This window comes from Quercus suber, unplaced genomic scaffold (assembly GCF_002906115.3).
Source record: "Quercus suber isolate HL8 unplaced genomic scaffold, Cork oak 2.0 scaffold_257, whole genome shotgun sequence".
Taxonomy (NCBI): Eukaryota; Viridiplantae; Streptophyta; class Magnoliopsida; order Fagales; family Fagaceae; genus Quercus; species Quercus suber.
The window spans coordinates 28,604-100,692 of NW_027069713.1; the positions used below are offsets into that span (position 1 = coordinate 28,604).

Here is a 72,089-nt window from a genome sequence, read left to right on the forward strand (position 1 = left end):
GTCTTGTAGTCATTATCAAAGTTTAAATTTAACAAATCATGCCTAAATAACTTCGTCTCGTAGTCTTAAATATTGGAATAATCTGAAATCAATACTTAGCAATACTCCTTGTGGATATTCAAGAAAACCTGTAATACCTTCACATCATTCATTACATTCTATGTTTGTTAATAACTCTTGTATGACTTACTTCTTCCAGTATTTGAATAAGGTGTTTGCATCACTAGCACGATATCATTGTTAAGTCTGCCTGTGTTACTGTAGTTACAAGTTATAGTTATTCACAATAATAATGAGTATCATAAGGTATGCAACGAAGACAATAAGAATAAAAGAGAAGCGATTTCATTAATTAAAAGAAGGTAGTTCACAATTCCTTACATAAAAAAAAATAATACAAGTATGAAATAAAAACTCCTAAATGTCTAAGCCTTCTCATGAGGAACCGAAGGGTTGGCAGCTTGACTGGACTGAGCAGCAGCAACTTCTGAGGCTTGTTCCTTAGACTCTGGAAGGGACTTCTCTTTTCCCAAGCCTTTGCCCTTATCCTGGGGAGCCTCAGCTGGCTTGCTTTGACCACTAGGTTGACCAGACTCCTTGGGAGCCTTAGGGTTGATAGGAGGGTCTTGGCCAATCAGGGAGTGCTCAGAGGTCTCTTGGAGTTGTGTGGGGGGAGAGGAGTCAGACCTTGGGAGTTCGCGAATATCAGGATCATAATAGATACTCCTAGGTTGCCTCAAGTCAGAGTCTGCAGAGACCCCATCAACATCTAGCGCTTTTCCCCAAGTTACATCATAGTACTCTAGGCAGACCGCGACAAATTGCTCAGTGAGGTTGGTTTGGGTCTCCTCCATCCCTACCTTATACACTGCCTGCCTTTCAGCCTCGACCGCCTCCTTGGCCAACTGAGCTTTCTTCTCGGCCAAGGTGGTAGTCTCCTTGGCTTTCTGAAGCTCAATCTGCAGATCCTTCACTAGCGCTCTTTCTGTTTCCAGATTGATCTCGGTCAAATTCAACAACTGGCGTTGGTCTTTGGCTTGCTTCATGGCATTTTGGAGACCAGCATCTAGGCTATTCTTCTCCTTGGTTACCTCTTTTAATTGCTCGGACAGGTGAGCAAAGTCTTCCTTTAAATTACCCAGCGTCTTTTTTGCCTCAGACCAGGAGTGGGCCTCTGCGTGGGCTTCGGTGTAGGCCTTTTTGTTTCACTCCTCGGCCACATAAACCTGCTGGGTAATTTGCGTAACAGAAGGAAAAATCAAAATATTAAAAAAAAAAAAATCAGCCGAAAAAGCAGATTAATTTACTTACCATGGCTAAATCCCTCTTTAGGGAAAGAAAGAGTTCGTACTAGCTGAAACACTTGTAGGAATCCATGTCTTATGGGAGGAGTAGTGGTTGCTCCAAAGCCTTAGCAACGAGACCTGCCTTTCCCCTATTATAATTTCTGAAAGAAGTCTCCCAGGGGATTGGAGCACCATCCAACTCCAGCCTCGGGGACTAGGTACGAGGTCCTCGGCGCACATCAGCCACGAGGGCATTATCACGGCTCTCTATAGACGAGGCCCTTTTACTTCGGTAGTTTTTGACCACCTTCTGTTGTTTGGTTCCTTTTGGAGGTGCTACCTCCCTTTCTTCCTTATCGATGAGGGGTCTTTTCTTCTTCGGATCTGGCAATGGCTTGGCGCTGAGATCCAAAGGAATTTGAGGAGGTGGTGGAGGAAGACTAACAACTGGCTGAAACATACTAGTCTCCTTGAGCCCAGCTTTTTTACCCCTATTCTTCATCAAATCTTTCAAGCTCGCCATGTCTTCTTCTTCTTCCAAAGAGTCTTCTGGGAGAGCTGTTATCAAGATAGAAGGATGGACACTAAATTGCCTGTCAACTTCCTCCTCGGTGTCCGAAACGTGTATCACTTGAACCTCTCCTGAAGCCTCTCCTCTGAATGTAAACTTATCAATTTGCTCTTTAAGCGAGGAAGTCAAAGAAGCAACACCTTCACCTTCTGCTACTGGTTCGAGAGGAACCTGTTGAATTGGCTGGACGAGCAACGGTGGACCTTACGGATTTGGATGTGGCACGGGGGGAAGATCAAATGGAGCCAAAAGGTCTTTCCGAGCAACGTCTATGTGGTTGATGCGATAATCTCCCTGTCTTATCGCGTTGCCAACTGGCTAAAAATCGGTCGGTTTAGGCGTGTAACCAAGAATAAGAGGAACTGACTAGAGTTGCCCATCTTAACTTACAAAAATTTCTGATCGTAGTAAATAATTGAGTGCGGCAGTGTTTGTGAGACTTAGCCGAGGGGAAACGTGTTCTTTATCTGTCAACATCACAACAGAACTTAATTAGAAACGGAGATCCTAAATCTACTGTTAGCAAACCTAAATCTAGGATGTCCTCACCTGGCTTTCCTGGTCAGGTTGGGCAGTGAAGACCGTCATGCCACGCGCCCGAGAAGATCAGATAGTCGTCTTTCATCCCTTTGTTAGATTTGGGAAGGTAGGAGACGAGCCTAATAGCGGCAGATTGGGATTTAAGATAATATCCCGCTCCTTTCTGACTATAACACTCGTACATATGTACCACGTCGAGTTAGGTGATTCCCAATCCTAGATGAGGGTTCAAATCGTCAATTGCTCCTAAGATTCTAAAGACGTTAGGCGCACATTGTTCAGGACTAAGCTTATGGTTTCGAAGGTAACTACTGATGATGGGGCCCATAGGGTTAGTCATTCCTCCTTCTAGGAAGGCGATGATGGGGATTATAATTTCACCTGCCTTTCGATCTGTTAGTATTCTTTCTGGAGGGAAATATCTCAAACCCACATCTTGAAGTATGCGATATGTGGCCCTAAATTCCTTTATCTGGGCGGGGCTATCCACCATATACTGAAATCTACCCATCTCAGTTAAACAAGAAAGAGGAGACTCTAAACGCAGTGACTGGGGAGTGACTACTCGATGGCCGAGGAAGCTAGCCGAGGAGAAGATGAAAGGTTTGAATAAATGAGAACTTACACAAACTAAGTCGGGGAATGATCTTTAAACTCGTAGAGATTCTTGCAAATTCTAGGTTTGATGATTGAAGAGCTCGATGGATTTGAGTGCTTTAGTTCGCTGGAAAATCTGAGAATCTACAAAGTAAAGGAGAAAAAACCTCTTCTGGGGCTTTATATAGGGACAAACGAAGGGGTAGAAGTCATCCCGCCCAAATTCTGAGGAAGAACCACGTCCGTTAGATCAGTAGTCCACCATTGGATACTAGAGACAAAACACCGCCTGGAGTAATTAATAGCGCTTTGGGAATACTGAAATAGTAGCAGCAGTTATGAAGCGCCTAAATCTATGCTCATACATGTGTGAACTCAGATATTTTTGTACTTTAAGCTTTCATTTCGTAACAAATCAAAATCCTATTTTTTCTTCTCGGGTATGAGCGAAAAATTAAAATTTTGAGGGGCTATTGTGGGGGGTGAAAGCCCAACCTTATGTATTGGGCCTAGGGCCCTACTTGAAGGTTACTGTGTCTCTGAAGAGATGAAAGCAGTTGAGAAGGAGTCTGTATGAAAGAAAGATACCTGGAAATAAAGGGGTACAGTTCGAAGAGAGCACCAGTGGTCCGAAGAGGTCATTCTTCTCGGATGCAAATATTCTTGGTTAAGCAAATATCTGAAGGGTTCGAGTGATCTTCCTAACAACTTCAATGATAAGGATAAGTTTTGGGCATGTCTCGAGATGATAAGAACGGAGAAATATCTAAAAAGAAAAGCTGCTACCGCCACATTAAATACATTGCATCTGCTTTTTTGGTCGCATTAATGTGGAGAAGACCCCTGAACAGTGTAATCTTAGCTACTGCCACTTACAGAGAGCTAAAGAGGAGACCTGGCGTGACATATACTCAAGTGGATACTTAGATGGAGAACAAGTGGACGATGAAGATGATGGGGAGGGATGCTATATAAAGGAAAAAAAACTCTGATAAGAGAGGAAAAAGGAGGGAGAAGAAAACAAGTTCATTGTAGCTCTAATAATTGTGTTCATCTTTCATTCAATAATATACCTCTTCGGACATCAATTTAAAGAGTTTTTAAGTGTATTTTTATGTCAGTTCATTCTTTAACACCATAGTTAACTATTGTTTAGTTCACAATCATTCTAGCTCTTTTGTCCACTATCTACAAATTCATTGTTCTGGGTTCACTGGGCTCATAATCCAAACCTTTTGGGCTTGGGCTACAAATCCTGACCCCACAATTATTTTTTAAAAATTAAAAAAGGAAAAATAAATAAATAAAACAAAGGAAGTTTGGGAAAAAAAAAGTTTACGGAGTGAAAAAAAAAAAAAAAATGAAGCATGTGTCCTTGTGACAATTTTTTTTTTTTTTAGGAGAAAAAACCTCTTCTGGGCTTTATATAGGGACAAACGAAGGGTAGAAGTCATCCCGCCCAAATTCTGAGGAAGAACCACGTCCGTTAGATCAGTAGTCCACCATTGGATACTAGAGACAAAACCCGCCTGGAGTAATTAATAGCGCTTTGGGAATACTGAAATAGTAGCAGCAGTTATGAAGCGCCTAAATCTATGCTCATACATGTGTGAACTCAGATATTTTTGTACTTTAAGCTTTCATTTCGTAACAAATCAAAATCCTATTTTTTCTTCTCGGTATGAGGGAAAAATTAAAATTTTGAGGGGCTATTGTGGGGGTGAAAGCCCAACCTTATGTATTGGGCCTAGGCCCTATTGAAGGTTACTGTGTCTCTGAAGAGATGAAAGAGTTGAGAAGGAGTCGTATGAAAGAAAGATACCTGAAAATAAGGGTACAGTCCGAAGAGAGCACCAGTGTGTCCGAAGAGGTCATTCCTCGGATGCAAATATTCTTGGTTAAGCAAATATCTGAGGTTCGAGTGATCTTCCTAACAATTCAATGATAAGGATAAGTTTTGGGCATGTCTGGAGATGATAAGAACGAGAAATATCTAAAAGAAAATTGCTACCCCACATTAAATACTGCATCTGCTTTTTGGCTCGCATTAATGTGGAGAAGACCCTGAACAGTGTAATCTAGCTACTGCCACTTACAGAGAGTTAAAGAGGAGACCTGCGTGACATATACTCAAGTGGATACTTAGATGAAGAACAAGGGACGATGAAGATGAGGGGGGAGGATGCTATTAAAGGAAAAACTCTGATAAGAAAAAAGAAAAAAACAAGTTCATTGTAGCCTAAAATTGTGTTCATCTTTCATTCAATAATATACCTCTTCGAACATCAATTTAAGAGTTTAAGTGTTTTTTATGTCAGTTCATTCTTAACACCATAGTTAACTATTGTTTAGTTCACAATCACTTAGCTCTTTTGCCCACTTTCTACAAATTCATTTTCTGGTTCATTGGGCTCATAATCCAAACCTTTTGCTTGGCTACAAATCCTGACCCTACAGTTAAGTATCACTATTTGAAACATATGTTAAGATGTATTATTATTAGTGAAATAATTAGGAATTTATCACTTTTTTAAAACTTAAGTTTGTAAAACTTGAGTTTACCATGTAACTCAAGTTCTAAGAATTTGAGTTTCATAAAAAAAAATAGCATAGCAAACTGGAAGACTATTTTTAAAAATGATATATTGCTAAATATTTTGCTAAATGACAAATTTAAATACAATACCTATTCTTCTCTTAAGATTCAGCCATGTGTCTATTTAACTAAAAAAATACACTTTCATCCAAATGCAAAAAAATCCACATGACATAATTTTAAGAGAATAATTTAAGAAACAACATCTACATCTTATACTTTCCTCAATTGTAATATATGGTCATTTTAGTCCTTTAACATTAAGAAAATAAAAGCGGTTACATAGAATTTTCACGACACTTTCCAAACATTTTCGCAACAAAATACTAACATCTGGAAAGTAAAATTACCGGTCACAATATTTTCACAAGGCTCTTGCAACAAAATAGTAAGCTAAAATGTTTGGGAGCTAGCTTAGGCGGCGAAGAAGGCTGTATTGTCTTTTTATTGTTTGTATTCAGCTAAAATGTTTGTATTCAGCCAGCCTCTCACATTTCATGGACCAGATGGCCTTGCCAATGGCTTTTTCTCTGCCTCCTTGGTCCAGGTGGGCATTCCCTGTTTTCTTTTCTTTTTTCGCAACAAAATAGTAAGCTAAAAGGCCTAAAATGTTTGGGAGCTGGGTTAGACGAAGAAGGCTGTATTGTCTTTTTAGTGTTTTTATTCAGTGTCTCACATTTCATGGACTCGATGGCCTTGCCAACGGCTTTTTTTCTCCGTCTCCTTGGTACAGGTGGGCATTCCCACCGGTTTTCTTTTTCTTTTTCTTTTTTTTCGCAACAAAATAGTAAGCTAAAAGGCCTAAATTGTTTGGGAGCTAGTTTAGGCAAAGAAGGCTGTATTGTCTTTTACTCTTTTTAGTGTTTGTATTCAGCGCCTCACATTTCATGGACTCGATGGCCTTGCCAACGGCTTTTTTCTCCGCCTCCTTGGGACAGATAGGCTTTCCTTTCCCACCTGTTTTTATTTTGGACATATCAGTTATCATTTATTCCAAAGCTGTTAAGCGTCTACAAAATTTTTAGGGTAAAATATCATTTTGTCCTTAAACTATCACAAAAGTTCGTTTTCGTCTTTAAACTTTCAAAAGTTCTATTTTCGTCCTTAAAATTTTTCAAACGTATTGATTTCGTCCCTCCCACATCAGTACTATGTCAAGTCACGTCAGCACTCCGTCAGAACTTTTGAAAATTTAGGGATGAAAATAAAACTTTTGAAAGTTTAAGGACAAAAAATGAACTTTTATGATAGTTTAGGGACGAAAATAGAACTTTTGAAAGTTTAGGGACGAAAAACGAACTTTTGTGATAGTTTAGGGACGAAAATGATATTTTACCCAAATTTTTAAGACTTTTATTTATTTTCAATATTTTTTTAACTGAAATTTTATTTTATTTTAATAAGAAGTTGCCACATCATCTATTAGCTAAATAAAATATAGAGATTAAAATTTACTATCACTTGCCATTATTATTTTTTAAAAAAAAGTGTCAAGTTAAAAAAAGTACTGGAGGTAAGTCAAACTCAATTATTAATATAAGAGGAATAGACTCCATTCAAATTTAAAACGGAAAATAAAACCTAGCTCTAATAGCTTAAGCATTTGCTACAATATTACCTTGTTTATAAATATGAGAGAGTGACCAACTATGAAGAAAGTTTACAAAGCAATGTTTATAAATAGGAGAGAATGATCTACTATGAAGAAAGTATCTTTATTTAATTGAATTGCATGAATACATGATAAGGAGAGAAAGCTTAGGAACATAACATTTCTACAACACCTTTTTTTTTTTTTTTTTTTTCAGCTTAGGTGAATCTTAGTATAATATTTTATTTTATTTTGAGTTTGACTTATAATAGGCTGACGCCTTAACTATCGTAAAAAATATTTTAAAAACATTTTATTGTGGTTATAACATAACTCTAAGGACTAATATTTTACAACAAAGAAATATATGAAATAGGAATCGATTTATTTCATATGACATCAAATATCAACCTTATAGTTTGACAATCTCAGTTTGATACTTGCACTTTTGAATTGGAAAATTCATTCATTAGATTCTAAGTTTATAACAAATTAGATATATTTTTTAAAATATATATTTTTCATTATAGAGTAATGGATCTATCTCTTCTAAAAAAAAAAAGAAAAAAAAGAGTAATGGATCTATCAAGGGATATATACATGGTTTTATTTCTACCACAATTTTGGACACTAGAGGTTTAGTCCCACCTATGGTTATCAAAATTGCGATTCAGATCGTAAAATCGTACGATTTTACTATCTCACCTCACCAAAAAGTTTAAAATCGTAACAGAATCGCAAAAATGGTAGGATTGTATGTAGGATCTTGTAGGATCGTATGGGATCCTACCGATCCTACCATTTGGCTTGATTTTTTTTTTTTTTTTATTTTTTTATTAAGTGGGATTCATTTAGGTAAGATAATCCACCTAAACCCACAAGCCCAATGGGTTATCAGAAGTAAGGTTTTCAGACCCGGACCGTTCATTGAACCGTAAAAGGGAGAGGTTCAAGGTTTTTGAGGTTAAATCGAGGTCGAACCGAGATCGAACCGTGATGATGTCATAATTAATTTAATAATTAATTAAAGCCTTAATATAGATATTAAATTTATAAAACTANAAGAATAATTTGTGACAAATTAAATTTAAAATTATATTTATTTTAAACACAGTTTTTAACCCATATCAATCAAAACATTTTGTTCATATATGTTAAAAACCACTAACGAAACAACCTATCTTGTGATATGAAAATTTTATTGGCATTGGCAATGTTTACACTAGGATTTTTGTGTAGGGAACAAGATTATTGAAAGAAAATTACCTTAAAAATATTATGTAGCATGTTCGTATAAAGATTTGCAAAATCTGCCTTGATACAAATTTGTTTAGAATTCAATTCGAACTCATTTTTGCTTATGATTCTTCATAATCTCAATTAATTACAAGTATATATTTCATATCAATAATATAAAGAAACAAAAATAATCAATTCATAGTTACTAACAACCAAAGTAAGTGATTAACATAAAATGTAAAGTTTAGACATCTAATTTGATTCTTTAAAATAAACTGAGAAAATAAACCAATCTAAAAATGTTAAGAATATAGCAATATACCTGTAAAATTTGAAATAGTGAAAAAGTTGAGAGATGGAGAAGAAAAGAAGATAGTAGAGAATTTAGAGTTTTAGCATTGTGTGAAAAGAAAAAAAAAAAAAAAGATAGGGGAAAAAAGTGCATTGAATAGTGTAAAAAACGTGTGACAAGAATAAGATTATCTAGCTAAAAAAGAGTTTGCTTCATAAGGAAACCCCTTTCATTTTCTTTTCTTTTTTTTTCGTGTAAATACACTTTTGGTCTCTACATTTTGGGTCATTTTTTGATTTGGTCCCTACATTGATTTTGCTCCTAGTTTAGTTTCGGACTTTTTAAAATCGTTTTTAAAATGGTCCCTATTGTTAACCCAGTTACGGAAAAAGCTAAGGTGGCAAATGGCGTGTCCTACTTGCTGACATGGCGTTGACGTAGATATTAAAATATTATTAAAAAAATACCATATCAGCATCCATGTCAACGTTTTAATGCCAAGTCAGCATTTTAATTCATAAAAAAATGAAAATAATTTTTAAAAAATTGAAAAATATAGATATTAAATTTATAAAACTAGCAAAATTGACTAATATATCTATATATGTGAAGGAAATTTAATGATTTTCAAGCATATATTTAATAATTAAATAAGAAAGTTAATAAAATAAATAATAACCATGAAAACATTAAAATTTATGATTAATTTTTAAAATAAAATTGAATATCTTTGAAGGATTTTAATTATAATTTTTTATTTTTTGTAAGAGATGGATAGTTTAATTAAGTAGAATAAAATTGTGTTAAGTTGTTTTTATATAAATAAATAAATAAAAAATTGCTAACGGGTTGGACCGCACGGTTCTTGACCGGTTCGTACGGTCCAACCCCGATTTTAGGGGTTCACGGAATTGCCACATATGCCCGGTTCTTTATGCTTAAAAAATCAGTTTTCATCACAGTTCACGGTTTTCACAGTCCGACCTTCCGGTCTGGTCCGGTTTTGAAAACTATGATTAGAAGCACAATAATGAATTGAAGTCCCAAATTTACCCTTATATCAACATAAAATCTCAAAAAAAACTATAGTACTTAAGTTTAACATTTTAGATGTTGATACTAGGAAATATATAGATGATGAAATAGGATATGACAATGATAGTGATTAGATTAGAAGAACCTTAGAATGGGAATTCTCTTTTGGATTTCATATTTATAATTAGCTAGTTTACCTTAGATTGAGAATTCTCTTTTGGATTACATATTGTAAATTTGTAGTGAGCTAGTTTTTATATGCTAACTAGCCTAACTTATTTTGGATTTGGAACTTAGAATTTGGAAAACATTTTCCATACGTGTAGATAATATTTCGGTACTTAGTTGCTAATTAAACATGTATTGAACTTTTTAGATACATTATGTCAAAAGTTAAATATATTTTGTTTCGTTAGAATGACATAAGATCGATGTAGTGCGTGTAAATTACATTTTATGATGCAATTTTTTTTTTAATGGATGAATTCATATTTTAAGTGATTATATAACATACAAAGTCACTATCAATAGGTTTTTTTGCTTAAAATTTGAAAATATGTAGAATCTTACGATCTACGATCCGATCCTACGATTCACAATCCTACCCACCTCCCACGATCCTACGTAGGATCCCAATTTTGACAATCTTGGTCTCACCTGAGCCACATCTCCAAGGGTTGAATGAGAGTTAGTATATGTTTGGGAATAACTTATTTAGTTGAAATAGAAAACTTTTTGCTAAAAGTAAAAGTTAATTGAATAGTACAGTGAGACCCATGAATAGTACCAAAAAATGCAGTAAAACTCATAAATAGTAACAAAAATAAGTTGAAATTGCAAATAAACTAAAATTTTCAACTTGTCCAAAACAGACACTTAGTGTGTTTATAACTACCTTTAGATTAAAAGCCCCCCCCCCCAAAAAAAATCTATAAAAGTTTATCTTAGCAGTTCACACTAGAAAGAATACAACAAACAATCCTACTTTGTGCATTTTTCAAACTTTGTGCCTCAAATGCACATTTTTCAAACTTTGTGCACTGCATTTGATGTCGTTATCCATCCCCTAATATCATTATCCAATTCTACTTTTTGCATCTATTTTGATCATCCTACTTTGAGCATTTGACGTCGATATTCTACTTTTTGCATCTATTTTAATCATCCATTTGAAGTCGTTATCCTACTTTTTGCATCTATTTCATCCCACATAAATTAAAGTTCAGGTTTAACTAGGTGTGTTTTGATCATCCCTCATAGATTAAGATCAAGCTTATCTATGTGAATATAAATACTTCAACCGGCTTATAAGGTGAGAGCACTCAAGAGTTTATAAACACATGATTAAACTTATACTTAGATTCTGTTTAGAATCAGCTTATTTTGCTGAAACTAGAAATTTTTTGCTGAAAGTGCTGTAGATAAATGTAAAAGTTAGCTGAAATAGTACAGTAAGATCCATAAATGATACCAAAAAGTACAATGGGACTCATGAATATTAGCAAAAATAAGCTGAATAGTAAAATAAGTTGACAAAATTAATCATGCCAAACTAACACTTAATTCATCATGTGGGACACTAGGATTATAATATACCACTACGCTTCGCAGCTGACAATCACGACGGCTCACTCTAGTGACATTGGCCCAATGGTATCCCTTTCTCTTTTTGGTGGCTCCACTTACCTATCAGTAATTTTAATCTAGCTTTTAGGTCGCCCCCTCCGAGATCCGATCACAAAACCGCAACTCATTTGATCCTATACTCAATAAGCTATGTTTGATTACTTGATATGGTGATTGACTCTGATACCAAATGTTACGAACCTATAAATAGAACTCACTATTGAAAACCGGCTTGCAAGGAGATAGATTAAGTTTAAGTTTAACTGTGTATATAAGCTCTTCGACATCCTTCGCATGTAAGCCAATTTTCAAGGTGAGTTTTACCAATAGATTTATAATATTTGGTTTGTAGCTACATAAACTAACATAAACTACTAGGAACAATGATTGAGCTCAATGACATCATTAAGCTCAAAAAATTTACAACTAGCTGATGGGAACAATGACATCAACAAGCTTAGCTAACATCTCTGACAAACTAGGAAATTTTGCATGCATATAAGGAAACGAGCAACGGCCGATCAAATAGTTCCAAGTACTCTCTCTCTCTCTCTCTCTCTCTCTCTCCGTGGACATCTTGATTTGATTTCTTTGATCATTTGGCTCTCGTAGACAAAGAAAATGTCACCCAAAATAGAGTTTGTTAACAATGAAGAAACACCTGAGGTTTTTTCTTTCTTTCTCCCACTCACACACACACTTCTCTGGATGAAACATTTAAGCATCTAGTGCTGGGTGCTTTTGAATTTGATATTTTTAGAAAGAGTGAGGTTGGGTTCTGAGTTTTTGACAAAAGAGCTTTTTTTTTTTTTTTTTTTTATATTTTAATTTTTAGTTTTACTTTAATCTTGAATGGTTGATATGCATATAAATGACTATAATTTTTTTTTATTGCGTTATTCTTTACAATTTTCAGCTTTAATTAGCTTTGGAGTATAAAAACTATCTTTTTGTTTCTTAATATTATGAACAGAAAATTAGAAATACGTACTTCAAAGGCTCTAAGAAACTATCTTTGAAACTTATTAGAGCTTTTTATGCGCTCTACTGATAAGTTTCAAAGGCTTTTTATGCTTTCTTGTTTTCAGTTTTATTTGCTAGCAACTGAGTTTCATGATCAATATTAATATACTGTGCTATGCAGTTGTTATTTAGTTTAAGAAAATGACACAGACCAAAGGATAAAATGCATTTGATACCCTTTAAAGTTTAGGGTCTTTGTTTGTTTGTTTGTTTTTTAATTAGAATTTAGGGTCATTTCTAAATCAATCTCTTGGTTTTCAACCTTATTTTTTACACCTTCATTTGTTACCACGATGTCAATATGTCCATAAATAAACCCTTTTGAATCAAACAATGCCCAAATCAAAGACACATTTTTCTAAGTTTACCAATAGACACTCACAAGTCACAATATGGTTTTAAAAATAAAATTGAACCTGCTAATTTAACTAGGAATCGATCCCTAAACCATCAATAAATATGGCCAAATTACCGATAAAATTTGGGAATCGGATCCTTTTCTGATTCTTTGATCATTCCAATATCTACAACCATCACAGTCACTACCAAACACTGAAATGCCTAAACCTGTTTTCAAAGCCTGAATTCAAACAAATGTACAGGAACCAATTTCATTTTTGTTGAAGGGAAACTAAAATTACTAACTACGTCCATAGGCTGCATTTTTTTAAGAAGTTTTTAAGAAACCTTATAATTTAACAGGTATTATCTATTTTCTTTTACAAGGAAAATGAAGGTTTGGATTCCCCCTCCTCTGTTATTGGAACTATCAAATTATAAAAAAGAAATGGACAAAATTTCTCTCTAAACTCCCCTTATATCTTTTTATTAAATGTGAATTTTAATAAATCCACCGTTAAATTGCATTTTATTATTATATTTTTCATACTTGCAAAATTTTAAGAAAATCAAAGATCAATAATTATGTCATGATCAATCAAATGTTTAAATTTTAAATTTTTATAGTCTTAAATTATATATAAAAAAAAATATATACGTTTCTAAATCGAATAGTAATTTATGAACTTTGATTTGTATATTAAAAATATAAAGAATATGCAATTTAACAGTTTGAATTTTAAAATATATAATCATGTTAATTTTGTAATGAAAGTTAAAAGAATTTTTTTTTTAAACTAGTTTGAAAAGAAAATGTCACAAAAAAATTCAGATAAAGTTGAGCTTGTTGCCATGTTATCCACGTGTATTCTTTTGTAGTAAATTGAGACTTTGCCACTTCGGCATATTATTTTATTATTTTTTTATGGAAATTTGGGCATATTATTGACGAGGATGATGCCTTGAAAGAGAGAAATAAGAGCTGTGGAGGCTTCTCAAGTAAACTTCGATGCAAATACACTACAATTGGTTGTCTGCCCAGCTCCCATTGATGCTGTGAATCAAGAACAATTGGTATTGCATACTGACATAGTAGGTACAGGTACAGGAGATGCGGCACAAGCACAACCAAGGATTCGTTCTCTTAACTGGTTTTTACTTTCGGTAGCGTTCAATGTTGCTTTCTTGGCTTGTTTGATTCTCCTACTGGACAAGAAAGTTTTCAACAATATTGCACCTGCATTCATGGCCTATAAGAAGAATTTGGCTTTCTTTCAATTTGGCTTCATCATTACAGGAAGTGCAATATGCCATTTGTTGTCTGCAATCTTGATATCTGTCCTAAACAAAGCAACGGGGCTGTGGGTAGGTTTCTTGGTCAATGCGGCATATGTGCTTGCTCATGAAGTTGTGGTTTATAGGACAAAGGATATAGTTTTGGCACAATTGGTGTATAGTTTCCATGGTTGTTCCTCTATCTGTTTCATGAAATTTATGACTCCCCAAGATAATAAGATACAGTTGATTAAGGTGTGCACTATGGAGTTTGCTCGCTCTGCACTACGCTTCTTTTTTCATAGTATATGGATGAGCGCTGGCTTCTTCCTTTTCACAGCTTTTATTGGATTCCTTGCCATGGTGAGTGGTTTAAATTCTCTCTTTTCTTCTTTTTATTTATGTTGCGTGGCTTATGGTTTTGTTTATTCTTTTATTCTTTTTCATTTTTTACTTCTTTGTGAAATTAAAGTATAAAATAATTATTTTTTCGCAAGGTGAATTTTGATCCGATGAAGAACATACCTGATGCTGCGGGTGAAGTGGCTGACAATATCGCCGTCATAGTGTGAAAGAAAATAGTGGTTTGTGTTTCTTTGTTTCATAAATATAATACTCCCTCCGTCCCAATTTTTTTGTCCTGTTTGAAAAGTCAAACTTTTTAAGAGAACATCATTTATTGTTTTGTCTACCTCTTAAAAATGTATTAGTTTCTACCCTTAAAAAAATTTATTAAACTACTCTGTAAAATAGTTTATGTGTAGTAAAGGCAGCCCATTCTGTTTTATAGTTGACATTACCACAAAGAACATTACCCCTTCCAATTACAAAGGAAGATCTTGAACAGGCTTTTGTTAGGTTGGGATTGCTTGTGTGAAAGAATGGTTAAAATTCCAAGAAACCATTGTCTGCTGTGAACCTTCATTTAAAAAATTTTATTTTACCAAATAAGAAATAATTAAAATTAAATTGTGTAGAAATAAAACCATATTTAACTTTCACTTGACCACAACTCTAATGTGGTTGACTATAAATGATAAATAATCACTTTTATATAAACTCATCATTTTTTTTACGCCACTCATAGATGATTATATCAAAATTAAGGCAAGAAGTCTGTCACAAAAATTGTGTTCATAAGCTCTCCTTTTTTATCTTTTAATGTATGAAAAACTAAATTTCAAAGTGTATGAAGTATGAACCTTTTTTTTTTGGTGTATGAACACTCAATGTTTATTTGCCAAACATTTTAACTTTTTTCTTTTTGCCTTTTGTCTTTAATTTTTTAAAAATAAATTTAACAAAACAATTTTTTTTGAAAATATCCTAACTTTTAGTTTTCTGTCACACATTTAACATAAAACTACTAAAAACTATATCTTTTCATAAACCCTAAACCCTAGAAGCTTCCACAAAGCATGGGGTACCCAAACAAACACTTAGTCCACTACATTCCCCACAGATATTTGCACAACATTTGAGTTGATATTAGGGGTGTTATTACTTTGTTTATTGAAAAAGCTATTAGCAAGTCCATAATTCAATTGGGCCTCCTTTAAATTAGGCCCACAAGTTCCACAAATGGATAGACTTTTCCTAATAAAACCCCTGGTGGTGTTAGGATAGGGGCTTAAGCTCCACTTGGACTTTGAGTCCTTTGTTTGGCATTATGAATCTACAACATCTGGTATTGTCTATGATGGGCTTTAAACAAATTAATAGAATTGCCCTAACAAATGCTATGGATCCATTATGTCCATAGTAAGATGACATAATGGGCCTCTCAAGCTTGTGAGTGCCCTTTTGAAAAAATAGGAGATGGAGACCCTATTAATCTTACCCACACATAGACAACCCTTTAACGGTGTACAACCTCAACCTTTCTCCAACGGATACAGAGTTAAATATCATTGCATTCTAAGTTCCAGTGTCTGGCACACAATCTTTTCTTCGTGTGCTCAAAAATCTCAACGGCATCATCAATCCGACCAGCTGTCCCTAAAACCTTGATAAGGTAATTGAAAGTTGTTAGGACATATGTGATTCACTTGTTAGGAACATATGTCACTACTTTATGTAATTGTCTAATCCTTTGACAAAACGCACTTTACTTGTATTTGGGTAGATCTAGGATGTATTTAAATAATTCAAAAAACAATGTTTCAAGATAAAGTGTTGAAGACATGTAAGTCTGTCCAAGATTCAAGCTGAAGAAGTGTCAGTCATTAAAGCTTGACAGCTAGCCATCTATCGAGCTTAAGAAGCTGTTCCAGCCTCGTGGCTCGACAGCAGCTCGACATATAGGCATCTGTCAAGGTTTATGAAAAACAAAATTTCAAATCTGTTTTTGTTAGGACATATGTGTTTTCACTTGTTAAGAACATATGTCATTTGTTTATGTAAATTGGCTAACCCTTTGACAAAACGCACTCTACTTGTAATTGCGTAATTCTAGGTGATACTTCAAGAAACAAGGTTTTAAGATTAAGTGTTGAAGTCATCAAGTCTGTCCAAGAAAAATAAGCTGAAGTGCAAATTCATTAAAACTTGACACCTGCTCGATAGCTCCTCGACACCTTACTATCTATCGAGATTTATAAAATCAGATTTTCTGATCTGATTTCTTGGGATCCGTGAATGTGTCTTTGGGCTTTCTTTTCTCCTAACCCTAGACATATAAAAGAATTATTTTAAGAGCCGTCAAATTCTACACAAGTTGCTCAAGCATTGAGCAAACTCTATTCAAGCAATTTGTGATCAAAGACGAAGTTCTTGACCTAGTTCATCTTCTCTGAAGAAGTTGTTGTGTATTTGCACCAAAGGGTTTTGTGACCAAGCATCTTCCTGATCTTCATCGTGTAGGATGAATTGAAGAACTTTGCAGCCAACCTCTACCTCTAAGTTGGTGTTGAAGTCGAGTACTGGGATCCGCGTATTGGTTAATCACGTACTTGGGAGCCATGCATCAAAGGTGGGAACTGTCACTACAGATCAAGTCCAATTGGGTATTGGGGTAAGGGTTCAACTGTAGGTTGCTAAGGTACTTGGGATTCCTTTACTTGTAACCGCTTGATTTGATAATAGTGGAGTTTCAGGAGTGGTGACCTGAAAATCACCTGGTGGGGTTTTTGCCATAAGGGTTTCCCCATTCGTAAACAAATCACCGTGTTATTTAATTTCCTCTGCTTAATTAGTTTATTGGTGATTTGTTTGTACTTCCACGCGTTTGCATGATAAATTAATTAATTAATAACTTGGCTAATTAATTAATTAGTTTAAGGGGTCATTCAGTTTGTGGCCTATCAAGTGGTATCAGAGCAGGCACACTCTGATTAGGTTTTAATATTTGCTATGTTTGATCCATTGACCCCTGTTTGTCATGGATAGAAGACAGTCATTAATTATACCTCCTTTATTTGATGGGACTAACTATGCATACTGGAAAGTACGCATGAGAGATTTTTTGCAGTTCTTAGATGAAAATGCGTGGCAAGCTGTAGAGATTGACTGGACTAAGCCAAAGGCAGCGCCAGCCGATTGGGATGAAGCCAAGATCAAGGCGGCAAACTTCAACAGCAGGGCATTGAATGCGTTGTTCAGTGCGGTCACCAATGAGAAGTTCAAGAAAATATCCTCAACTGAAACTGCTAAGGAGGCATGGACCATCCTCCAAACAACCTGTAAGGGCACAAAGGCTATCAAGGATTCAAAGCTCCAGAGGCTCACAACAAGTTTTGAAGAAATAAAGATGGAAGAGGATAAGTCGTTCGATGAGTTCTATGCCAAGCTCAAAGACATAGTGAACTCAGCCTTCAATCTTGGGGAAACCATCCCTGAACCCAAGATTGTAAGGAAAGTGCTCAGATCTCTACCCGAGAGATTCCATGCGAAGATTACTGCTATAGAGGAATCAAAGGACATTGACAAGATTCCTTTAACTGAGCTGGTTGGAAACTTGCAGACCTACGAGGTAGGATTATCTAGGATTGACAAGTCGGGTAAAGGCAAGAGCATGGCTTTGAAGGCAAAGAGCAGTGACACAGATGAGACTTTAGATGATGAAGATTCCAAGATGAAGTCCTACATTACAAGGCAGTTCAATAAGTTTATGAAGAATTCCAATGGGAGGAGCTTCAACAAGGACCGCAGACAATCCAGTTATTCTCAGTTTAAGAGTCAAGACAAAGGGAAGAAGGATGCTAAGGATGACGGTCAGTACACTATTCCTACAGGACCAAAATGTTTTGGATGTCATGGATTCGGTCACATGAAGCATGAATGCCCTACATATCTCAAGAGCATTGGGAAGAGTAAGGCACTTGCTGCAACCTTGAGTGACACTGAGTTTGAAGATGATTCCGACAATAAGGATGACGGAATCTTAAATGCCTTCACTGCCACAGTCAATTCTACTGAAGGGATTGTTGATGAAGTGGAAGAAGAAGAAGAAGAATTGGTGGATTCTAAGTGTGAGAATATGGATGATCAAGATGATATCCATTCAGCCTATGAGAAACTATACAAGCTCTCTGAGAAGCATGAGAAACTGTATAGGTTGGCCACTAAGAAGCTCTGTAATGTGGAACTCGATCGTGAAGAACTTTCCACAAAGTTTGATGAAGCTAATCAAACGATTGGTGTACTGAGGTTTAAGAACAATTTCTTGGCTGAGAAGACCAAGAAGCTTGAAGTGGAGCTGTTTCAAGTTAGAGCTCAATTGGAGAGAACTTCAAATGCAAAGCTTGATGAGATGCTCAGCAACATTACAACAAAATGTATTTTCAGTGACGAAAAAATAAGTCACTAAAAGTCCAGTTTTTCGTCACCAAGGACCTTTAGTGACGAAATTGGACTTTTAGTGATGAAACTCATTTCGTCACTGTAACCCTGTCACTAAAAGTCCTGGTGACAAAAAATTTCGTCACTAAAAATCCGATTTGATTTTTTTTAAAAAAATTTTAGTGACGAAAACATTTCGTCACTAAATGTTTTTCTCACTAAAAACACTACATTTAGTGACGAAAATATTTCGTCACTAAAAACACTTTAGTTTATCAAATCATATTTAGTGACGAATAATTTTGTCACTAAAACTATGTTCGGGTATATACAGTAACAAAAAAATTCGTCACTAAAACTATTTTTAAGAAAATCTAGGCACATATAGTGACGAAAATATTCATCACTAAAACCATTTCTTACAAAAATTTTCTATATTTAGTGACGAAATTTTCATCACTAAAATAATTTTTTGTTTCTATATTTGTGCCAAAAAAAATTCATCACTAAAATTTATTTTCTTTATTATTTCATGGCTTTGATAGTAACCTGTAATCTGTCATTACATTATTAAAATCTCACATTTAAATAACACATTTATTTCAACAACACATTTATAAAAAAAGATCCATATATTCCACAAGTAAAAAATAGGACAAGTATTCAATTCAAACTCCTTCCATACAATAATTGTTTGCAATACATACAATGACTCTACCTAAATCCTATTTTAGAACTAATGGAAGATGTCCTCATATGTCTTCAAGTAATGCCAAATGTAAATCCCCAAAAAGCCACCAATAAGAAATCTGCACAAATATAAAAACAATACTTCGTTAAAATCGTATAGTAAAAACATTAACTATGTTATAAGAAACATTGCTAACAATGCATTAAGAGTAACCATACCAATAAATTAAAATCACAACTCTTAATATATAAGTTGTAGAAAGCAAATAAAGTACGAACCAAAAATACACAAGTCTATATTAATACTTAAACAAATATACATTGCACACACAAATATACACTCCCAATATGAATTTAAACCACCATATAACACCATGTCTGCTTGCTCCAACACAGCAACCCACCACAAAACCAATCACAAACATCACAACTATAATGCTTATAAGTATTGAAATCAAATAAAGGAATACAATTGCTGCTAATCAACAATACTCATTCACATTTGCAAAAAATGAAAAACACTCCCTTCAATGAATTTAAACCACCTTATAACACCATGCAAGCCACCCGCTTGCTCCGACACAACAACCTACCACAAAATCAATCACAAACATCACAACTATAATGCTTATAAGTATTGAAATCAAATAAAGGAACACAATTGCTACTAATGAACAAGTTTCATTCACACTTACAAGAAATTAAAAACACTCTCAATATATATTTAAACCATCTTATAACACCATGCAAGCCACCCGCTTGCTCCAACACAATAACCCACTACAAAACCAATTTCCAACATTACAAGTATATATAGAGTTTTATAAATTTTTAACTAGAATTTACTTACTTTACTCAAACTAAGTTTACAACTTTCAGAAAAAATCCAAAGTTAACTTGTGTTCTTCACCTTGTTCATCACAATTTCTTCTGCCACAAATGAGAAAGAGAGCTAGAGATAAAAGAAAGATAACTTTTAGTGCACAGTTAAGTAGACCCAAATTTAAAATACATATTATTTATTCTTTTTCCCGTTTCTAAATAGTGGTATAGCTTAGAATTCAATATTGAAAAGATTGAAACCCCACTTCGTGGTATCAAGTCCCCACATTTCCCTTCATTTATATTGCTAGTAACCAGACCCAATCATACCTCAAAAATATTCCTAATGTTTAATTAGTCAACACAAAACATGGAGTTAAGTTGCCAAGGGCCCACACCCAACATTTAATAAGCCTCCCAATGATCTAATGGCTGCAGTCATCAACACATTCTATGTATCAATAGGATTTCACCTGCATGCAACACATAGAACAGTGAAACTTCACCTCTTGATGGAGACAACGCAAGAATTTCAATAAAAAGATGACTTTCAATCTAGAATACCATAGATTCACATAATAAATAATAAGTAGATAATTGTCATAAAATCATTAGAATTAGGTAATAAAGTTTACACCTTCACTTGTACACTACATATATCTAACACTGGTATCAATGTGGAAACCAAACCAAGAGAGTGAGGATCTAGAATCATCCAAACAATAAGAACCATAGAAATCTAAAAGAATTACAGAAATTGATAAGTACGTATATAAGAAACTTTCTCCACAACCATTACACAGTAAATATCAAATACCTAAACTAAACAAAAATGCATATACCCATTACTGCATCAAACAAAAAAAATACCCAAAGGAACTAGAATCATTAAACAAAAAAATTAACATCAAGCATTTAGAATCATTAAACAAAAATTAACAAAAAAATTAACTCATAGTTGAGAAACTCATATTAACATACAAAGCTCATACAAAGCTCACATCAAGTTATATTGAACAATTTAATCAGCAAAAACGCCTCTGGCTTAGCAGGTTGTAATTGCAAACTAAACCAAGAACATAGTTACAGGATTACCATTCTTCACTTGTAATTCATATGCCTCAAAAGAATCGTTGAGTGATTGTTGTCTTCCTAGAAAAATTTGGCGACTTGTGGAAAGTTCCACCTCCATTATGCCATCTTTGAAACTGTTGGTAACGTATTCCAGCACCATCCTCTAATCTTAGAATTCAAGGCATGTGAGAATGTGACACAGTGACAAATGTCAGTTAATGTAAGTCATTGAAGTAAAACCACATGAACTTCAATAATGTATGCTTATAAAATTCTTTTTAAAAATCAAAATAATTCTAAGCCCAAAAAACAAAGAAAATTTAATAAGGATAGTTGACATCATACTGAAGTGAAAACAACGCAAATAAACTTCATAACCCATGTCAACAAAGCAACATAGACTTTTGAATTTTAGTAAAAATCAACCATCATTCACTAAAAAAAACCTCAAGCTAAACTATTATTACATTACAATATATAAAACATTTGCATTTACTGGGGATGTTTTTAACACAACAACATAAAATGTGGTCAGCACCTAGCATCTCAATGATCTCATAGTAACTGTATTGCACTCAGCAATGTTAGACTAAGCGTTGTACTTAATGTTTTTGGACAATGCCTAAGCTCACTTCTCAACAAGCCTTCACCATGAGTATTTCCCTTTTTTCTTTCTTGGTATAATTCAAATACGCATTCATTATAAGCTCAATCAACAAAAACACATACCAAGCATGTACAATGTGGTATATAGCAAGACATATGCTATCCTCTTACTGGGTCTACTCTCACAGACATTTTCACAAACAGTACTAGTGCAAAAAAAATAAATAAAACACTTCAACTTTATAGTTCAACAAGACGCACCAGAAGTATCAGAGGAATCACCAGACCCAATTTGGCCAGTGCCAATGGAGAAGCTGCAACAACTAGTACCATTAATCCAAGGAGATAAAGCACGAATCAGCAATGGTGAGGTGCAAACCATTGCAAGCTAAAGTGTCACGACGGACTGGCGAAAAGCGAATCGGCGACGAAGAGGAGTGAACCATTGCAATCTGAAGCATCGCGACAGACCGACGAGAAGCGAATCGGTGACGGTGAGGCGCGAACTGTTGCGATCTGAAGCGTTGCGACGGACCGGCGAGAAGCGAATTGGCGACGGTGAAGCGCGAACCGTTGCAAGCTGAAGCGTCGCGACGGACTGGCGAGAAGCGAATTGCCGACAGTGAGGCGCGAATCGTAACAATCTGAAGTGTCGCGACGGACCGGTGAGAAGCGAATCGGCAACGGTGAGGCGCGAACCGTTGCGATCTGAAACGTTGCGACGGACCGGCGAGAAGCGAATCGGCGACAGTAAGGATGAATCGATGACGGTAAGGCAACGGTGAGGAGCGAACCGTTGCGAGCTGAAGTGTCGTGACGGACCGACGAGAAGCAAATTAGTGACGGTAAGGATGAATCGATGACGGTAAGGCAACAGTGAGGCGCGAACTGTTGCGAGCTGAAGCGTCGCGAAGGACCAGCAAGAAGCAAATCGGCGACAGTAAGGCACAAACCGTTGTGATCTGAAACGTCGCGACGGACCGGCGAGAAGCGAATTGGCGACGGTAAGGATGAATCGACAACGATAAGGCGACAGTAAGGCAAATCAACAACGATGAGGCGAATCGGCGACGATAGATCAGCGACGATGAGGCGAAGTGTATCGATGACTGGGTTTGGAACTTTTTGTGAGAGAGTGAGAGTCGGGTGAGTGAGGAAGTGAAATAACAAAACAAAAAGGGCTAAATATAATTTTTAGTGTAAAACTTATTGTGACGAAATTTATCTTTCGTCACTATTAGATATCTTTAGCGACGAAAATTAGCTTCATCGCTAGGTACATCCGCTGATTTTTATTATTTTGTTTTTAGTGACGAATTATTTTTGTCACTATTTGTGACATTTAGCAACGAAATAGTTTTCGTCACTAATAGTATTCTTATCAGCACCTTTAGTGACGAAAGTTTTCGTCGCAAAAAACTTAAACTTTTAGTGACTAAATAATTCGTCACTATAGTTGAATTTTTTTTGGCTCCTACATTTTCGTTTGGCGCCTTCAGTTCAACCCAACATATAGCGACGAAATCTATTTTTTGTCGCTAAATGTTACTAATTTTTTTATAAATAGTAACGAAATATAAATTTTGTCACTAAATGGTACTTTTTAGTGACGAAAAAATTTTCCTCACTAAAATTCATCACTGAAAATACATTTTGTTGTAGTGCAATCAGAAATCTGCTTCGGATCGAACAGTCTTAGGGTATGGTCTTTCTTCCTCTAATACTGCTTCTACTAGTACTACTGTTTTTGTTTCTCCTGCTAATAACACTGAAATTGAGAATACTGATGTTAAAACTGAATTAGCTAATGAGAACTTAGACAAAGGTAAATCTATCTTAGGAGCACCCCCTAAGCAAGATAAGAAAGATGCTATAAACCCTAGAGCTAAGAAAGCTAACTCTGAAAAGCCTAAACAAAAGAAGCAGCATCTCTGTCATCATTGTGGAGCTGCCAGTCATACTCAACCAAATTGCTATAAGTGGCTAGCCACTCAACAGAGCAACAGCATGATAGCATCTAGAAGCCAAAATCAGCTTCAATCCTCTCTTGCTCCTCTTGGAGATCTTCTAAAAGCCCTCATGCTCCTTTCAAACTTAAACAGTTTCAATTCTTCCCCGTCACAGCCTGTTCAAGGGTTCAATCAAAGGAAATGTTCTTCCAGGGTGTGGAAGAAAAAGGACTCTAAGTGATTTTATCACTTTCTTCTATCTTCTTGTTTTTGTTTGTTGCACCATTTGTGTGTTTTGCATTTTCTTTGAGTCAGTCTAGTTTTATATTTTGTTTTGATAGCATGTTTTTTATGTGTTTATTTTCAGTTTTGTTTATTTTGTTTTTTATATAAAAAAAATTGAAAAATCAGAAAAATACAAAAACAGTGTGTGTTATGTGTACTTTGGTACTTGTGTACCTTGGATGGCCATTGAAACAAAGTTTCTAAACTTTGTATCTATTGTAACTTAGATGAGCATCTCTATCCACAACTAAGCAAGTGAGCTTTGTGGCTCATATTTGTGATGAGTAAGATTAAGTTATCTCTTGAACTTAACACTCGTATCACTCTTTTTTACGGGTAGAACTAGAAAATCCTAAGAGAAAGGCATAAATAACCATCTCACCACTGTTTCCCTCCAATTATAATATGACACCTGTATGCTTAGGCATAGCAAAAGTGCAGTGTCAAAGACACCCATATACTTCGGCATAGCAAAAGTGCAGTGTCAAATGCTTAACATCTTGGGTATTTCTTTTTTCTCTTTTTATGCCCATGCATGATATGCTTAAAAGAAAATATGCAAAGAAAAATAAAAAGCAAAAAGATAAAAAAATGCTTTAAATATGGTTGCAAGCATGTATTCTAGGAGATGTGGGAGTTATAGGATGGACCTTGAAGGTAATAGTCTCCATCAAACAGTTATGATTGTGTGTGAGTTAAAGTTATTTTCTCATATCTCAGATCGTCATAACATGTATACACATATGCAATCTTGCGATGTTTTTCACACACAACATGCAATATTCTTTACTACTATTGATACATATGCAGGTACAGTGTGATTTGGCCATCACAAGTGCTTACATATGCTAATGTATGCTCACTAATCTGTCTTGACTTATTTTTGAAAAATAAAATTGGTTAGACCTGTTTAGTGTGTGTGTGTGTGTGTTTCTGAGGATCCATGTGCTTAAAATGTTTGATAAGAGATAATTTTGAGAGCTTAATATGTTGATTGGATCATTGGCTGAGGTGTATGTTGGATTGCATTCATGTCTGTGTTTTTCTCTTCTCGAAAAACTGCTTTTAAAAGCAGGCTCGACACCTTCTTGATACTTTGTTATCTGTTGAGCTTCTCAAGCCTTTTTTTTTTCGCAATCTCAACACCTCCTCGACACCTGGTGGATCAATCAAGAAAGTTCTTGCCTCCTCGATACCTTTTCGATACCTTGTGAATCGATCGAGATTTTGTTCCTTGAAAGTGTTTCTTGTTCCTCGACACCTTCAGCTGTCGAAGGCCATTTTTCTCGACACCTACCTCGACAGATTCCTCGATACCTCTCGACACCTCAGCTGTCGAGATTTACTGATACTCCTATATAAGCTGCTGTCGCGATTATGGTTTCATTTTCTCGATCTCTCTCGACCTATCCGTGGTTGTTCATCTCCCAAACTCCTTTTTCTCACTCAAAATCTTCAACCCACGTGATTTTTGGCCCTTCCTTGCTTCAAATCACTTGGTATGATCTCTTTTTCCTTCTTTATTCATGCATTTCATGTTTTGAATCTTAGGTTTTGGGGTTTTTGAAAATTTTTGGGGTTTTTCAAAATTGATGAGTTTTTCTTGAAATTTTAGGTTGGGTTTTCACTTAAATGTGTTCAAAATGTCATACATTGCATTTCATGTGCATTAGAATGGTATTTTCATGCATTTAGATGTGTGTTCTATGCTTGTGTGCTGGTAGGATTCGATTAGGCTGAGTCCATGATGCTTTTTACTTTGCATGTCACATGTTCATGCATTCACCATACATACGTACTCATTGTTCAATATATTTGATATATGTGAACTGTTTTAGGACTTTTCTAATTGTCTCCTTCTCTCTCTCTTTCTCATTCTATTTACGTTAGTAGTGTTTATGGCACCTAAGCGTAAATCCACTCCGGCTCGAAACCCTCTGCGTTCTGGAGCTTTTTCCTCTTTTGATTCTGCTCCTCTTAATCTTTGGTTCCGTGATGAGGATGCCCACAAGGCATTTTCGGAGAACTTTTCTAAACGAGGTGTTCATTCGGAATGCCAAGTCATTTTGGCAGACTTTGCCGACACTCTCTGTCATTCACAATAGGGGATGGGAGTCACTGTGTGACGTCCTGGTCACATGTCTTCTCGTGATTATTTAGGAGTTTTACTCTAACATGCACGGGATTGATCATTCAGTACCTCTCTTTTTTACTTGCGTTCGAGGTACGCGCATCCCTATCACACCGCAACCAGTTGCGGATGTGCTTCGGGTCCCTAGGATAGAGTTTCCTAACTATCCTTCTTGTGAGCGTCTGAAGACTGTGTCTAAAGATGAGCTCATTTCCGCTTTTTGTGAGCACCCCGCTGATTGGGGTGAGCATTAGTATACATCATGTAGACCTTTTGCTAAAGGTCCTAGATTCTTAAACATGGTGATGACTTTTGTACTTCATCCACTCTCTCACTACAACTCCATCACAGAGCCTCGTGCTCGATTTTTATTATCTCTTCTTGAGCATCTTACTATAGATTTTTCTTCTCATTTCATTCTTTCTATCATTGATGTTCATTTAGATTCGGTGTCCCGTGATAAGCTCATCTTTCCCTCCGCTATCACGAGGATCTTACGCCATTTTTCTATCCCTTTTCTTGTGTCCGACCACTTCACACACATTTGTGCCATAGATGCTGCTACCGTAAAATGTAGTGAGGCTCAGTTTAGGTCTAGACAACTGGATTCCACTCCTCCCTCCCGTTCAGCTACATCCAGATCTGCTCCATCTACATATGCTCCTTCTTCCTCTATGGGCGATGTATCTCTCGGAGACATCATAGCGCAGTTACAGCGAATGGATGCTCACCTCGATACATTCTCCACTGAGTTGTATCAGGTGAATGTTCATGTTGGTCGTATTACACGACGGCAGGCGACCATGGGTGGTTTTGCTCCTGAGGCTACTCCTTCACCACCTCCTCCAGCTGCTTCTGATTTTGAGGATGATGATGACGAGGACAATGATGCTTCAGATGACGATGATGGAGATGCTAGCTCTACTGATGAGATGTCTATTTGACACTCTACACTTTGTCACTCGTGACAAAAAGGGGAAGTAATTTTGGGGATATGAGAGTAGTCATCTTAGGGGGAGAGTTAGTATAGGACATTTTTGATAGGGGGAGTGTTGATTTTTTGAGGGATGTAGTGAGGTTATGATGTATCTTTTCTTTTCTATTCTTTTTAGATACATTGATCTTGTATATGAGGTCTTATGACTAGTTTTTACATACATTGTATTTATTTTCTCTATATATGTGGATGTATGTTTCTTTTACCTATCTCGTCATGTGTTGTTTCTTCTCTATCTCTACACATATGTCCTTTATAATTGTATGCAATCTATTATTTCTGTTTCACACAAGATACCTTAATGAGTTTTGTTTAAAGTGTTTCAGAAATACAGGTTGTCAAAGTTTACTTGCCATAAACTCTTTTATTGCAAAGTTTTTCAAGGGTTTGTGATAGGATAGATTTTATTGTATTCAACGAGTGAGTATAAGTTGAGTAATTTATGACTTCTCTCATATGTTCATTTGCTTGTTGTGGTTTTGTCATGGATTGCCAAAGAGGGAGATTGTTAAGACATATGTGTTTTCACTTGTTAAGAACATATGTCATTTGTTTATGTAAATTGGCTAATCCTTTGACAAAACGCACTCTACTTGTAATTGGGTAGTTCTAGGTGTGTTTAATACTTCAAGAAATAAGGTTTCAAGATCAAGTGTTAAAGTCATCAAGTCTGTCCAAGAAAAACAAGCTGAAGTGCAAATTCATTAAAGTTCGACACCTGCTCAATAGCTCCTCGACACCTTGCTATCTGTCGAGATTTATAAAATCAGATTTTCTGATCTGATTTCTTGGGATCCGTGAATGTGTCTTTGGGCTTTCTTTTCTCCTAACCCTAGACATATAAAAGGATTATTTTAAGAGTCGTTAAATTGTACACAAGTTGCACAAGTATTGAGCAAACTCTGTTCAAGCAATTTGTGATCAAAGACGAAGTTCTTGACCTAATTCATCTTCTCTAAAGAAGTTGCTGTGTATTTGCACCAAAGGGTTTTGTGATCAATTATCTTCCTGATCTTCATCGTGTAGGATAAACTGAAGAACTTTGCAGCCAACCTCTCCCTCTAAGTTGGTGTTGAAGTCGCGTACTAGGATCCGTGCATTGGTTAGTCACGTACTTGGGAGCCGTGCATCAAAGGTGGGGAACTGTCACTACAGATCAAGTCCAATTGGGTATTGGGGTAAGGGTTCAACTGTATGTTGGTAAGGTACTTGAGATTTCTTTACTTGTAACTGCTTAATTTGATAATAGTGGAGTTTCGGGAGTGGTGACCTGAAAATCACCCGGTGGGGTTTTTGCCGTAAGGGTTTTCCCCATTCATAAACAAATCACCGTGTTATTTAATATCCTCTGCTTAATTAGTTTATTGGTGATTTGTTTGTACTTCCATGCATTTGCATGATAAATTAATTAATTAATAACTTGGCTAATTAATTAATTGATTTAATCACAAGGGGTCATTCAGTTTGTGGCCTATCAATTTTGACTCCAATCCGTGATTATGTGTTTGAACTTTCGTTTCTCACAACCCTAGACATATAAAATGATTATTTTAAAGGCCGTCAAAGAGGATACAAGTTGCACAAGTGTTTAGCAAAGTTTGTTTAAGCAAATTGTGATCGAAGACAAAGTTTTGCCCTCGTTCATCATTCTTGTGTAGAAGTTGCTGTGTTTATGCACCGTAGAATTTTGTAACTAAGCATCTTCTTGATCTTCATTGTGGATGAACTGAAAAACTTTGCAGCCAACAACCTTCTCTAGTTGGTGATTGAAGTCGCATATTGGGATCTACGCAATTGGTTAGTCACTGTTGAGATACAAAATTTCATAACAAAGCCATTCTATAAAAAATAAAGAAGGCCCAATTCGTACAGTAAGAAGAATTGACATCAAGGCCCTATGTATGTTCAGATTTCCAGCAAAAAAGGCCATTAAAAAGTCTAGCAAATTCCGGTGAAAGAACTGGGCCGAGATCCCCAGAGGTTCGGGATCCTCGGGACGTGCAGCACAACTAAAGTGGGATTGAAGTAGGTTCAAAAGAGGGATAAAAGACAACGAGCATGCAGGTCTCATGCGCCCAGACATACAGTGGGATCAGAAAGTACGAAGTAAAATGCAAGAGCTGTGCCTCAAGGAACCAACAATGAGAAAACCATAAAAAAAGAGGTAACTGGAAGGAACTTTCAACCCAGTAGTAAAAGATTCCAACTATTTGAGGAAAATGACAAGGATGGAGTGCAACCAAAAACTGAAAAAGTGGAAGAAAAGGCCAAATAGTTGAAGATTAGCGAACATAGGGAACCTTGAAATGGAAAACTAGCTAGGGGCTTTCCGCTTGGTCGCACCAAAAGGAAGAAATTATAAGAAAAAAGGAAACGACCAGCCCCTGAGTAAACTGACACAGTACGAGCTCTGAGGGGCAAAAGAGAGAAATCACTGGTAACCCAGAGCTCAAGAGTTGCACTATAAAAAGAGGGAAGTAGCCAACATTAAGGGGCATGATGATGCAGAATAGAAAAACCAAAAGGGAATCGTTAAGATAACTCTGTAAAACTCAAGAAAAACAGAGGAATATCTCCCGGTATCCCCGAGAATAGCTACTATAGCACATACTCGGATTCAAAAGTATTCAAACTTTACAAGTCTTAGAGGCTTAGATAGCCATCTAAGTCTTAGAGGCTTAGAACTTTTGAGCTTATTTGGACCTTGTATCACGTCTTAGTAAGCATATTGTAATCCATAATCAAGAAAAATAATAAAATACCTCATATTGATTTGAGGATCTCTAACAATTATTTCGTGTATTTCTTTATTACATTGTCTTCATTTACTGTTTCTTGCTAAAATCCTTCTCACCTAACTATCTTGGAAGACAAAACCCAAGCAAAGCCACTCGGACTTGAGTTCCAAATCTCACAAGTCTTGTGCAAAAGCACTAAGTCTGTGAAAATTGGGGTCAGGATCCTTGTGGCAGAATCATTCTCATGAAACTCATTTACATATATGTATATGTATTAAAATGTATATCCTAATCTAAGAAACTAACAATTATTTGAAGATATATGTAGTGTGTTTTTTATATAGCACCCATAGAGGTAAAGGAAAAGGACAAAACTCTATTGCATAATAAACATGGAAAAGATCATATAGTTCAGAGAATCAGAGCATTCTAGGTTCTTACAGGCCTAATACGCCTCGGGGTCCCCCGACAGTATGCCCAGGATCTCATGACAGTACGCCCCGGGGTACCAAGAGGAATTGCATTTTTTATCTTGAGGAGCTTTATGTGACTTACGCATAACTTGATTCATAATCAGCCCCATTTAGCTGCGGTGAACTAAACCCAGTCCACCGAAACAACAAGTATTTAGGCCTGGGATCCTTGTCTTTACTTGGGCCTGTGTGCTAAGAAAAAAAGCACTCTCATAGTCACGTACTGGGAGCTGTGCATCAAAATGAGAAATTGTCACTACAAAACAAGTCCAATTGGGTATTGGGGTAAAGGTTCAACTGTAAGTTGGTATAAGGTACTGAGATTCCTTTACTTGTAACCACTTGTTGTGATAATAGTGGAGTTTCGGGAGTGGTGACCTTAAAATCACCCGATAAAGTTTTTGCTGTGTAGGTTTTCCCCATTTGTAAACAAAGTGTCAATTTATTTTCCGCTGCATACTTAGTTTAATTGGTGATTTGTTTGTACTACCATACATTTGCATGTTAATTTGATTAATTAATTAAACTTGGCTAATTAATCAATTAATTCATCACAAGGAATCAATTCGTTTTTGGCCTATCAAAAGTCAAGCAATCAAGACTAAACCCATCCACTAACATTGCTTTTCAAAACACTCTCAACTTCACTAACTCTACCCAATTTTGACCACCCACCAATAACAATATTATATGTTCGTTTGGGAACAGTTTCTTTAGCTTTTTGTTGAAAGTGTGCTAAATTATACATATACCTTGAAAATTTTTAAAAAGTAAAAAAAAAAAAAAAAAAAAAAAAAAAAAAAAAAAGGAAAAAAATATAGTTTTAAAAAATTGTACATAAAAACTAAAAGCTGAAACTGAAGTCTAGTGTCATAACATCAAATGGTATCTTCCCTTTAACTGAATTCAAAAACGAATTTGCACCATTGACATGGGAACACTAACACATACATTGTAAAAACACATTCAAACACTCTATATCACATTTCATCCCAAACTCTTCTACATTTCCAAACATTTGTATTGCCTTCGACACTTGATGAGCCCTAACAAAACTGTCCAATACAATTGATAGAGTCTCTAAATCAAGGCTCATGCTTGTCATGCAATATTTCCATCACAAACTTAAAGAATTCTCTTCTTCCTAATGCTTTAATAATCACACTGTAACTATTAACGTCCTTAGTTATCGTTGGGTTCTTAATCGCCCAATTGAAAAACATGACCATTACTTCACTACCTAAATTCCCATTGTTCGCTACATCGGCAACAACACCAAGACTCAATTCAACACCAACATTCATTGAAGCCTGCTCAATTGCAGTTTTACCCTTCAGTTTTTGGAGGAAAACCCCTTGTAATTTCTCTTCGGGCAATAAAAACCCATCAACTACTCTAAATTTAACTACTTGTTTGATGGGATTTTCAAAATATCTAAATGGGTTTGGTGCTGAAGAGCTACGAGGGATTGGTAAAAGGTGAGAAAGTTGGTCAAGAACAAAACGTTCCTTGGGATTTATTTTGTTCTTGATGTGAATCGGTGATGGCTGGTCATCTAGAGTTGAAAATGGAAATGGAAAAAATGAAGTTGGTGAAGAGAGATAGTGGGAATTGTACCTAGTTCTGTTGAAGTGCTCGAGAAACCCAATAAATCGTCAGGATTGAAATGCTATGAAAAGTCCTTCGAAAGCTATGACGGTCTGAGGAGAAGCGAGGCATATGTTATGAAAAAAAAAATGCACAAAATTTTGCAATTTATTACTTGGGAGCTTTGCGTACCTTTTTCCTCAAAAATATTAAGCTAAAATGCAAATTTCTTTTTCTTTTTCTTTTTTCAGATTTCTAATTTTGTTTTAGTTCATTTCAGTCATCTAAATTTTAAATTTATTCTTTTTACCATGATTTTTAGTGGAGTTATGGCATGTCTTTGTGTTAGAACTTCATTCCCTCTTCCTTGTGTATGTGTTTTTTCTCACCCAAAAAAAAAAAGTTTCAAATTTATTCAATTAAGCTACTTTCATCAACTTTTTGTTAATGTTGAGGTTAATTGTCTAAATTTTTAATTTTGTTCTTCAAATTTTTTTTTAATTTAAAAAAGTCAAACAATGATTGAAAAATATTTTTCAATTCTTTTTTTTTTTAATTTAACATAAATTGACTGAGAGTAAGAGAGTCATTGATTGAATAAACGTGGAACTTAAATGTGTGAAGTGAATGAAAGCAAAGTTATAGAACTGAAATGAATAATGTTAATACTTAGAAGAAGGATTTTGCATTTTAGCCAAAATATTATTTAGGAGCTTTAAAATATAGTGCATTGGGCTTCATACCAAATATTTTTTATTCTTTTGAACAAGTACTCATGTGCGAAGAAGGTTGTATTGTCTTTTACAGCATGTTGGTTCAATGGAAAATACTTTTCAACTATAGTGTGGGTAGTGGAAAACAATTTCTGGTTAACCAATATTTAATTTTCATCACCCCAAACATTCATAAATGGAGAAAAAAAATTTCGAATTTTAATTTCCATCAAACCAAACATTGCTTATTAGTGTTGGGCTTGTCATCGGCTTTTGCTTTTCCTCTTTGGTCTACAATCTCCAAACGGGCTTTTCAACCGTGTTTCTCTTTTTCTTTTTTTGTATTTTTTTTTTAATTTAATTGAATTGCATAAAGGCATGATAATTAAGTAGAGAAAGCTTATGGACACAATATTTTCACAATACCTTTATTTTTAGCTGTGGTGGNAATCATTTTCTTCTCTTCGGACACACCGTAATCTTTAAATAGGGCCTAGGCCCAATACATAAATATTGGGCTTTTACCCCCACAATAGCCCCTTAAAATTTTAATTTTTCCCTCGCATCCGAGGAGAAAAAATAGGATTTTGATTTGTCACGAAATAAAAGCTTAAAGCACAAAAATACCTGAGTTTACACATGTGTGAGCATAGATTTAGGCGCTTTATCATTGTTGCTGACGTTTCGGTATTTACAAAGCGCTATTAATTACCCCAGGCGGTGTTCTGTCTGTTGCATCCAACGATGGACCATTGATCCAACGGATGATGTTTTTCCTCAAGATTTGGGCGGGATAACTCCCACCCACTTTCTGGCCCCTATATAAAGCCTCAAAAAAGACTTTCTATCTTTTACTTTGCGATCTCTTACTCTCCAGCGAACCCAAACGTTCAAGTTCATCAAGTTTTTCAAATCATTCATCTCATTTCTGTAAGAATCCATGCAAATCCTTCCAAGGATTTAAGGATCATTTCCCAACCTAGTTTGTGTAAGTTTTAATCTCCTCGAACACTTCATCTTCTTCTCGACCAATGTTCTCGGCCCTCAAACTCTCATTTCCCAGTTATTATTCTCTGCGTCTCCCTCTATTTAACCAAAAATGGGTAGATTTCAGTATCTTGTTGATAGTCCTGCCCTAATAGAGATATTTAAGGAAACGTACGGCATACCACAGGGCGTAAACCTAAGGTATTGTCCCCCAGAAAGGATATTATTGGACCGAAGAGAGGGAGAAGTCGTAATCCCTATGATAGCATTCATAGAAAGAGGAATGACTCTCCCTATGGGTTCTGTTACCAAAAATTATCTTCATAACCATAGGCTTTCTCCTGATCAGTGCACACCTAATTTCTTTAGGATCCTAGGAGCGATTGACGCTTTGAATCGTCATTTAAGACTAGGACTCACCTGGCTTGACGTAGTACACATGTACGAATGTCATAGCCAAAAGGGAGCGGGATATTATCTTAAATCCCGATCCAACATTATTCGGCTCGTTTCTTGCCTTCCCAAGTCTAACAAAGGGATGAAAGATGACTATCTGATTATCTCGGGCGCGTGGCATGACGGTCTTCATTGCCCAATCCAACCAAGAGAGCCAGGTGGGGCATCCTAGATTTAGGTTTCATAGATTTAGAACCTTCATTTTTTAACAATTTTTCTTCTCTTTGTATCAGTATTTTCAAGTCTCTGACTAAATTCTATTGTGGTGTTAACAGATAAAGAACACATTACTCCTTGGCTGAGCCTCACTGAACGTCGCCGCGCTTAATTACTTACTAAGATCATAAATTTTTGTAAGCAAAGAAGGGCAACTCCAAGCCGTTCCTCTTATTCTTGGTTTCACGCCAAAATTAAGTCATTTTCAGCCGGTCGGCAACGCTATAACACAAGGAGACTATCGGATTAATCGAATAGATGTCTCTCGGCGCCATTTTCTAGCACCATTCGATCGTGCCCCCGTGCCACATCCAAATCTGCAGGATATACCATTGCTCATCCAGCCAGCTCAGCAGGTTCCCCTCGAACCAGTAGCAGTAGGTGAATGAGTTGCTTCCTCGACTTTTTCACTTGATGAGCAAATTGATAAGTTTAAATTTGAAGGAGAGGCTTCAGGAGGGGTTCAAGTGATACAAGTTTCGGACGCCGAGGAGGAAGCTAACAGGCAGTCTAGCGTTCGCCCTCCTGTTTTGATAACTGCTCTTCTAGATGATTCCTCGGAAGAAGAGGAAATGGCAAGCCTAAAGGACCTAATGAAGGCCAGGGCCAAAGGACCTGGGACTAAAGGAACTGGCTCGTCTCAACCAGCCGTTAATCTTCCTCCACCAACTCCTCAGGTCCCTTCAGACCTTGGCCTATAGCCATTACCAAATCTGAAGAAGAAAAGACCCATGACAAACACTGAAGAAGTGGAGGTAATGCCTCCAAAAGGGCCTAAGCAATAGAAGGTGGTCAAAGACCATCGTAGCAAAAGAGCCTCGTCTATCAAATGCCGATAAGACAATCTCGTTGCTGAGGTACGACGGGTGAAACGCACCTGGTGTCCCAGGTTGGAATTGGATGGTGCTCATTTCCCCTGGTATATCTTTATAAGAAATTATCAAGGGGGAAGGCCAGGTCTCATCATTGAAGCTCTGGAACAGCCACTCCTACTACCTAAAGATATGGAGGATTACAGGCGCTTCAGCCAACAAGAACTCTTCCTGTCCCTTAAGAGGGATCTAGCCATGGTAAGTAAATTGATCCACTTCAATTGAGGTGTTGATCTTTTTTATTTGACTCTTTTCTTTGCTTTATATTGAAATTTTTCATTCTACTATGTAGATTACCCAACAAGTATATGTGACCGAGGAATGGAACAAAAAGGCTTATACTGAAGTCCAGACGGAGGTCTATTCTCGGTCAGAGGTAGAAAATTTTTTGGGTAATATGAAAGAAGATTATTCTCGGCTGTCCGAGCAGCTGAAAGAAATAACCAGTCAAAGGGATAATCTTGATGCTGGCCTAAGGACTGCTGAAAAGCAGGTCGAAGATCAAGGCAAACAGTTGCGCATGACTGAGATCAATCTGGAGGAGGAGAGAGAATCGGTCAAAGGCCTTCGTGCTGAGCTTCAGCAAGCCAAGGAAACTGCCCGATTGGCCCAGGAAGCTACTCAATTGGCCAAGGAGGCAGTTGAGGCTGAAAAGCAAGCTACATATAAGCTAGGGGTGGAGAAGACTCAAGTCAAACTCACAGAGGAGTTCTCCATAGTCTGTAGAGACTATTGTGACATAACTTGGGGTAAGGCCCTAGATGCTGCTGGAGTCTCTACAGATTCTAATTTGAGGCAGCCTGGGAGCATTTACTACGATCTTGATATTCGTGAACTCCTAGGCTCTGATTCCTTTCCCCCCATGCAGCCCTCGGAGGCCTCTGAGCAGCTTTTGGTCGGCCAGATCCCCCCTGCTCCTACTGAAGCTACCAAAGAGTCTGGTCAGGCTAGTGATACAAGTAAGCAATCTGAGGATGCTCAGGAAAAGAGTAAAGATCTGGAGAAGAAGAAAACTCCTCCTGAACTTAAAGATCAAGCCCCAGACGCTGCTGCTGCCCAGCTTAGCCAGATTGTTGACTCCTCGGCCGCCTAGACGAAGACTTAAGTATTTAGGAATTTTATTCCATAATTGTATTAGCTTAGTTTTTTTTTTTTTTTTTTTTTGTAAGAGATTGAAAAGTACTTTCTTTTGATTAATGAAATAGTTTTTCTTTTACTTTTAGTGTCTTCATTGCACGTATTATGAGTTTTATTTATTATTGCAAATAACTATGACTTACCACCATTGTAACATTGGCAGACTTAACAATGATATCATGCTAATGGTGCAAACAACTTAATCAAATACTGATGAAAGTAGGTCATATAAGAGTTATTAACAAACAATGGAAGCAATGAATGATGTAAAGGTCTTACAGGTTTTCTCGAATACTGACAAAGAATACTATTGAGCATTGATTTTGAATTAAGTGCATGGCTGGAGAGATCTATCATAAGTTAGAGTTTACTCAAATACTTACGAGAATTTCAAGCAAGATGTGTGTTAAATTTAAACATTAATAATGAAGATATGAAGATGTTAATTAACCCATATCATCTGATCCAAGGATTTCAGGCATGATTGGATTTGCTTTTAAATGCCTAGGAGAATCGTAAACGAGTGTTAACTAACCCAAATCATCTGGTCTGAGGACTTCAGGCATGATTGGATTTAAGTTTAAACACTTAGGAGAATCGTAAACGAGTGTTAACTAACCCAAATCATCTGGTTCGAGAACTTCAGGCATGATTGGATTTAAGTTTAAACACTTAAGAGAATCGTAAACGAATGTTAACTAACCCAAATCATCTGGTCTGAGGACTTCAAGCATGATTGGATTTAAGCTTAAACACTTAGGAGAATTATAAACGAGTATTAACTAATCCATATCATCTGGTCCGAGGACTTCAGGCATGATTGGTTTTAAGTTTAAACACTTAGGAGAATTGTAAACGAGTGTTAACTAACCCAAATCATCTGGTCCGAGGACTTCAGGCATGATTGGATTTAAGTTTAAACACTTAAGAGAATCGTAAACAAGTGTTAACTAATCCATATCATCTAGTCCGAGGACTTCAGGCATTATTGGATTTAAGTTTAAACACTTAGGAGAATCGTAAACGAGTGTTAACTAATCCATATCATCTAGTCCGAGGACTTCAGGCATGATTGGTTTTAAGTTTAAGCACTTAGGAGAATCGTAAACGAGTATTAACTAACCCAAATCATTTGGTCCGAGGACTTCAAGCATGATTGGATATAAGTTTAAACACTTGTCCAAAAACTTTATATAACAAATTGGCATATCGATTAAAGAAAAGATTCAATTAATAATAGTACATTTTGATGTTGTTTACATTCCAAGGGCGTGGTATTACATGACTATCTAAGTCTTCCAAGAAATACGCCCCAATCCTAACCCCTGAGGTAATACGATATGACCCTTCCCAATTGAGTCCTAACTTTCCCCAAGCTGGGTTCTTTGCAGTGCCTACAACTTTCTTGAGCATCAAATCACCAAGTTCTAGAGGCCTTAACTTTACGTTGGCATCATAGCCCTGCTTGAGCTTTTGTTGGTAATGTGCTAATCGAACCATTGCATTTTCCCTCATTTCCTCAATCAGATCCAAACTCTTCTCTAGCTGCCCACTGTTACTGGTAGGACTGAACGAACTAGTCCTCAATGTTGGGAACCCAGTCTCTAAAGGTATGACAGCTTCAGCTCCATAGGTCATTGAAAAGGGGGTTTCTCCAGTAGACCTATGAGGCGTAGTTCTGTATGTCCAAAGTACGTGTGGCAATTCTTCCACCCATTTACCCTTCGCTCTGTCTAGTCTCTTCTTTAATTCATTTACTATAACCTTGTTAGCAGCTTCTGCTTGCCCATTCCCTTGGGGATAAGCAGGTGTAGAGTATCTGTTCATGATTCCCAATTCGCTACAGTGATTCCTGAATGCTTTGCTATCAAATTGAAGGCCATTGTCCGAGATGAAGGTATGAGGAATCCTAAACTGAGTGACAATATTTTTTCAAACAAATTTCTTCACATCTATATCCCTGATGTTGGCTAAAGGTTCAGCTTCAACCCATTTGGTGAAATAATCTGTGCCGACCAGAAGGTACTTCTTATTTCCTGCAACCTTAAGGAATGGACCCACGATATCTAAGCCCCATTAAGTGAAAGGCCATGGGCTGGATAGTGGATTAAGGTTCCACCTGGTTGATGTATGTTTGGGACAAACTGCTGACATTAATCGCATTTCTTAACATACTCATGAGCCTCCTTCTGCATATTTGGCCACCAATAGCCTTGAGTAATGGCTTTGTGAGCTAAGGATCTATCCCGGTATGGCTCCACAGATTCCTTCGTGCAACTCTTCAAGGAGTGATTCGGCTACTTCAGGATGCATGCACAGCAAGTACGACCCTAAATAGGAGCGTTTGTATAATTTCTGGTTCTCGAATAGCCAAAATCTAGTTGCCTTCCTCCGAATTTTGTCAACTTCCAACTTTTCTTCAGGCAATATATCCTCCTTCAAGAATTTAATTATGGGGTCCACCCAGCTGGGTTCAGCTCTGATTTGATGAACTTGAACTACCTCTCCCTCGGTCCTCGTGGGCTTGTGCAAATCCTCAACAAGGATAACCCTAGGTAGATCTTGCGCCGAGAAGGTAATGAGTGTGGCCAAAGAATCAGCATGTGCATTACCATTTCTGGGGATGTGTACCAAATTAAAAGATTCAAATTCTGATTGTAGACATTTAACTCGGCTCAAGTACCCTTGCGTTCTTTCATCTTTCGCTTCAAATTTCCCTTGCACTTGGCCAACGACTAACCTTGAGTCCGAAAACACCTCCACTGACCTTCCTCCCATTCTTTGAACCATAGCTATTCCCATCAGTGGAGCTTCATATTCAGCCTCGTTATTTGTTGCCGTGAAGCTTAGTCGTAGAGACTTTTCAATAATGATCTTCTCTGGGGATATTAGCACGAGCCCCACTCCTGATCCTTTCTGATTCGCTGCGCCGTCTACATATACTTCCCGAAGTGAGGGGCCTTTCTGAGAGATTACGCCAACTGATTTTTCATCCATGTACTGTGCTAGTATTAATTCTTCTAACGAGGGCTCAGTGAACTCGGCTACTAAATCTGCGAGGACTTGCCCCTTTGTGGAGGTACGAGGCATATACTTGATGTCAAAAGCCCCTAGGACAGTACCCCATTTAGCTATTCTCCCGGTGTAGTCAGCACTTCTGAGTATGGTCTTGAGTGGAAGTTGGGTAAGAACAACCATCGTATGTGCTTGAAAATAGTGAGGCAGCTTCCAAGTACCAAGCACTACTGCTAGGATGGCTTTCTCCAGTGGTAGATATCGAATCTCAGCCTCATGCAATGATTTAGGGGTGTGCAAAAAATCGACGAACCGAAAAAACCGCTTCAAACCGACCGAACTGACGCAAAAATTTCGGTTCGGTTTCGGTTTTATTACATAAAAAATCGAAAATTTCGGTTCGGTTTTCAGTGGCAAATTTGAATGAACCGAACCGACCGAACCGAACCGAAATATATTAGTATATTATATTTTATATTAAATATATATAATGTCAAGTGTGTAAACGTGGCTTGGCCTTGCCAAAATTACTCAAGCCCATTGCCCCCCCCCCTTTTTTTTTTTTTGAAAGAAGCCTACTGCCCTCTGCCCATTAGATAATCTAGATTAATTAACTAAAATTAAACTAATTAACTAAATTAATTAAGTTAACAAAAACTAATTGAAAATAAAGAAAATAAAAACCCTTACCTTACCTACCCCACTTACATTGCACGCCCTCATCTAAAAATAAAATCCTCCATCTCCCTCACGCACGTCGACCTCCATCTCCCTCATCGGCTCATCGCCCTCACGCCTCCATCTCCCTCATCTCCCACACGCCGGCCTCCATCTCCTTCACGCACGCCGACCTCCATCTCCCTCATCGGCTCATCGCCCTCACACCTCACGCCTCACGCCTCCATCTCCCTCATCACCCTCACGCCTCCATCTCCCTCACGCCTCACGCCTCTGCTGCCGCCTCCACATGCCAGCCTCCCCACGCTGCTTGATCTTTTCATTCTCACGGTGACCTTCTCTAGTCTCTTTTTAATTTCTTGATAACCCTCTCTTTTTTGTATTTTGGGTTTTGAATCAATGCTATTTTTTTCTGTGGGTTTTGAATCAATGCTATTTTTTTCTGTGGGTTTTGAATCAATGCTATTTTTTTGTGAATCTGATGTTGAGTTGTTTTTTTCTTATTGAAAAAATGTGATGTTGAGTTGTTATTTTTTGTTAAGTTGTTATTTTCTTTTTGTGACTGTGATGTTAACTTAGAGTTTTGGAAAAATAGATGGCCCCATGTGCTTAACCGAAAACCGACCAAAACCGATGGAAAACGAAATACCACCGAAACCGATTGATTTCCAATTATTTCGGTCGGTTTCGGTTGAGAATTTCACAAACCGAAAATTTCGATTTCGGTTGGCCAAAACTAAAAAAGCCAATCGAATCGAACCGATTACACCCCTACAATGATTTACTCACGTAGTAAACTGGCCTTTGTATACCTTGGTCCACTTGTATCAACACCAAACTTACAGCATAAGGAGCCACAGCAATGTAGGCAAACAAGACTTCATCTGGTTCAAGACTGGACATGATTGGTGGCCGAGCCAAATAATCCTTAAGTTGCTGAAAAGCCAAAGCACATTCTTCAGTCCACTCAAATCTCTTCCACTTATTGATTAACAAGAAGAAAGGCCTACACCTATCTGCTGACCGAAAGATAAATCGGTTCAGAGCCGCAACTATTCCAGTCAATTTCTGGACCTCTTTGGGATTCCGAGGAGGTTGTAAATTGTTGATGGCTTTTATCTGATCTTGGTTGACCTCAATTCCCCTATGAGTTACTATGTAACCCAAGAACTTGCCTGATCCCACACCAAATAAGCATTTGGAAGCGTTTAGACGCAGCTTGTACCTTCTTAGGACTTCAAAAATGTTTTCAAGGTCCTTTACATGTTCAGAAACAATCTTGCTTTTCACCACCATGTTATCTATGTAAATCTCGATATTTTTACCCAGTTGTGGCTCAAACATCCTCGGCATCAATCTTTGGTAGATAGATCTTACGTTTTTCAAGCCGAATGGCATCACCTTATAGTGGTAATTCCCAATAGGGGTGACAAATGCAGTCTTCTCCTAATCATCCAAGGCTAATGGTATTTGGTGATAACCTTGAAAAACATCCAGAAAACTCATCCGAGAGTGACCAACTATTACATCCACTAGCTGGTCTATCTTAGGCATAGGAAATGGATCCTTGGGGTAAGCCTTATTTAAGTCAGTGAAGTCTACACATACTCGCCATTTCCCATCCTTCTTCCTTACCACCACAGTATTCACTAGCCACTCAGGATAAAAAACCTCTTTAATAGTTCCAGCTTGTTTGAGCTTTGTTACTTCCTCTCGCACTGCGTCAGCATGCTCCTTGGATAGGCGCCGAGGAGGCTGTTTTTTAGGGGTGGTCATGGGATTGACTTTCAGATGGTGACAAATGAATTTTGGATCTACCCTCGGGGCTTCGTAAACATTCCAGGAAAATACATCAATGTTTCTTTTAAGGAACTCTATTAGCTCTTCCTTCTCCTTTAAAGGTAGCTGAGATCCGACTTGAAAAAACTTTTTTGGATTGTCTCTGATAGCAACTTTTATCAAATCTTCGCACCTGGTGCCCTCGGCTGAATCTTCGACGGACGATGCCCAAGGTTTTAATTGCTATAAATCCCTTTCAGCCTGGGCCGAGGACTCAGTTTAGGGCTTATGCTGGATGGCAACCACCAAGCATTGTTTGGCCACGGATTGATCTCCCTAGATTTCACTAACTTGTCCCTCAGATGGATATTTAATCTTCTGATGCAGAGTAGAGGAAACAGCCCCTCGCATATGAAGCCAAGGTCTAGCCACAATTGCAATATAGGGCGAATATGCATCTACGACAATGAAATCTACCTCTACTATTTCCATACCAGCTTGCACGGGTAATCGTATTTGGCCCTTTAGGATAACAACTCTTCCTTTGAAACTCACCAGGGGGGAACTGAATGGCATTAGGTCGTCAGGTTCTAAGTTTAGCCCTTTGTATAGGTCAGAGTATATTATTTTGACTGCACTGCCCTGGTCCACCATTACCCTCTTCACATCATAACCCCCAATTCTAAGGGTGATTACCAAAGCATCGTCATAAGGTTGGATGGTTCCTACTTTATCTTCGTCTGAGAATCCAAGAATTGGTGGAATACACATTTTAAATCTCTTCGGATCATGATTACCATCTATGGGTAAACGAGCCACCAACATTACCCTAGATGGCCAAGATCCTGTTCTTCCCGGTGCGACGAAGATGACATTAATAGTTCCCAAAGGGGGTCTTGAATCATCCCTTCGAGGTTCCGATCTCGTCTGACCTCCTCGGTCGCTAGAGTGATGCGAGAGTTGTGTTAATTTACCCTCGCGGACAAGCTGCTCCAAATGATCCCAAAGACTTCTACAGTCGTCTGTGGTATGCCCATGAACCTGGTGATACTAGCAGTAAAAGTTACGATTACGTCTCTCAGGATTTCCTACCATCGTGTTCGGTAGCTTGAAGAATGGTTCATTTTTTATCTTCTCCAAAACTTGATGCACCGGCTCTCGGAATACTGTGTTGACTGCTTGATGATTCGCGATCCAAATTGTCCAATGAAATTTCTTCGTGGTTTATTGTTATTATAACGGTCCGACCTGAAATCCCTCCTCTCTTGAGAGATAACTTTATCCTTGCCTTTCCCTTGCTGTTGATCCTCTTCATTTCTTTTATGCTTATCAATCCTGTCCATCAGGTTACGCACATTGGTGATAGGTTTTCTAGTCAGAGACTTTCTTAAACCATAGTCGGCAAGTAGGCCGAGCTTAAACGTATTAAGGGCCACTTCATCATAGTCGTCTTCCATCTCGTTGAACATCTCCCAATACCTATCTGAGTGCGTTTTCAAGGTCTCACCCTCTTGCATGCTCAAGGATAGCAGTGAAGCTAAGGGCCGAGCCACTCTCCGGCAGGTGACAAAACGGGAACCAAATGCTTGAGTGAGTTCTTTGAAGGAACTAATGGAATCTGCTTTCAAGCTGTCAAACCATCTCATCACAACTAGTCCCAGGCTGGAAGGGAAAACCTTGCACATCAAAGTTTCATCCTTTGAATGTACAGCCATCCTTTGGTTGAAGTGGCTCACGTGCTCCGCGGGGTCTGTTCTACCATTATAGATAGTGAAAGTTGGTTGATGAAAACGACAAGGAAGTCTTGCTTCTTCAATCCTGCGCATAAAAGGCAACCCAGAGATTTGATTCAAAGCCTTGCTCATAGCATCGTTCCCTATGCCTCCACGTGATGGGCTTCGAGGTTGCCTCTTACGATAATGTTCTTCTTCATAGGAAAAGGATTCACTGACTAGTGTTCGAGATCTCTATTTATAAGTGATGTCTTGTTCGTCGTTAGAATTATCATCAGAGTATGAAGAGGATCGTTTCCTCTTTGCATGGCGCAATTCCCTCTTTAACTGGTCAATCTCTCGTTGCATGTTTCTGTTTTTCTTTGTATGAGACACGTGACTTCTACCCCGTGGATGGCTTTGGTCAGTATGTGTAGTATGTACACTGCCTTCTCGATTATGTTTTTGCTCCAAGTTGAGAAAAGGATCGACGTGTTAGGATGCCCTAGATTCTGCTGGTTGCTGCTGTGGTTTTGCCATCATTGCTTCCACTCTTGCTCAAGCTCTTCTTACAGACAGCACCAATTGTCCCACATGGAAAAGAGCTCCTCCCTCTTCATGCCATATAAGGGATGAACCAATGAGAAAGAGTACCACTAGTTTGGTTAACCAAACTAGTGGTACTCTTTATCCACTTGGTCATCCCTTATATGGCATGAAGAGGAAGCATTTCTTTCCCATGTGGGACAACAAATTTGCCTATGTTCCAACATGGTCTAACATTTGGCCTTAAAGCAAAAATTGTCCTCATATTAAAATGATCCTTTTAATGTGGGGACAATTTTTGCTTCAAAGGCTAAGGGCTAGACCATGTTGGAACTTAAGCAAATTTGTTGTTCCACATGGGAAAGAAATACTTCTTCTTCATGCCATATAAGGGATGACCAAGTGGATGAAGAGTACCACTAGTTTGGTTGTTATCCTACATGGGAAAGAAATGCTTCCTCTTCATGCCATATAAGGGATGACCAAGTGGATGAAGAGTACCACTAGTTTGGTTAAACATTTCTTTCTCATGTGGGACAACAAATTTGCCTAGGTTCCAACATGGTCTAACCCTTAGCCTTGAAGCAAAAATTGTCCCCACATTAAAAGGATCCTTTTAATGTGGGGACAAAACTAGCAACCAAACTAGTGGTACTCTTCATCCACTTAGTCATCCCTTATATGGCATGAAGAGGAAGCATTTCTTTCCCACGTGGGACAACAAATTTGTCTAGGTTCCAACATGGTCTAACCCTTGGCCTTGAAGCAAAAATTGTCCCCACAGAAATAATATAAAGAATAAAAAAATCCTAATTGAGAAATGTTACCATAACATTTTCATAATATTTTCACAATAAATTTTAAGTAATAGATTGTTTTTTTTTTTTTTTTGATAGGATAAGTAATAGATTGTTATTGGTTAATATTGGTGAGTAAAAAAATAATATCAGTGGTAGGTTCAAATTAGAACTAGTAACAACTTTTCACATAAATTTTATTGTAAAAGTATTGTGAAAAATGTTGTGGATATAACACTTCTCATTGAAAAATAGAATTGTTGGTAAATTTTATATTATTTAATGAGTACAAATAAATCTATTTATTACCTATGATGTAATAAGGGTATAATAGTCAATTTCTATAAACTACATTTTCTATCCTCCCACTTTTCTTTTCAACCAAACAAAAAAAATTTCTACCCTCCTACTTTTCCATCCCTCCAACCAAACACACACGAGGGAAAACTATATATTTTCCATCATCTTACTTTTCCATCCTTTCACCATTTTTTATCTTCTCACTTTTTCACTCCTCCAACCAAACCGACCCTTTAAGATTTTTGATAAACTAGTAGGAAAAGCATACATAAACTTCTAGTTAATTGACACATCCGTTATTTTCCGAGGTACACACTATTTTTGTCAATTGACGTATCCGTTACTATTCGATGTGTCCACTATTTTTGAATAATCAAGAGAAAAATTAAAAGACTTTTAACAAATAACTTGGCATATTTACATTTGGTTTTCCGTGTGTTTCATGCACAATAGTATACCCCACCCAAAGAAAGCACGTCCTTAACTTCACTTGAGTTTGATAATTGACTTTTAGTAGTTCCAAGAAAGTCGAAGCTCCTACACAAGTAGAAATGGATGAGAGTTATAATTATGGACTAGTTGAAATGATATTGATAGCCCATGTGATGGCTAATAAAGAGATGTTAAAACAAATAGGAGCCAATATTGCTAGTTTGAAAGATGGGAGAGACAACAACATTTACCATCTGTGTTATTGGGTCAGACTCATGAATGGGTGATATTATGTTGGTGCTTCTTAAAATTGCGGTTGAACTGATTACATCTTTCCCTAAATCAAGAGTGGTACAATGAGTCGCCACTATTTTATTTTAGAGATAATTACAATTTATCCACTTGTAATTTTGGTCATTTTAACACTGTTTACTTGTTGTTTAAAATGTATCATTTTACCTTCATGACGTCCTCCCTAAACTTTAGTAATCCACCTCACCATTTTTCAATAGAAAAACACATTTATGGCCTGTTTGGATGGAGGGGGGAAGGAAGGAGAGTAAAGGGGAATAAAGTAGAGTTGGTTAAAAATAAACTAATTTTGTGCTAAATCAAATCTACTCTACTTTGCTCTCCATTACTCTCCCTTAATCCAAACAAACCATTAATTTATAAAACATACTTGATAGAAAACAAATAATCAAAGCCACTCTCTACGACTCAATGTAAAAAAGTGTAATTAACCTTCTCTAAATTCATCTTGAGCAAAACCTAACCTCTTTTTTTTTTTTCTTTGAGAAACAAAACCTAACCTTTTATCTATATATGAAAGGTGAATGCTCGTGTCTTTTCCATACAAAGCATACTTAGGTTCAACATCTTAACTGTATAGTGGGATTTACTTTTCTGAGCTTAATAACTCACAATTATTTTTGGTTTTAAGGACCCATAATCCATGTTTGGAAATGATAACAACTGATTTTTTTTTTTTTTTTGGGAGAGGGGGAGGGGGGGGGGGGGGGGGGGGGGGGGGGGGTGGGGGGGGGGGGGAGTGGTGAGAAGAGAGAAGGTGGTCAATGGACCTCAAGGAACTTGTGAATTGCTGCACGTAGTTCAGATGGATAATGCTTATTCACAACCACCAAAATTCTCTTTGCCCAGCTTCCTAATTAAAAATTCAGAGTCGTGGTGAGAAATAAGAGCCAACTAACTAAAGATACTTGTAGCAAATGACAAATATTCAGTGAAGTAGCTCTAAAATCACTTTCTTTTTTTAAACAAAAACAAAGTGACATATCTGAGGAAGTAATCACCAAACAAACATTAAATAATATAGAAAAAATTATGAGAGAAGATGAAAAGTCANTTTGTGCAGGGTACATCTGCCTTGCTGCAATTTTTCAAGTAGAAGATGTCATGTTATAAATTGTTATCTGACTTGGGTTTTCGAATTAGCTATGTTTTTGTGTCATTAATTGTCTCGTACTCCATTATACATTTTTTACTTAATTTGTGATGTCATTTGTAATTTTTGTTTGTGTGGATTGGATGATGATATTTTCATGTTATTTCTAGAATGTTTACTTTTAGGGTGTGTTTGGAATGAAGTGATTTTTGTTGTGGGGGTGATTTTTGGAAGGCGCTGGGGTTGGGGATAGAGAGGAGGTGTTGAGGAGAGCCTGATTTTTTTTTTTTTTTTTTGGGAGGGGGGGGGGGGGGGGTTGTTCATGGCCTATAATTTATTGTGCTTTATAACCCACAATCCTTTTTGGGTTTTATAATCCTTAATTTTTTTGGGCTTTATGACTTATAATCAGCTCAATTTCATTAATTTCAATTCAACTTCCAAACGTCTTGATGATGATGAGCCCTAACGAAATTTTCCAACACAATCAATAGAATCTCTAATTCAAGGCTAATGCCTTTCATCCTCATGTCACGCAATATTTCCATCACAAACTTGAAGAATGTTCTTCTTCCTCATAAGGCTTTAATAATCACACAGTAACTATTAATGTCCTTAGTTATAGCTGGGCCAAGTTCTATACGAATTAGCAGTTTTATTTTCTTTTGGCCATCTTCAAACTTTGTGCCTCAAATGCCCAAGTGCTGTTGTTTTCATGTGACTCACGTCCCACATGGATTAAGTGTAATCTTAATTATGTGTATATAAGATTTTAGACACCCTCTTATTGCAAGTTAATTTTCAAGGTGAATTATACCCATGAGTTTGTATCTATTTAGCAATACAAATTAGAATTAAGCAATCTATTACTATTCAGGAGGAGCAATCTATTTGCAACAGGAGCAACAAAAATGAGCATCAGGAGCAACAAACCGATTCCTGATTAATCGAACCAACAAAGCAAGAAACCTGATTAATCGAACCAACAAAGCAAGAAACCTGATTCTTGCTTTGTTGGTGCTTTGGAATTTGATATTTTAAGAAATAGTGAGGTTGGGTTCTGGGAATTAGATAAAAGGCTTTTTCTTTTTCTTTTTCTTTTTGTGATTTTTTTAGTTTTACTTTCTTAAATCTTGAAGGCTTGTGACTTCGGGTCTGGATTCTTAAAAAAAAAAATAATAATAAATCTTAAAGGGTTGATATGCATGTAAATCAGTAGCGGAGCTAGTATTTGGGTTGAGGGGGAAATATATATATATATATGACACACAATTTTGCATATCATGATTATATAGTATTTGAGACAAATTTGAAAAATGAGAAGTTATTCATTTTAATACTAATAATATTTTAATGTAATTATATTTTAAAAAAACCTTCATAAAAAGAAAGTGCATTCATTTTTTTTTTTTTTTGATAAACATTTTTATTATGTTATTTATCTATTTAGATTTTGTTCACATGAATCATCAATTTTGCAATTTTTTTTAAAGTCAAAATTCGAGTTATGAATGAATAAAATGCACTATAATATGTGAAACAATAATATAATATTTATTATATAGTTAGCTATAGAGAGAGAGATATGGCTGCAATGAGCCATATCCTAATATCACATCCAGATCCCTTCGTAGCAGCACGTATGTAGCGTGTCAAGCCAATACTTTGTCCAAATTTTGTTGAAGTCTCTCCTCAAAAAATAAAGTTTCGATGAAGTCGCTGATAATTGGATGATAAACTTAATCTTTTAGTGATGGCTTACCGAGTAGCTCTCTCTTGCTAGAAGCTACCCAGGAAGCCTTTGTGCAAGCATGCTAGTGGAGGACTTAAGGTTGCTCCCTCCTTGGATTGTTTAAAAATTAGAAGCTGTGCTCTGTTTTGAGAACAAGAAACAGAGTGGAATTTAAGTTAACTAAATTTTCATAAAGTGTGAGTGAGGAGAGTTTTTGATTAGGTGAAATTCCTCTGTCGTTAAGGGATTTAGTTTTTTTTTTTTTTTTTTTTTAAGTTTTGATTAATGTTTAATCATCTAATTGGAATATTGGATAAACACTGCCATTTTACCCAAAAATAAAATAGGTAGGTGTTGTAGCAAAGTATAAGTCTGTTCTTGATGTGATTATTTGTCTATTCTACTAGTCGTTATTTGAACCCCCACAAAGAACATCTTTGACGAGGATGATGCTTTGAAGGAGATTTTTTGTGGGGAACTTTTGTTGATTAGTAACTGAAAATATTATGTTGTTCCACTAAACCTATTTTGGTAATCAGCTTTTAGATTCATTTACTGATTTAGAAAGGTTTTATTCTTTATATCATTAGGGTATACTTGACTTGAATGGCCAAGCTTTGGAAGCAAATTCTTCTGCGGTTGAAGTTATGGTAGCCAGAGACAGAATTACTGAGGGAATCACAAGAGATGAGAATCAAGAGCAAATGGGGATGCAAACTGACATAGCAGGTACAGGAGATGCGGCACAACCTGCAAGGATTCATTCTGTTAACTGGTTTTTAATTTCAGTAGTGTTCAACGTTGCTTTCATGGCTTGTTTGAGTTTCCTACTGGACCAGAAAGTTTTTGACAATATTGCACCTGCATTCATGGCCTATAAGAAGAAATGGGCTTTCCTATCTCACTTAGGCTTCATAATTATAGGAAGTCCAATATGCTATGCGTCGTATGCAATCTTCATATTATTACTGAACAAAGCAACGGGGCGGTGGGTAGGTTTCTTGAAACGCGCATACATGCTTGCTCATGAGGTTGTGCTTTATATGACAAAGGATACAATTTTGGCGCACTTGGTGTTTAGCTTCCATGGTTGTTACTTTATCTGTTTCATGAAATTTATAACTTCACAATATAAGATTCAGTTCATTAAGGTGTGCACTATGGAGTTTGCTCGCTCTGCACTACGCTTCTCTTTTCATGGCAAATGGATGAGTGCTAGCTTCTTCCTTTTCACAGCTTTTATCGGATTCCTTGCCATGGTAAGTGGCTTCAGTTCCATCTCATTTTGTTCTTTTTATTTATGTTGCATGGCATGGTTTTTTTTTTTTTTCCTTTGTGAAATTGAAGTATAAAATCATTTTTTTTCCGAAGGTGAATTTTGATCTGATGAAGAATCTACCCAATGCTCCGGGTGAAGTGGCTGACAATATCGCCGACATAGTGGCTGACTAAATATAATACCGGTTTGTGTTTTCTTCGTTTCATAAAGTATTATAAATTTATAATGAAGTTGAATAGAACCATATATAAAAAAGACTGCGCCACTCTTAGTTTTACTTGTTGAGTTTAACTCTTTGCTTCCATTCCCCCTCTCCTAGGAGAACTTAAGAGGCTGTTTGGATGACTCATTTTCATGACTCAATTCTCAGTTTTTATAACTCAATTCTCAAAAATGGTGGGACTCATAGCAAAATACTCGTTTGCCTACACCAATACTCTATTTCCATAACTCTGTTTTCAATACTCAATTCTCTACTTTTTGAGTTATGAGTTATGGAAACTGAAAACAACTTTTGGCTGTTTTCAGTTTTCAATTCTCAATTTTCAATGACAAAATTGTAAATACCATTACCAAACCGGTCTCACAGTCAGAATTTGCTTCCTCTTTTTCTTCTTTTCTCTTTTTTTTTTTATCTTTTCTTTTTGTCTTTCACGGCAGACCTGCTTTCTTCTTCTTCTTTTGCTTCTTTTTCTCACTTTCTGGGTTTTTTTTCCATTCTCATTTCTTTTCTTTTTTTCTTTTCTTTTCGTTTCACGTTGGTTCTGGGTTTGGTGTTTTTTTTTTTTTTTTTTACATGAAAAAGATGGAGCCAAACGGGTATTAATTTTAGAGTGATGGGTGATGAGTGATGAAAAATGAGTGATGAGTGATGAGTGATGAGTGATGAAAATTGAGTGACGAAAATTGAGTGACCAAAAAAAAGTTCCCAAACAGCCTCTAAAGCATCAATTTTTCCAGTTAAGATGTTTCGTGTTGTATATACATTGCATCAATCTTTAGGAAAGTTTTTTAATGCCACAATGAAATCACTTATTTTTTATAAGTTAAATTGTATTGTATGCTTTTGTTTATTACTTTTCTAAGATCATGACATCTTTCATGTAGGACTCTACCAAATCAAAGGAAGATATTGATACAAGTATTTCTTGAGCTGTTGCATGTGGAGCAAATCTGAAACATAGGTGGAGATGTGGAGATGCAATGTATTTATGTTGATGTTTATGTTGTTGTGTTTGAGTTGTATATACATTGCAACATTGGAAATTCTTATTGTCCTGAGTCCTGACCAAGTCTTAGGAAGTAGTATTTTAGAGTACTTAGTCCTGTTTGAGTCCTTTATTTTAGCTTAGTATTGAGTTAGTCTTGATTTTGAATGTAAACGTTGCCATCATCGGTGTATAAAGACAATGAAGGTGTTATCATATAAGTTATCCAAATTATTTCCTTAGGCATAGATTACTCATGTTCTTTCGAACATTGATCAAGATTCAATCCTTTAAATAACAAATACAAGAATTTGAAATATCTTGCATTTTGGACAGCTTACAGCTTATAGTAATATTTTGACTTTTGAAGCTACTATAATGTGTTGGTTTCTATATATGCATGTAGGTTTAAAAAAAAGAACATTATTATACTAAAATTTTACCAATAGCAGAAAAGAATAAATACATTTTATTGCATTCTCTCGGTTTATATAGTAAATCCTAGTAAGAGTTTTTGTACAAATGAATGAGAAAACTCAATTATTTAAATTAGAGAATACAAGACAACGAATATTTTGGAAAGTCTTTTCCTTAACACTGTTACAAATTATGATCCTGGCATATTGAACTTTTTGACATCTAGTTATATTTTCACTAAAACTTTTAATAAAGACATCTAGTTACAATATTTCACTAAAATTTAAAATCAGCCTTGTTGACTTCATGGTATGTGACTTCAATCCATTATGGAAGGCTTCAAAACCTTTTTCTAGCATCATACATTGAACTTTTGGTCAGCGAAAGCTAAAATTTTACCCTGCTAAGAAGAAAGCAAAGGACATATAGTCATTGATAAATCTGAATAACGTAGAATAGAACTGGGCTAAACTTGTAAAAGTATGATTTAATAACAATTCAAGCAAGCAAAAAACATCCCCACAAGTTCACTTATGGAAAGAACAACAATACAACAAACATATCACCCACAAGCAAAACACACATCTGCACATTCAATCCAAATTTAAGAAAGAACAGGTACCTAAAAAAAGTTAGGAGAACAAAGAAAAATGTCACAAGGACTTTTAGCATACCTCATGACCAAGCAAGAATGATCTCTGCCTAATGATATAACTAAAATCCCAAAGTTTGTGCAATGTACTAAATTTGACAATATATATATATATATATATCTATATAAGTACTCACGAGTCATGAGCAGAGAGCACCCCATATATAGTTGAAGCAAACCATAATGAAAGCATAACACACGTGACATGTGCATCTAAGAGTCACTTAACCATCTAAGTTAATTTTTTTTTTTTTTTGGTGAAGAAAGAAGTTAAATTTGGTTCGTCAAGAATATCCTGATTATGCAGTTTGCAACAATTATCTAAGGACAGTTGTAGCACATTGCAACCACAATGGGAGCTCTAGTATTTTAACTGGTTTTTTTTTAGTTTTTTTGTTGTTGTTGGGTTTGTGAGGTTGAGAATTGGATAATTATGAAGCCACCATAGGTACTAACAGCCTGCCCTCCATGCCTAGACATGGATTCGTCAATTGCAGAACAAGCCGTCATCAATGACGCCACCATCTTTTGACTCAAAAACATTAACATTATAATCTCCAATCCTCTTATTAGTATTTGTTTCCTCTTAGTATCCAAGTATCCAAGTACTCCATTGACTCATTCCAAGCATCAAATTAATTTAACAAAATTTAAAAAGAAAAAAATATGCCTCCTTTTGTTTTCGTCTAAAATTCTTTAATAACCCATCAACAAACATTTTAAACCACGGGTCACTAACAAAAAGAACCAGTAAAAATTTTAGAGCTCCCATCTTAATCAGCAAACTCAGGAGAAAATAAAAACAATAGCACAATCTTTACATATGAAACTACCGGTTCATAAAAAACTAAATAAACCCAATTCAGCAAATAACAATCTAAGTAAATCCAATCAATCAGGCTCGTTAAAAAAATGCCTATAAATCACACCCAAAAAAAAAAAATACAAAACACAAACTTGCAATATCAAACAGACATTTCCTGTCGGCACGCACCAACCCAAGAAATGCCGCCAGCAACCCACCGGTTCCTGGCCATTGACACACGCACACTCATCTGGGATTTATTATTTATACTTATTATTGAAATCTCAAAACGTTCCACAAGAAATCAATTTGAATAAAAAATGAAGCTAGAAGAAAAATAAATGGGAAATGGTTACCTTTTATAGTTTACGGTGAGAATGGAGGCAGATTTGAGGGCAAAAACCGATGATGGTGGTACGGTCAACAACTAAAAAGCAAAGGTAAAGCCATGGCGCTTGTGGCGAAGAACAAGACCGATGAGAAAATCTGGGAAAACAGATCGTCGGAATCACTGGAGACAACGACATAGTGAGTGGAGAGAAGACGGAGAAATCGGAGAGAGATAAATGAAAATAGGAACAGGAACTTGGAAAGAAAGAGGAAAATTTTGGAATACTTTTTGGCGGGCGATTGAAATTTTGAGAGGTAATGTTAAGTTGGATTTTTTTTACACGTTTCAGTGATTCATTGGTTAGTCCCACCAGACCGTTACGCTGAGCTGGAGAGAGTGTCTTATAAGATACGCTCTCCGAGTGAGCGTGTGTCTCGGTCCTCCTTATATGTATTGCTCTATATATTGTCTCCCCCGCTTATGGTGTGTTGTGTTTTTACTTTTCCCTGTATACAACTCTGAAGACATTCTATTGATCAAAAAAAAAAACTCTGAAGACATTCTTAGAGCAACTACTTCAATTAGAGTATTTTACACATTCATTTTTACATTAAAAACTTACCTTTTTTTTTTATTTTACTCATCTATTTTTACAAAACACTCACATCAGTTTATCTATTTTATCATCTCTTTTATTTAAATAAACAACTTTCTCAAATTTTTTATTATTTCTCCCAACTAGTGGCGAAGTCAGGATTTTAGGTTAGAGGGGGCAAGATCAAAAGAGAGTAAAATTAATTAATTGATTTAATAAAAAAATAAATAAACAACTATATGCAAATGTAATTTTCATATACAATTAAAATTTGGGTTTTAAAAAAAAAAAAAAAAAAAAAAAAAAAAAAAAAAACTTGGGTTTGAGACTGAAAAATGTTGGTGAGGAAAGAAAAAAGTGTTATACATAACAGAGGTGCTATGAGTAGTTCTAAACCATAAATTATTTTACAATGTTTTGTCAAATTTTGATATGGCAGATTGTGAGTGATTAATAAATATTAATACATAAACTCACAATTTTTTTTCAACAATCACACTGCCATGCAACAGTTGTGAAAATTTGTGGACGTCAACTTTTTTGAGGTGCTATAATGACTCGTGAATGAAAGTAGGTTTTTTTTTTTTTTTTCATAATTCTTTTCAGCAAAATAGTGGTGAAGAAGTATGGTGGAGAAGTAGGCTGTACAAGTGGTTTTATTTATTATAATATTATTATAAGGTGGACCTAATTTTTTTTTAAAAGAGTTGCAGTGGCCCCAAATGTGAAATTGTTTTCTTACAATAAACTAATACACGGTACAAGTACAATATGTATGTAAAAAAGCTGATTGTCCTAGTGTATGCAAATAAGACCTAGTACTATATATTACTTGAGAATTTTTGGGGCATCAAAGGGGGCAAATGCCCCCCTTCCCTCTGCCCCTGCTCCCAACTACCCCTTTTACATACGCGCACTCTCTCTCTGCCCATTTTTCTGATTTGTTACTCTCTCTCTATACCCATCTCTCTACCAATTTCTGAACACAGATCTACTCTCCCTAACTTGGTCAAGCACTGATCAAGCCATGCTTTATTCCTAGCGAAACTCTCGAACACAGAGCATCGATCAAACCGATCAAGCATCAATCAAACTGGTCAAGCATCGATCAAACTCTCGAACACAAATCAACTCTCCAATCAAGCTCGGTCAAGCACCAATCAAGCTCAGTCAAATCTTCCTAGCTCTGATCAAGCAAGACCCACAAGCTCCGATCGTTCCACAAGCACCAATTTGTCTCTTTGTTGGTTTGTCCGTGTGGGTTTGTTTGTGTGTGGGTGTGTTTATGTATCTCTGTGTTGATTTGTCTGTGTGGATGTGTTTGTGAGCATCTGAGGAAAAAGAAGATGAGGAGAGGAGAAGTTACTAAGTTCGTTATGCACGGAGAAGAGAGAGAAAAAAAAAGTGTGAATGTGAAATTAATAAAATAATATATGAATGAGCTATAGTAACCATGTAAATATACACGATTACTGTAACAAGTGTATAAATATATACATCTATACACATTTTTAAAAGCACCGATATGGAGTATTTTTTAGGCAAAATGTGTAAAAGTTGTGTCTTTTTCTATTATACACGATTTTGCATCCACTAATGTGAATGCTCTTATGGTGTAGCTTTATGGCCTTGATTTTAGTAACTAACAGTATTCTGAGCAGTAGCAAGGTTACATGTGTTGTACTCGTATTGTAACGGGTAACATAAGCTTTTCACTTTTTTTTTTTAACAATTTTTTGTTTTTTTAGCTTTATGTTATTTTTCAACGTGGGACCAACTTTGTAGAGAGAAAAAAATATTAAAATAATCAAAAGAACTAATTTTATGTTCTTTTCTTTTATTATTTAATTTTTTATGAGTTTAAATTCGGTCAAGATATGGCAAAAAAGCTTTAGTTTACGCCCTCCAATAGTTGTATGCCATATCAGCGTTTTATTAAACAACACATACAACTTACCATATACAATAACAACTTATTTATAACATTTTAGAAATAAAACTCAGAATCTCCTCCTTAGAAAAGGTTGCACCGATCCAGCCACCCCACCACAAACACCACCAGCCACCCGCCACCTGGCCATAGATGCCGTTACACACCACTGGAGATGCTACCATCACCACCGTCCGATCTATTTCCCACCCTCCACATCAACAACAAATCAAATGGTGCTGGACATGCTGCTTGAGAGAGCAAAGCTTCTTAATAAAAGAGGGGCATCGAAGAGTTTGGACTGGAAGCAAGAAAGGAAGTTCAAGAGCAAACTCTTGTGGGTCAAAAAGTAATTATGTTGTTGCTTTAATTGTGGTTCAGATTGCACACTTCGCAAATCTCATACTCGGTCTTGTGGTTTGGAAAGTAAATTAAAAAAAAAAACCATTTTTTTAGTAAAAATTCAATGAAATTATGTTGCTGGGTTTGTCTTTTATTGTGTTTCAGATTAACAAAATGAATTTTTTTAGCCTAAATTTTAGTCCATTAAAAAATGAATTTTTAAGAAAAACAATTTGGTCTTGATGGTGGTTATGGGTTCCAAGTCATATTGAAGATTATGTGTACTTGGGTTTCTTTTTTGAAGTTTCAGAATTGATATTCTCAACCAATTTTCACTTCCCAAACCCATTTTCCTTGATTGACATCCAGATTTTTGTTTCTTTAAATTTTTTTTTTTTAGGGACATTAGTTCAAATCGTGCTTCAAATATGTTGTTTTTGATGTTATTGTGCATGGAGGAGTAAATCAGGCAGTGGTGACGATAGAATCTCTGATGTTGCTGGCGGCATCTGTGGTGGCATCTGCGATGGGTTTGCTGAATTGGTGTTACTTTTTCCAAAAAAGAGGTTTTAATTTTTAATTTTGAAATAGGTTATAATTTAGTTTTATTGTGTGTGGTAAGTTGTATTCTTATTTTAGTAAGACAACGACGCAGCATTTAATTATTGGGTACATTAGGTGGTAGAAAACATGGCTTTTACGCCATGACCGGACCCAATTTACACTATATTTTTATTAAATGAAACTCACTTTTATACGACCTTAATAAGCACATATGCGATGCTTGTTAACGTTTGCCTATGAGTATTACCACTTCCAATTACAATGAAAGATCTTGAAATATTTTGTTCTTTGTGCTATTGATTGATAAGAATAGTTGAAATTCCAAAAAGGGCAATGTCTATCCACACATGTTATACACACACCTCTTCATAAATTGTTTTGAAAATTGTGACTAATTAAAGAATTGTGCGCGTCTAAGAGACATTTTTCTTCCAAGAAACCGCCAATCTCTGGTGTGAACCGCCATTTAAAAAATATCATTTTACCAAACAAGAAATAATTAAAATTAAATTATGTAGGGAAAAAATCATATTTAACTTTCTTTTTTATTTTTTAGAAGAATATTTAATTTTCAATTGGCCATGACTTTAATATAACTACTCTAATGTGATTGACTGTAAGTGGTATACAATCACTTTCATATAAACATACTATTTTTTTTATACCACTCACAATCAACTATAACAAAGTTGTGACAAGAAATCTGTCACAAAAAATATGTTCCTAAACTTTCTATCTTATCTTTTGATGCATGAGTGTATGAACTACGAAGTATCACCTCTTTTTTGGGGGTGTATGAAGTATGAACACTCAGTGTTCCTAAACCCAATGATCTTTATTTTTATTTTTTATTATTATTATTATTTTATTTATTTTTTTTTTGCATCCTATACCCAATGATTTTTTTTTTTGGTACCAACTTGTGTTTGGGGTGTTATTTACCCTAGTTTTTTATTTATTCAGAAAGCTATTGGTAAGTCCATAATTCAATGATGCCTTTTTAAATTAGGCCCACAATTTGCACATATAAGTAGATTTTACCCAATAAAACAAATGGTGATTTTGGGAATGGGGCTTAAAGTCTTTATCAATCTAGCTACACCATCTGCTATTACCCATGATGGGCTCCAAACACATTGATAGACTTGTCCTAACAAGTAACAATTGCTATGAGTCCATTCAGTCCATATTGAGATCACATAATGGGCCTCTTGAGCTTGTGAAGATGAAAAGATGGAAACCCTATGATAGTACCTCATGCACCCCCACAAGAGGTCTCTGCTTTTATATATATATATTGATTCTTACCCACATAACGATATTCTACAATTCTACATCCAACTTTGCTGGCTTTTTTGCGAATTATCATAGCAGCATGGGGCAGACCATAGCTACACTAAGGTTCAAGGAAGGAGGTTATAGTCCCAATGCAAGGAATAAGACCACAACTCAACATCTCATCAAACAATAATTCAAGTGCATCGGCCACTTTATGGGCTTTAAAAGAGGCAGCAAATAATTTGGTATAAGTAATAACATCCGGGTCACAGTTATTACTTAGCAATTAACATAAATACTCCTATAATACTTCATACACCCATCAAAATCTCCAACGGGTATAGAGTTAGGGCAAAATTTATATACAATACCTTAACTACTATTAGTCATGTACCTCATTTAAAATTTAGCCACCTGGCACATTGTAAAAGCACATTCAAACACTCGGTATAACATTTCAACCCAAACTCTTCTACATTTCCAAACATTTGTATTTCATTCGACACTTGATGAGCCCTGATGAAATTGTCCAACACAATTGATAGCATCTCTAAATCAAGGCTTATGCCTTCGATCCTCATGTCACACAATATTTCCATCACAAACTCAAAAAAAAATTCTTCTTCCTAAATTCCCTTTGTTCACTACATTAGCAACAAAGTTAACACTTAACATTCTATTGCAAGTTTACCCTTCAGTTTTCAAAGGAAAGTCCCCTCGTAATTTCTCTTCAGTAGTAAAAACCCATCAATTGCTCAAACTTTAGCTACTTGTTTTAGGGGATTTTCAAAATATCTACTCTACTCCTCAATCAAAATGGGTCTTAAATGGGTTTGGTGCTGAATAGGTATAAGGGAATGGTAAAGGGTCATATAGATGGTCAAGAACAAAACGTTCCTTGAGATTTACTTTGTTCTTGATGTGATTTGGTGATGGCTGGTCATCTAGAATTGAAAATGGAAATGGAAATGGAAGTAATGAAGTTGGTGAAGAGAGGTAGTGGGAAATGGGAATGGTGCCTGGTTGTAAGATTAGGATTTTTTTTTTTTTTATATAATTATTTTACCATGAAACAAACACTTGAAAATGATTTTCTATTTTCATGTTAGCGACTAAACATTGTAAATTGAAAATGTTTTCGGTCAAATATTTTACAGCAAAACAAACAGAGCGAAAATGAATCAAAGTGTTGCACTATTCTGTAGATTGAAAGTTGATGTAATTTAGGGAAAATTGAACTTTTTTCATGGTAAATTATATCATGCATATTTTACACTTTGCATCATGAACTATTGAAATATACTATTAATCTCCTAAAGTTATAACCCTGTTGCACTTAATCCCATGTTGGTTTTTTGGGTTAAGTCCAACAAACTTTAGCATTAAAATATCAATTCATCCTCTATCATTTGTTATGAAGTTATAATTTTGGATGGTTGGTCATGAATTTTGATAATTTAGGAGACAAAATGTAAAATAAGGTATAGTTTAGGATGTAAAAGTGTAAACCGATAGTATAAGGCAAATTAGTTTTTAATACTACATTATAGTAGACTTAACATCAAAACAAACGGCTAGTGTTTGTATTCAATATTCACATTGCATGGACTATACAGAGTTATAATTGTTGGGCTCCTCCTTGGCCAAATGGCCTTTTCCATATGTTTTTTTGTTTTATTTTGTGTGTGTGTTTTTTATTGAATTACCTAAAGGCTCGACGAGTAAAGAAAGTCTAGACTCTAGGAACATAACATAACGTCACAATATTTTTACAACGCCCTTGTTTTAGTTGTAGTGAATCTCAATATAATATATATTTTTTAAGCTATGATGGATTGACACCTAAGCTATTCTGAAAATATTATGATTTTGTTGTTGTCTTAACATAACTCTAATAAGTAACATTTCTACAACAAAGAATTACATGAAAAATAAATTAATTTATTTGTACAACATCAAATATGAGCCTTATATTTTGACATGAGTGTCAATTTGATACTTCTCTTTCAATTTGAAAAATTAACCCATTAGATTCTAAGTTTGACCAAGTTTGACAACAAATTTGGTTGAAGCCTAAGATTACAATTCCACTCAATATATTTTTATTAGAAGTGAATTTTGACAAATTCACCATTAGATTACATTTTCTTCTTATATTTTCCATTCTTGCAAAAAATTTAGAGAATATTAAAGATCAATAATTATGTCATCAATTAAATATTTACATTTCAAGTTTTTGTAATATAAATTTATGCATAAAAAATAAGTTTTTGGATTGAATGGTAAATAAATTTAATTTGCACAAAACTTGATGTGTGTGTTAAAAATATAGAGAACATTAAATCTAACGGTTAGTATAGGGATAAAGGGCCCAGAAAAGGATATTGGGTCGTGGGCTGTGTCCGAGGACATTAAGTCATTTGAGGACAAGTGGACATTAATGAGGACGTACAAATTAGTAAGCTATGAAAGAAGTTTGGTCGTAAAGGATTGGGAGTGTAGTCCGAGGAGAAATACCTCCTCGGCTAAGCAGAGTAGGGGTCAAAGGTCAGACCTTTCATCAAGAACAACACACCAGATGATCATACTAGTAAGGATAAGCATCAGAAGGGAATAAAACAAAGGAAAGCTGTGAAATATTTAGGAGAAAGCTGCTACCATTGCATTGAATGCTCTTATGCCTATTTTGATTAGCCTTTACCCTTTACTCCGTCGATCTTTAATTGCCCATCATCTAGAGATGATTACCATAGAGTACCGAGACAGTAACGTTAGGTCCAGCGAGTTAGAAATTGGTTTGTCATCAAGTGGTGAGTCCACAAATAAAGATTTTGAAATCGTAGTGTCAAAACCCCTATTGTCTTTAAAACCCTCATCTTCTTCAAAACTTCCTTCGTCTTCAATCCTCTTTCATGCTCTCTGAGTATTGTCTTTACGAGTTGAGACATTTGAAATCTATTTGCAAGAGGTTTCAATTTCCATAAGGGGTAGCTATAAGATTACCTCATCCAAACGAAAAATCGTGCACCTTTGCTTATGGTGAGATGAGTTTTTACGAAGCAGCCTTTTCCTGCAGCTTCCGTTTTCTTGTTCATTCATTTATCATGCAACTCCTTTCTATTCTCAATGTTTCAGCCGGTCAACTTGTCCCTAACGCATGGAGGACGATTATTGGTTGTATGTCGATTTGGGTATCTGTCCATAATGGGGACATAATTACCTTAAACGAATTTCTTTATCTGTATCGTTTGAAACCTTCCACCCACTATAGTATTTTGAACTTCTACCTTGGAATAGGGATTCTAGAATTGTCCATAGTGACCCGTGGTTGCTACGAAAATAGGAAATCCCTTCTTTTGGTGCATCTCTCTTTCCTCTTTATTAAATTGGTTGTTTTAAGTTTGCTATTCTTCTTCCTTTTTTTATTTATTTTTTTTTTATTTTTTTGCAGTTGCTAATTGTCCTTTGTTGGAGGAACGCTACCAAGGACGAATTAAGGCTGCCTTGAGTTTGCCCTCACAGTTGACGATTTCGACGAGCTGGTTGATCCTTGTCGTCTGTATGAGTGTTGCCTTGGACCTGAGCCTTCTGTGTATGTTTTGAAGAAAATAGCCCAGGAAGAGAAGAGTAGGTTTTTTAATTCTTCGTCCTTTCTTGTCTTACCTAATAGGTTTTTTCCGTATTAACCTTCTTCTTGCAAAAATGGCCACTAGGTATAGCAAAGACAAATATGCCCATGTTAAGAGCTTGAAGAATGAACCCCTATCTCACATTACCCCTAAATCAAAGAAACATAAGCTGGATAAAGGGAAGAACGAGACTCCTTCCCCTTGTCACTCTTTGGTACTTCATCTTCTCCCACACCTTTTCTTGAGATGATGACCTTCAGTCCTCTGACCACAGGGTCTAAAGGGAAGGCCAAGTTTGGCAAGAGTGTTTGGGATGACCTTGCTACCACCCTTGGACGAGCTCATAATGTCATTACTGACGACGAGCTTAAGGGTTTCTCGTCCATCCCTTCTCACGAACTGGTTAGCCGCCATATTTACAAACTAGTGCAGGTATTTTACTCAACGTTTCTTCATTACACCGTTAAGTGTTTACACCTGTTAAAAATTACTAACCTTTCTTTCTCTTTTCAAGTTCTTGGTGAGTCCCTTCGTCTAATGACGGACTACTTGAACAGTGAGGAGAAGGTAGTAGTGGCCAACTCCAAAGTTGTTTCTATTGAGGCCGAGAGCTCAAAGTTGAGGAAGGATCTGATTGAAGCTATGGACCAATCAACCAAGGCCAAGGAGAAGATGAAAGAATGAAGGAAGCACTGAAGGTTGAGAAAAAACTCGTTGTTCAGAAAAATGAGGAAGTCCAAGTTGCCCTCTTGAGGACGGACGAGGAATGTGAGAAGGTGGTTGCTAGTTTCTTGGAGTCTAATCGCTTCTCCGACATGCAGTTCGAGCAGTACTTCAATGGCTTCAAGCTTCTTCGTCGGTGGATGATGAAGCACCATAGCCATGTAGCAAATTTTGCAAATCTAGACTTTAAGGCTATTGATACTGATATCCTTGTTAACTAGGCTAATGAGAAGGAAGGCGAGACCGTTGCTAAAGCTATCGATGTTGTTGAAGGTGAAGGAGTTGCTATAGAGGAGCTACTGACGAGGCTTAGAAAGAGGCTGGCCATGTTAAGGAGATCGTCAGTGCTCCTTGAAGTAAAAATCTAAGTANTAATTTACAAATTAAAAAGAAAAAAATATGCCTCCTTTGTTTTCGTCTAAAATTCTTTAATAACCCATCAACAAACATTTTAAACCACGGGTCACTAACAAAAAAACCAGTAAAAAATTTTAGAGCTCCCATCTTAATCAGCAAACTCAGGAGAAAATAAAAACAATAGCACAATACTTATACCCATCATAGAAACTACCGGTTCATAAAAAACTAAATAAACCAATTCAGCAAATAACAATCTAACGTAAATCCAATCAATCAGCGCTCGTTAAAAAAATGCCTATAAATCACACCCAAAAAAAAAAATACAAAACACAAACTTGCAATATCAAACAGACATTTCCTGTCGGCACGCACCAACCCAAGAAATGCGCCAGCAACCCACCGGTTCCTGGCCATTGACACACGCACACTCATCTGGGATTTATTATTTATACTTATTATTGAAATCTCAAAACGTTCCACAAGAAATCAATTTGAATAAAAAATGAAGCTAGAAGAAAAATAAATGGGAAATGGTTACCTTTTATAGTTACGGTGAGAATGGAGGCAGATTTGAGGGCAAAAACCGATGATGGTGGTACGGTCAACAACTAAAAAGCAAAGGTAAAGCCATGGCGCTTGTGGCGAAGAACAAGACGATGAGAAAATCTGGGAAACAGATCGTCGGAATCACTGGAGACAACGACATAGTGAGTGGAGAGAAGACGGAGAAATCGGAGAGAGATAAATGAAAATAGGAACAGGAACTTGGAAAGAAAGAGGAAAATTGGAATACTTTTTGGCGGGCGATTGAAATTTTGAGAGGTAATGTTAAGTTGGATTTTTTTACACGTTTCAGTGATTCATTGGTTAGTCCACCAGACCGTTACGCTGAGCTGGAGAGAGTGTCTTATAAGATACGCTCTCCGAGTGAGCGTGTGTCTCGGTCCTCCTTATATGTATTGCTCTATATATTGTCTCCCCCGCTTATGGTGTGTTGTGTTTTTACCTTTCCCTGTATACAACTCTGAAGACATTCTATTGATCAAAAAAAAAAACTCTGAAGACATTCTTAGAGCAACTACTTCAATTAGAGTATTTTACACATTCATTTTACATTAAAAACTTACCTTTTTTTTTTTTTTTACTCATCTATTTTTACAAAACACTCACATCAGTTTATCTATTTTATCATCTCTTTTATTTAAATAAACAACTTTCTCAAATTTTTATTATTTCTCCCAACTAGTGGCGAAGTCAGGATTTTAGGTTAGAGGGGCAAGATCAAAAGAGAGTAAAATTAATTAATTGATTTAATAAAAAAATAAATAAACAACTATATGCAAATGTAATTTTCATATACAATTAAAATTTGGGTTTTAAAAAAAAAAAAAAAAAAAAAAAAAAAAAAAACTTGGGTTGAGACTGAAAAATGTTGGTGAGGAAAGAAAAAAGTGTTATACATAACAGAGGTGCTATGAGTAGTTCTAAACCATAAATTATTTTACAATGTTTTTGTCAAATTTTGATATGGCAGATTGTGAGTGATTAATAAATATTAATACATAAACTCACAATTTTTTTTCAACAATCACACTGCCATGCAACAGTTGTGAAAATTTGTGGACGTCAACTTTTTTGAGGTGCTATAATGACTCGTGAATGAAAGTAGGTTTTTTTTTTTTTTTTCATAATTCTTTTCAGCAAAATAGTGGTGAAGAAGTATGGTGGAGAAGTAGGCTGTACAAGTGGTTTTATTTTATTATAATATTATTATAAGGTGGACCTAATTTTTTTTTAAAAGAGTTGCAGTGGCCCCAAATGTGAAATTGTTTTCTTACAATAAACTAATACACGGTACAAGTACAATATGTATGTAAAAAAGCTGATTGTCCTAGTGTATGCAAATAAGACCTAGTACTATATATTACTTGAGAATTTTTGGGGCATCAAGGGGGGCAAATGCCCCCCTTCCCTCTGCCCCTGCTCCCAACTACCCCTTTTACATACGTGCACTCTCTCTCTGCCCATTTTTCTGATTTGTTGCTCTCTTTCTATACCCATCTCTCTACCAATTTCTGAACACAGATCTACTCTCCCTAACTCGGTCAAGCACTGATCAAGCCATGCTTTATTCCTAGCGAAACTCTCGAACACAGAGCATCGATCAAACTGGTCAAGCATCGATCAAACTCTCGAACACAAATCAACTCTCCAATCAAGCTCGGTCAAGCACCAATCAAGCTCAGTCAAATCTTCCTAGCTCTGATCAAGCAAGACCCACAAGCTCCGATCGTTCCACAAGCACCAATCAAGCACCAATTTGTCTCTTTGTTGGTTTGTCCGTGTGGGTTTGTTTGTGTGTGGGTGTGTTTATGTATCTCTGTGTTGATTTGTCTGTGTGGATGTGTTTGTGAGCATCTGAGGAAAAAGAAGATGAGGAGAGGAGAAGTTACTAAGTTCGTTATGCACGGAGAAGAGAGAGAAAAAAAAAGGTGCGAATGTGAAATTAATAAAATAATAGATGAATGAGCTATAGTAACCATGTAAATATACACGATTACTGTAACAAGTGTATAAATATATACATCTATACACATTTTTAAAAGCACCGATATGGAGTATTTTTTAGGCAAAATGTGTAAAAGTTGTGTCTTTTTCTATTATACACGATTTTGCATCCACTAATGTGGATGCTCTTATGGTGTAGCTTTATGGCATTGATTTTAGTAACTAACAGTATTCTGAGCAGTAGCAAGGTTACATGTGTTGTACTCGTATTGTAATGGGTAACATAAGCTTTTCACTTTTTTTTTTTAACAATTTTTTGTTTTTTTTAGCTTTATGTTATATTTTTCAACGTGGGACCAACTTTGTAGAGAGAAAAAAATATTAAAATAATCAAAAGAACTAATTTTATGTTCTTTTCTTTTATTTATTTAATTTTTTTATGAGTTTAAATTCGGTCAAGATATGACAAAAAAGCTTTAGTTTACGCCCTCCAATAGTTGTATGCCATATCAGCGTTTTATTAAACAACACATACAACTTACCATATACAATAACAACTTATTTATAACATTTTAGAAATAAAACTCAGAATCTCCTCCTTAGAAAAGGTTGCACCAATCAAACTGGTCAAGCATCGATCAAACTCTCGAACACAAATCAACTCTCCAATCAAGCTCGGTCAAGCACCAATCAAGCTCAGTCAAATCTTCCTAGCTCTGATCAAGCAAGACCCACAAGCTCCGATCGTTCCACAAGCACCAATTTGTCTCTTTGTTGGTTTGTCCGTGTGGGTTTGTTTGTGTGTGGGTGTGTTTATGTATCTCTGTGTTGATTTGTCTGTGTGGATGTGTTTGTGAGCATCTGAGGAAAAAGAAGATGAGGAGAGGAGAAGTTACTAAGTTCGTTATGCACGGAGAAGAGAGAGAAAAAAAAAAGTGTGAATGTGAAATTAATAAAATAATATATGAATGAGCTATAGTAACCATGTAAATATACACGATTACTGTAACAAGTGTATAAATATATACATCTATACACATTTTTAAAAGCACCGATATGGAGTATTTTTTAGGCAAAATGTGTAAAAGTTGTGTCTTTTTCTATTATACACGATTTTGCATCCACTAATGTGAATGCTCTTATGGTGTAGCTTTATGGCCTTGATTTTAGTAACTAACAGTATTCTGAGCAGTAGCAAGGTTACATGTGTTGTACTCGTATTGTAACGGGTAACATAAGCTTTTCACTTTTTTTTTTTTTAACAATTTTTTGTTTTTTTTAGCTTTATGTTATATTTTTCAACGTGGGACCAACTTTGTAGAGAGAAAAAAATATTAAAATAATCAAAAGAACTAATTTTATGTTCTTTTCTTTTATTTATTTAATTTTTTTATGAGTTTAAATTCGGTCAAGATATGGCAAAAAAGCTTTAGTTTACGCCCTCCAATAGTTGTATGCCATATCAGCGTTTTATTAAACAACACATACAACTTACCATATACAATAACAACTTATTTATAACATTTTAGAAATAAAACTCAGAATCTCCTCCTTAGAAAAGGTTGCACCGATCCAGCCACCCCACCACAAACACCACCAGCCACCCCGCCACCTGGCCATAGATGCCGTTACACACCACTGGAGATGCTACCATCACCACCGTCCGATCTATTTTCCCACCCTCCACATCAACAACAAATCAAATGGTGCTGGACATGCTGCTTGAGAGAGCAAAGCTTCTTAATAAAAGAGGGGCATCGAAGAGTTTGGACTGGAAGCAAGAAAGGAAGTTCAAGAGCAAACTCTTGTGGGTCAAAAAGTAATTATGTTGTTGGCTTTAATTGTGGTTCAGATTGCACACTTCGCAAATCTCATACTCGGTCTTGTGGTTTGGAAAGTAAATTAAAAAAAAAAACCATTTTTTTAGTAAAAATTCAATGAAATTATGTTGCTGGGTTTGTCTTTTATTGTGTTTCAGATTAACAAAATGAATTTTTTTAGCCTAAATTTTAGTCCATTAAAAAATGAATTTTTAAGAAAAACAAATTTGGTCTTGATGGTGGTTATGGGTTCCAAGTCATATTGAAGATTATGTGTACTTGGGTTTCTTTTTTGAAGTTTCAGAATTGATATTCTCAACCAATTTTCACTTCCCAAACCCATTTTCCTTGATTGACATCCAGATTTTTGTTTCTTTAAATTTTTTTTTTTTTAGGGACATTAGTTCAAATCGTGCTTCAAATATGTTGTTTTTGATGTTATTGTGCATGGAGGAGTAAATCAGGCAGTGGTGACGATAGAATCTCTGATGTTGCTGGCGGCATCTGTTGTGGCATCTGCGATGGGTTTGCTGAATTGGTGTTACTTTTTCCAAAAAAAGAGGTTTTAATTTTTAATTTTGAAATAGGTTATAATTTAGTTTTTATTGTGTGTGGTAAGTTGTATTCTTATTTTAGTAAGACAACGACGCAGCATTTAATTATTGGGTACATTAGGTGGTAGAAAGCATGGCTTTTACGCCATGACCGGACCCAATTTACACTATATTTTTATTAAATGAAACTCACTTTTATACGACCTTAATAAGCACATATGCGATGCTTGTTAACGTTTGCCTATGAGTATTACCACTTCCAATTACAATGAAAGATCTTGAAATATTTTGTTCTTTGTGCTATTGATTGATAAGAATAGTTGAAATTCCAAAAAGGGCAATGTCTATCCACACATGTTATACACACACCTCTTCATAAATTGTTTTGAAAATTGTGACTAATTAAAGAATTGTGCGCGTCTAAGAGACATTTTTCTTCCAAGAAACCGCCAATCTCTGGTGCGAACCGCCATTTAAAAAATATCATTTTACCAAACAAGAAATAATTAAAATTAAATTATGTAGGGAAAAAATCATATTTAACTTTCTTTTTTATTTTTTTAGAAGAATATTTAATTTTCAATTGGCCATGACTTTAATATAACTACTCTAATGTGATTGACTGTAAGTGGTATACAATCACTTTCATATAAACATACTATTTTTTTTATACCACTCACAATCAACTATAACAAAGTTGTGACAAGAAATCTGTCACAAAAAATATGTTCCTAAACTTTCTATCTTATCTTTTGATGCATGAGTGTATGAACTACGAAGTATCACCTCTTTTTTGGGGGGTGTATGAAGTATGAACACTCAGTGTTCCTAAACCCAATGATCTTTATTTTTATTTTTTATTATTATTATTATTTTATTTATTTATTTTTTTTGCATCCTATACCCAATGATTTTTTTTTTTGGTACCAACTTGTGTTTGGGGTGTTATTTACCCTAGTTTTTTATTTATTCAGAAAGCTATTGGTAAGTCCATAATTCAATGATGCCTTTTTAAATTAGGCCCACAATTTGCACATATAAGTAGATTTTACCCAATAAAACAAATGGTGATTTTGGGAATGGGGCTTAAAGTCTTTATCAATCTAGCTACACCATCTGCTATTACCCATGATGGGCTCCAAACACATTGATAGACTTGTCCTAACAAGTAACAATTGCTATGAGTCCATTCAGTCCATATTGAGATCACATAATGGGCCTCTTGAGCTTGTGAAGATGAAAAAGATGGAAACCCTATGATAGTACCTCATGCACCCCCACAAGAGGTCTCTGCTTTTATATATATATATTGATTCTTACCCACATAACGATATTCTACAATTCTACATCCAACTTTGCTGGCTTTTTTGCGAATTATCATAGCAGCATGGGGCAGACCATAGCTACACTAAGGTTCAAGGAAGGAGGTTATAGTCCCAATGCAAGGAATAAGACCACAACTCAACATCTCATCAAACAATAATTCAAGTGCATCGGCCACTTTATGGGCTTTAAAAGAGGCAGCAAATAATTTGGTATAAGTAATAACATCCGGGTCACAGTTATTACTTAGCAATTAACATAAATACTCCTATAATACTTCATACACCCATCAAAATCTCCAACGGGTATAGAGTTAGGGCAAAATTTATATACAATACCTTAACTACTATTAGTCATGTACCTCATTTAAAATTTAGCCACCTGGCACATTGTAAAAGCACATTCAAACACTCGGTATAACATTTCAACCCAAACTCTTCTACATTTCCAAACATTTGTATTTCATTCGACACTTGATGAGCCCTGATGAAATTGTCCAACACAATTGATAGCATCTCTAAATCAAGGCTTACGCCTTCGATCCTCATGTCACGCAATATTTCCATCACAAACTCAAAAAAAAATTCTTCTTCCTAAATTCCCTTTGTTCACTACATTAGCAACAAAGTTAACACTTAACATTCTATTGCAAGTTTACCCTTCAGTTTTCAAAGGAAAGTCCCCTCGTAATTTCTCTTCAGTAGTAAAAACCCATCAATTGCTCAAACTTTAGCTACTTGTTTTAGGGGATTTTCAAAATATCTACTCTACTCCTTCTCAATCAAAATGGGTCTTAAATGGGTTTGGTGCTGAATAGGTATAAGGGAATGGTAAAGGGTCATATAGATGGTCAAGAACAAAACGTTCCTTGAGATTTACTTTGTTCTTGATGTGATTTGGTGATGGCTGGTCATCTAGAATTGAAAATGGAAATGGAAATGGAAGTAATGAAGTTGGTGAAGAGAGGTAGTGGGAAATGGGAATGGTGCCTGGTTGTAAGATTAGGATTTTTTTTTTTTTTATATAATTATTTTACCATGAAACAAACACTTGAAAATGATTTTCTATTTTCATGTTAGCGACTAAACATTGTAAATTGAAAATGTTTTCGGTCAAATATTTTACAGCAAAACAAACAGAGCGAAAATGAATCAAAGTGTTGCACTATTCTGTAGATTGAAAGTTGATGTAATTTAGGGAAAATTGAACTTTTTTCATGGTAAATTATATCATGCATATTTTACACTTTGCATCATGAACTATTGAAATATACTATTAATCTCCTAAAGTTATAACCCTGTTGCACTTAATCCCATGTTGGTTTTTTTGGGGTTAAGTCCAACAAACTTTAGCATTAAAATATCAATTCATCCTCTATCATTTGTTATGAAGTTATAATTTTGGATGGTTGGTCATGAATTTTGATAATTTAGGAGACAAAATGTAAAATAAGGTATAGTTTAGGATGTAAAAGTGTAAACCGATAGTATAAGGCAAATTGGTTTTTAATACTACATTATAGTAGACTTAACATCAAAACAAACGGCTAGTGTTTGTATTCAATATTCACATTGCATGGACTATACAGAGTTATAATTGTTGGGCTCCTCCTTGGCCAAATGGCCTTTTCCATATGTTTTTTTGTTTTATTTTGTGTGTGTGTTTTTTATTGAATTACCTAAAGGCTCGACGAGTAAAGAAAGTCTAGACTCTAGGAACATAACATAATGTCACAATATTTTTACAACACCCTTGTTTTAGTTGTAGTGAATCTCAATATAATATATATTTTTTAAGCTATGATGGATTGACACCTAAGCTATTCTGAAAAATATTATGATTTTGTTGTTGTCTTAACATAACTCTAATAAGTAACATTTCTACAACAAAGAATTACATGAAAAATAAATCAATTTATTTTGTACAACATCAAATATGAGCCTTATATTTTGACATGAGTGTCAATTTGATACTTCTCTTTCAATTTGAAAAATTAACCCATTAGATTCTAAGTTTGACCAAGTTTGACAACAAATTTGGTTGAAGCCTAAGATTACAATTCCACTCAATATATTTTTTATTAGAAGTGAATTTTGACAAATTCACCATTAGATTACATTTTCTTCTTATATTTTCCATTCTTGCAAAAAATTTAGAGAATATTAAAGATCAATAATTATGTCATCAATTAAATATTTACATTTCAAGTTTTTGTAATATAAATTTATGCATAAAAAATAAGTTTTTGGATTGAATGGTAAATAAATTTAATTTGCACAAAACTTGATGTGTGTGTTAAAAATATAGAGAACATTAAATCTAACGGTTAGTATAGGGATAAAGGGCCCAGAAAAGGATATTGGGTCGTGGGCTGTGTCCGAGGACATTAAGTCATTTGAGGACAAGTGGACATTAATGAGGACGTACAAATTAGTAAGCTATGAAAGAAGTTTGGTCGTAAAGGATTGGGAGTGTAGTCCGAGGAGAAATACCTCCTCGGCTAAGCAGAGTAGGGGTCAAAGGTCAGACCTTTCATCAAGAACAACACACCAGATGATCATACTAGTAAGGATAAGCATCAGAAGGGAATAAAACAAAGGAAAGCTGTGAAATATTTAGGAGAAAGCTGCTACCATTGCATTGCATGCTCTTATGCCTGTTTTGATTAGCCTTTACCCTTTACTCCGTCGATCTTTAATTGCCCATCATCTAGAGATGATTACCATAGAGTACCGAGACAGTAACGTTAGGTCCAGCGAGTTAGAAATTGGTTTGTCGTCAAGTGGTGAGTCCACAAATAAAGATTTTGAAATCGTAGTGTCAAAACCCCTATCGTCTTTAAAACCCTCATCT

At 35.9% G+C, this 72,089-nt stretch overlaps 2 protein-coding genes, 1 long non-coding RNA gene and 1 pseudogene across 3 annotated transcripts; all 4 read right to left on the minus strand.

The window, feature by feature from the left end:
• Positions 1-15,846: 15,846 nt before the first annotated feature.
• Positions 15,847-34,418, minus strand: LOC136070747 (putative pentatricopeptide repeat-containing protein At5g43820; annotated as a pseudogene).
• A 7,912-nt stretch (positions 34,419-42,330) lies between these two features.
• LOC112023598 (uncharacterized) lies at positions 42,331-42,765 on the minus strand. Its single transcript, XM_024056212.2, has one exon. It carries the CDS (start codon positions 42,763-42,765, stop codon positions 42,331-42,333), a length of 435 nt encoding a protein of 144 aa, XP_023911980.2.
• A 356-nt stretch (positions 42,766-43,121) lies between these two features.
• Positions 43,122-43,859, minus strand: LOC136070748 (uncharacterized). Its single transcript, XM_065781132.1, has one exon. It carries the CDS (start codon positions 43,857-43,859, stop codon positions 43,122-43,124), a length of 738 nt encoding a protein of 245 aa, XP_065637204.1.
• Positions 43,860-51,851: 7,992 nt separating this feature from the next.
• On the minus strand, positions 51,852-53,865 carry LOC136070739 (uncharacterized). Its single transcript, XR_010631973.1, has 2 exons — positions 53,636-53,865; positions 51,852-52,222 (listed from the first exon to the last, which is right to left on the minus strand). It is a non-coding gene; the product is annotated as an uncharacterized LOC136070739 (long non-coding RNA).
• Between the last annotated feature and the right edge of the window lie 18,224 nt (positions 53,866-72,089).

Bases quoted from the DNA above. Each gene is read 5' to 3' on its own strand.
- LOC112023598 (XM_024056212.2), bottom strand. From the start codon at position 42,765: ATGTGTATTCCACCAATTCTTGGATTCTCAGACGAAGATAAAGTAGGA.
- LOC136070748 (XM_065781132.1), bottom strand. From the start codon at position 43,859: ATGAGCAAGGCTTTGAATCAAATCTCTGGGTTGCCTTTTATGCGCAGG.